Source organism: Coptis chinensis, chromosome 8 (assembly GCF_015680905.1).
Source record: "Coptis chinensis isolate HL-2020 chromosome 8, ASM1568090v1, whole genome shotgun sequence".
In the NCBI taxonomy this organism is placed as follows: Eukaryota; Viridiplantae; Streptophyta; class Magnoliopsida; order Ranunculales; family Ranunculaceae; genus Coptis; species Coptis chinensis.
The window spans coordinates 70,231,596-70,303,684 of record NC_141463.1 but is presented as its reverse complement, the minus strand read 5'-3'; the positions used below and the strand labels follow the sequence as shown (position 1 = coordinate 70,303,684).

General features: G+C 35.6%; 2 protein-coding genes, 3 long non-coding RNA genes and 1 other non-coding gene across 15 annotated transcripts; 2 read left to right on the top strand and 4 right to left on the bottom strand.

Moving 5' to 3' along the window:
- Nucleotides 1–3,868: 3,868 nt before the first annotated feature.
- On the bottom strand, nt 3,869–8,846 carry LOC147482741 (uncharacterized). 4 transcript variants are annotated; one of them, XR_015205057.1, is made up of 7 exons: nt 8,365–8,846; nt 8,082–8,138; nt 7,046–7,107; nt 5,498–5,772; nt 5,003–5,085; nt 4,672–4,731; nt 3,869–4,008 (listed from the first exon to the last, which is right to left on the bottom strand). It is a non-coding gene; the product is annotated as an uncharacterized LOC147482741 (long non-coding RNA). The 4 variants fall into 4 exon arrangements; XR_015205056.1 differs by lacking the exon at nt 5,003–5,085 and having other exon boundaries at nt 8,365–8,843; XR_015205059.1 differs by lacking the exons at nt 5,003–5,085; nt 8,082–8,138; nt 8,365–8,846 and adding an exon at nt 7,761–8,061 and having other exon boundaries at nt 7,046–7,101.
- A 7,649-nt stretch (nt 8,847–16,495) lies between these two features.
- On the bottom strand, nt 16,496–18,019 carry LOC147482740 (WPP domain-interacting tail-anchored protein 1-like). Its single transcript, XM_086577715.1, has 2 exons — nt 16,791–18,019; nt 16,496–16,560 (listed from the first exon to the last, which is right to left on the bottom strand). The coding sequence occupies exon 1, from the start codon at nt 17,749–17,751 to the stop codon at nt 17,071–17,073; it is 681 nt and encodes a 226-aa protein (XP_086433841.1). The 5' UTR covers nt 17,752–18,019; the 3' UTR covers nt 16,496–16,560; nt 16,791–17,070.
- A 2,932-nt stretch (nt 18,020–20,951) lies between these two features.
- Nucleotides 20,952–25,467, bottom strand: LOC147482739 (uncharacterized). The gene is made up of 5 exons (XR_015206405.1): nt 25,358–25,467; nt 25,068–25,241; nt 24,689–24,744; nt 21,612–21,731; nt 20,952–21,226 (listed from the first exon to the last, which is right to left on the bottom strand). It is a non-coding gene; the product is annotated as an uncharacterized LOC147482739 (long non-coding RNA).
- Nucleotides 25,468–38,387: 12,920 nt separating this feature from the next.
- Nucleotides 38,388–45,225, top strand: LOC147482738 (uncharacterized). 7 transcript variants are annotated; one of them, XR_015204868.1, is made up of 7 exons: nt 40,458–40,964; nt 41,221–41,932; nt 42,516–42,718; nt 43,153–43,257; nt 44,290–44,376; nt 44,668–44,766; nt 44,877–45,225. It is a non-coding gene; the product is annotated as an uncharacterized LOC147482738 (long non-coding RNA). The 7 variants fall into 7 exon arrangements; XR_015204865.1 differs by having other exon boundaries at nt 40,459–40,964; nt 41,221–41,350; nt 41,495–41,932; nt 44,668–45,225; XR_015204866.1 differs by having other exon boundaries at nt 40,459–40,964; nt 44,887–45,225.
- Nucleotides 45,226–47,838: 2,613 nt separating this feature from the next.
- LOC147482737 (fructose-bisphosphate aldolase 1, cytoplasmic-like) lies at nt 47,839–50,095 on the bottom strand. Its single transcript, XM_086575545.1, is given in 3 exon segments — nt 47,839–48,335; nt 48,338–49,108; nt 49,936–50,095. Coding segments are annotated over 3 exon segments (1,074 nt in total). The 5' UTR covers nt 49,964–50,095; the 3' UTR covers nt 47,839–48,060.
- A 19,586-nt stretch (nt 50,096–69,681) lies between these two features.
- On the top strand, nt 69,682–69,755 carry TRNAR-UCG (transfer RNA arginine (anticodon UCG)). Its single transcript has one exon. It is a non-coding gene; the product is annotated as a tRNA-Arg (tRNA).
- The last annotated feature ends 2,334 nt before the right edge of the window (nt 69,756–72,089 follow it).

Genomic DNA, 72,089 nt, shown 5'->3' with positions numbered 1-72,089 from the left:
CAATAGTTAAAAACCATAGGAGACCAAAAGCTATATATTCAAGCTTAAAATTGCCCTCAAGGTCTATTAAATAATAGTCACGTTGCACCAACAATGCTTTATATGGTATTTAACACATGCAAAGCTTTAGATGATAAATTCACAGTTGCTATAAGATGTTAAACTTAAGCAATTAATGTCTAAAACATGTCATTATTTTTATTAATCATAGTAATGGAGCACTTACATAAGCATCAGGAAACCTCAATCGTCTTATAGTCACTTCCAGTTCTATGTCATGATAGAAAGGCGAAGTCCAACGTGTTTGCCCAATTAAGGCACCACTTCTAACTCTGAAAATTAATTTCTTTAGGCTCCAATTCATGTGTCAAGTTGGTTGCCTGGATGCAATTCAAACTTCTTATAAAACATGCATGATAGGCAAAGGAAACTTGAAGCAGATTCCAACAATGTCTACTCCATACAATGCCAAATTGCCAACTTTAATTTAAGTCAAAGGAACAAAGGACTTAACCAATGAACAAAGCAAAAAATTGTAAGAGGAAGGAAGAAATCAAATTGTTAAGAGAATGCAAGGAATCATGTAAGAGCTCACAATAATAAATCCGTATATATTTTGGTGTTAGCTTAAAAGGCGCGATTGTGGTTGCTTGAAATTGTTTGATGGCTTTAAGTTTCAAAAATTATTGTTGAGGCACGATGGATGGAGACTTTTGTAGTGTAGGTTTCTCAAGCAATCAATAAAACCTACAAAAGAGCAGAAGATCTCACCTGAAAAATTCCTCGCCAAACCCCTAGAGTCTAATGAGGTTGAAGAGAGAAATTAATGACTTCTCTAGGTGAGTGATTCATTGATGCAGTGGCCAAAGTGTGGCCAAGCTTACAGAAACAACACTTTGAAGTGCAAAGTAACCAGCGAAGGTTGACAGAGTTACAGGGTGACCGAAGGGGTTTTTGTTTTTTTTTCTCCCGATTACTTGAGGCTCAAAAGGAGTTAGTAATATTCATATTTTTTTTTTTCTCTCCTAATTTTTCGTGAGTAAAAATCTGACGTGGACACCCTAAGAGAGCTTAAAAGGGGACTGCTATTATATATACTTGAAATGCTTGACTCTGTTACATACATAGCATGCACTTCTTAAAAAAATTCCAACCTACTCGGCATTTGAAATGCATACTACGTAAGTATGTACATAGTGTACCAACCTTTGGTGTACCAGCACCTAGACCCCCAGCACCAGGATTCCGCTCAAAAGCTGCAAGTCCATTTTGGATAGGCGATTTTCCAACAGAAAACATGGGGTCAGCATCATATCCATCCAAACCATTATTCCTACTAATGACACCATCGATCGAATCGACCGATATACTTTCGCAGGAGAAGACTACTTTCTTGGAGTGTCAACAATTAAAATATCCTTCTCCTCTGTCAAAAGTTGTTGAATGTTATTAAATTTGCACTGAAAATATGAACTAAATACGCAAACCATAAAAAATTTGACTTCCAAGTAAGATAGATAAAAAAAACTTAACATAATTAAGACACACCTATTGCTAACTCTTCAGAACTGGGTTCATCCTGTTTCTGCAACTGTTGTGGACTATATTTTTCAAGGATGGTTTCCCTTCTTTTTCTGCTCTCTTCCTTAATTCTTTCAACATCTTCCTCTTCCTCTGTAGCCAGATTGAATTCAACTATTTCCTCATTGTTTTATTGCTCATCTTCATCTCTAAACACATAGTTAATAGATATATTAATTTGTCTTCATGCAATTCCAAGTCCTTATGTGCATTATTAGATACCTCAGATAGATGATTTGACCTTCTGTCATGGTTATGTTCTGCCTCACTTTGTTTCGAACGCCTAGAATCCCTATATCCTACGTGAATTTAGAGGTGGAGAAAGAAGGTTTTGGGGGACTCGTGGGGTTTAGAATCTTATTTGTGGGGGACTCTACGTATAATTCCTTTTTTCTCTCCTTATTTCCTGTGAGTTTTTTTCCCCTCTCCTGATTTCCCGTGAGTAATTGTGGGTACTTAAAATTTGCTGATGTGGACACCATCAGAGACCAGGAAAAGCGATTGCTATTATATTATGCATTCTTGATTATTATCAAAGGTTCATCACCAGTCTCTGCAAATGTTAAAAAGGGGGGGGTGTTTAAAAGAGGGGAAAAAACGTAAATAACACTATAGGCAAAAATTAAAATCGTACTTGCTTGGTGGATAGAACATAAAAGCTAAGGTAATGACAATAAAACTTCTTCTTCTTCTCTTTGGTTGTGTAATACTACCTTGATTAGGTCGTTCTGCAAGACTTAATTTTTGGACTTTGAAAGACGTTGAGTTTCCGCCGATAATGGTAGAAGAACTCGACTCCTCTAGAATTGGATCTACCATTGCAAGGAGTTGAGCCTTATAGCCGATTCTGGATGACCACATTTGTTGTATTTTGGAAAAAAAAAAAAAAAAAAAGTGGGTTTGAAGAGTCAGGGTGTTTTTTTTTAGTACGACAGGTTTTTTTTTTTGGGGTTTTTTGGGTTTAGCTTTTGATTACTTTTCGCCAGTTTTTTTCTCCTCTCATAATCCCCCTAAATAGGTAGCTATTTTATCTGGATCTTTCGTGAGTAAAAAAAATGACGTGGACACCTAGAGCTGGGTGATCCAAATGGGATTAATTTCATTCCTATCTAGTTGTGCTCAAATGTGCAATATAGACATTCTTTGTTTATTCAAGGTTTGACATTAGAGTAAATTGAATGAATATTCGAACTTTTAACTTCAAGAATATGAATCATTAGATGAAAACAAAAAAAAAAAATACCAATAGAAAAAACTTACCATATTAATAACAGGAAGAGGAGATTGAATTTTCTGCTCTCCCAAGCATAACCAATCATCTTAAGAAGATTTATGTGCTTCAAATGGTTTAAGGTATTCAGTTCTCTATCAAAACACTTGTCCGACACCGCAGAGAACTAGAGCAGATTCAATTTCTTTACAGCTGCTGTCTGAAAAAACTTACCATATTAATAACATGAAGAGGAGACTGATTTTAGATCTCATAACTCCATCAGGAAGAGATAAGTAGAATGAGAAAATGGGCGTCAAAGGAAGACAGAAATGCATAACTGCATAAAGTAAAATCTTCCACTTCAAAGAATCATCCACTTTGCTTCTCAAACCCTGCTATTTTTAGTTGGAAAAAATGGATGTTTTGTACCATGAACTTTGTTGGTTTTATAACTTTGGGCCAAGAACTCTTTTTTTGAGCAAATTGGGCCATGACCTTTCTTTTTTTTATTAAGTTAGACCACCGGTGTGTTTCCGTCACTTCAAATGCTTATGTGTACTAACGGATGTCAATGTGGCTTAATAGCAGCTTATGTGGCGCTATTGGAATAGACATCTAGGAGATGTTGCCAAGTGTAAACTCAGTCCCCACTCGAAATAGACTCTTCCCCCAGTTCTCTCCTCAAATCTCTCATTCTATGTGCTCGTACAGCCGATAGAGAACATGAAAAGGCCGTAAAATCGTTAAATAAACTCCGTGAATCTGTATCGATCCGGGGCGATTCAGTGGAACGAGTAGCATTTTATTTTAGTGAAGCATTATACAGTCGGATCGATATCAGCAAAAGCAGTTAAAAATTTGCCAATGTTATTCGACACGAATTCAGAAGAGCTTGTTCTTTCTTATAAATTAAAGCTTTAAATGATGCTTGCCCTTACTCAAAGTTTGCTCATTTAACAGCAAATCAAGCAATTCTTGAAGCAACTGAGACAACTACTCATATACACATTGTTGATTTTGAAATAGTTCAAGGTCTTCAATGGGCAGCATTTCTTCAAGCTTTCGCCTTCGGGTGTCCGTAAACCGAAGTTTAGTCCGTATTTCGGGTATTCCAGCACCGGCTCTTGGGAAATCTCCGGCTTCTTCGCTTGTTGCTACTTGTAACCGGCTTCGGGAGTTTGCAGAGCTTCTTGGATTGAATATTGAGCTTGAACCTATTTTAACACCAATTGAAGAATTGAATGAATCGAGTTTTCAAGTTAAAGGAAATGAGGTACTAGCTGTGAATTTGGAAAAAATGAACTCTTTCTTAATGGAAAGAGAAGTATTCCTCTGGTTTCATTCGGAAAGGTAGGGGATAAATAAAGAAGATGAACAAGGACCGTTAGATTAGATTAAGTGTTGATGGGCCAGATTAGTTGGTGGCATTTTAGAAATAAAAAGGCATGGGCTTTTTCGTCACTTTTTTCTAGGAACAAAAAAAAAATAGTAAAAATAGTTGGCTTATTAGGTGTGCACTTCAACAGTGCCACATGAGCATTTGGCTGGACACCTATACATCCGGCACGCCACATAAGCATGTGAAATAACGGAATGGTAATGGTGGCCTAACTTGATAAAAAAAAAAAAAAAAAAAATGGCCCAATTTGCTCAAAAAAAAAAATTATTGGTCCAAAGTGATAAAACCAACAAAGTTCATGGTACAAAACATCCATTTTTTCTTTTTAGTTAAGTGTTTGAGACGCGGTCATGTGGTATGACTCAAAATTCAGCACTAATGAATTATATAATTATATCCATCATTATAGGAATAATTACTTTTAAAAAAAATAATAATAAAACAAAACAAAACAAAAAAACTTGGACATGGAGAGTACCCAATCTGCGAATAAGCTTTCCTTCTTGTTTGTCTTGAACAATGCCAATTGGAATTCTTCCTGTAAGATGATTATATTTTAGTATAAAGCACATTCATTACATGATGGAAAACAGGTTTTATGTGCACCAAAAAACATTTTAAAATGAAGTAAGGGTAGTGAAATTCTCGTCAAGTTTTAGATACAACACTTTGTTTACATGTAAGGCCAAATTTTAGTATGAAATCATACCCTATGAGTAGGTCAAGTCAACTTATGATACAACAGAAGAGAAGAGCAGTCAACCTAATTATGTATACTAGATAACTTGGGCAATTTGGAATATATCTACCTTGTTGATTAGGCCATCATCAATTACAGCATTGCTAATCTTCTAAAACAACTCATAGAGCGCTTCTATTTCACTTACACTAACTGTGATAAAAATAGGGGGAAAAAGGAACAGAGGATGAGCAAAATAATCAAGCATAAATGGCAACAATATTAAAGGAAAAATGCATTGGCTGGGAACAAAGGATCATCTTGAGAATATAATTAGTAGTTCGAAACAAAATTAGTATAAGTAACTTTGATAGTAACAGTTTTTTCACTTTTTCGTTTATAGCCAAAAGAAATATCAAAGTGACATTTGGTGAAAAAATAATCTATCCTTCATCGTAAAAAATACAATGGAAACACTTTTGCATGTGCATATGGTTTTCAGTAGCTTTATGAATTCAAACATTATATAAGTGAAAGTCTCGAAGTCTATAATCCTATCATGACATTCAATTTCACTTTTTGTGGGAATAAGAAATGAAAATAGAAAAAAGATTGCAAAACATACAGACTGTTTCGCGGGCAAGAACTTCAGGATCTTCAAGTCCCCATGCTGGTTTATACAAATTGACATCACAACAACTTAATATTTAAGCAAACACCTGCATAATCCCACCTCCTGGTTGCAAAAACATTGGCTGCCGTTTAAACTAAGACGAAAGTATATTACTGCTTCTATCAAGTAAACCCCAAACTACATCAACACCATATCAAACCAAAGTAGACACTGTCGAGCTGCTCAAGTGCTTAAATATTCGAACTTTAACTTGAAGAAGATGACGCCTTAGATGAAAACAAAAAAAAAAATCAATAGAAAAAACTTACCATATTAATAACAGGAAGAGGAGACTGATTTTAGATCTTATAACTCAATCAGGAAAAGATAAGTCAAATGAGATAATTGCATCATGGGTGTTAATATAATTTTCGGTTTTAGAGTTTTAGCTGTGCTTTTCTACGTGAATTCAGAGGCGGAGAAAGAAGGTTTTAGGGGACTTATGGGGTTTAGAATCTTATTTGTTGGGGACTCACCGTATAATTCTTTTTTTCTATCCTTATTTCCTGCGAATTTTTTTCCCTCTCCTAATTTCTCGTGAGTAATTCTGGGTACTTAAAATTTGCTTACGTGAACAACCTCAGAGACCAGGAAAAGGGACTGCTATTATATATATATAGAAATTAGAGAGAGTGAGCGAAACGGTATGCTTTGCGGTTATTAATATAATTTTTGCGCATTTTTCTTTTAATATTTGTTAAGATGACGTGGGGCTCTGAGAACATAGTAAAACACAACACTATTCTTGGGACTGGTTCTCTATTTCCAATGTGGCTAGAAGTCAAGATTTCTGCCTCAAAAGCTATCATTCCTAAAATGGTAACGATCCTAGTTCCATAACAAAGTCCTTTACTTGGGCTCAAATTCCCAAGCAACATAATAGGTACTCCAACCTTTAATTGAAGAACATGTGTTAGTTGACACACCAAACATTTCCAATGTGTTTAGAAATTCAGTAGGATACAAAATTAATAAACCAACTATTGCTACGGAATCAAGACTAATTGAGTATTGTTTATAACCCTCACCCCATTTAAATGTTTTGCATGAACCAACTATTCTTTCCATTACTATGGGATAGTAATTAATAAACCTGCTGAAAAAAATTACCCAAAAACTACAGGTGAGTGTGTGAATGATAAAACAAAGAATCACATCTTTTTACTAATTCAATTTCTCAAATGAGAGAAGTAAGCATTGCAGTAAGTATCTATATGTTGCATGTGTCTATCCATTGGAGGAATCAAGTGTTGTTGCTCTTTACTTCTTTTACTGTTTGAAGTAGAAAAGTTAATATGCAGTAAGAACTGATAATTAATAAGACCAAATGGAATAATAGTTAAGTAAATGAAGAACAACAAAAAGTACTATCCAATGAAGAAGTGAGCAAGGTATATGAGTGGAGGTTATTTAAAGCATTTAGACCTTGACAAAGGACTGCAACTTAAAAGATATGTCACCCTAATGTACTCGAAAAAGCATAAAGTCATAGATACGTACATGTTCATCAATCAACAGAAGATCCAAGCTTATATGGTGGTTGCCTTCATTTTGATCTGCAACTAAAAAAAGATACAAACATGCATATCAATCAACTCTACGATATCTAATACAAAGAAGAAGAGCTGCTATAAACGAAACAATACAGTGTTGTTAAACAATAGTACTAATCAGGAATAATTAATTGAGCATACTTGAAAGGAACATTCTCGCTAGAATATTGCTTGGCATTTTGTCAAACAACAAATGGTATAGAGAAAGTGTGGAAGAAGGAGAACAGAATGGGATGGAGAGAAGAGAAGAAGAACCTACCTAAAGAGGTCGTTTTCTCTATTGTCGGGAAGAAACCGATTCAAGTTTGATGAAGGAATCGCCATTTATATATATATTTTTTTATAGAAAGAGAGAGTGATGAATTGACTGATAGTGAAATGAGAAAGAGGTTCTGGGGTTTTTGTTTTCGTTTTAATTTCCTTCTGATTTATCGTAATTAGTCTAGACACGTGGACACTCTAGACACGCTTCCTCAATTGAGGAGGGTAGAGCTAATATATATATTAAGTTGCATTAACACTGTACTGAAATAGCACCCAACCTCTTATCAAGCAATGAAACGAAAATAATACCAACTCGGAGCTTGTTACAAACCAAACTATTTGCGCTAGTAGTTGCCCTTATTAGTGATTAAGGACTTTCATTCCGTTTTCAAACTTACATGTTCGACTTGAATATTTCAGCAATGAAGCATATTCTAAACGTGTCCATCACTACTGAGCAGCACCCAAACTCCAACTCATCGTTCATACCCAAAGGAAACAAATAAAGATAGATGTATCAAGACAAATTGGCTCTGAATTTATTAAAAAATCGACTACACTGTTAATACATAGTAGAATGACTGATGCAAAGTTCATAGTAGAAAAGTGCTTTTAAATTAACCAATGCCAAATGGGCTCTTAACAATTCAAATTCGTTGAAGCAAATAAAACAATTTTAGGGAATAATAGAATAATAAATAGTACGGGATTAGATTTACCTCTGAAAATTGGTTTAAGATGATGCTATAACTGTGCTTATTCCAAGATTCCCTTAACTGATATTATGGGAAAAAAAATTAGTTGAACAGACAAAAGTAAGTCGATCCGTATCATTGACATCTTAAACATCAATAACAAAATCTAAAATAAAATGATATGCATGTTGCACCTCCACAGAAAAGATAAACGAAAAAGAAGAACTACAGGGAGGGAGAAATTAAAAAAAATTAATTAATTATTTAATTGTTTAAAGAAAATATGAAACTGGTTTAGTGATTATACCTTTAAACACCCAAAGAACAACTTCTTCTCAGAAAATTAAAATGAGAACATCAAATTCAGAAAGTATTTGTTTGACCAATTTCTGAAACCTTTCTCCAAGAATCCGAAAGAACTACATTTATAGAGTTGTGAATAGTAAACAAAAAAAGGAAGAAGGCGAAGAATCTCATGCTCTTGAATGGAATTTAATGGATGAGTAATTGGGAAATTAAACTATGGAGATAAAATGGGAGATGAGAATAATAATGTAAAACGAATGCAAGTCTTGGGGAGTGGGTTTTATAGTGGTACAATTAAGAGGAGCGAATTGAGAAGACACCGGCCATGAGAGGCGTTTTAGGCAATCAAGAGGAAGAAGGAGAACGCAAGAGAGTTTAATTGGTACTGGAGCCTGGAAGTTCGCAGGTCTATTGGGGCATTCTTTTTTTCAATAAAAATTGCATGTAGAGCCGTTTTTAGTTTGGAAATTAAATAAGGTAAGATGAATAAACAGGAATTTCCTTTCGAATTTGCTTTTTTTTAGTCATTTAGACGCCCAAACCCACATTTACGGGGCTTAATAGTTCGTTTAAGTCATTTACACAACATTTAATTTATTAAGTAAACATTTTTAAATATCATTGAGAATTAGTTTCAAAGTGGTTTCAAAATGATTCAAGCCATTCATCTGACTCTATCAAACGCAGATCCTTATGAAAACCTGACCGCCCTTTGTCTTGCCATTTTGTTTTGTTATAATAGGCTAGGTATTACCCGTGCTTACGGCCCGGTTGGTTATTAGGTGCTTATTATGTTGTTTGTGACATTAATCTTGGTACACCCTAGTATTTTCATGTGTGGCCTATGTGGAAATTTGTAGAGTTATTTTGCATTAGAACTACATGTTGGATGTCATACGTACTTCCGTGGTGTTGTGGATGCTAGTATGTGATAACAAATGCCAAAACCCAAATTGAAGTCATGAATTTAACGCAATTTCATCCACTATACTCTCAACAATGGATAGATGTTCACATTTAATATTAAATCTAGGTTTTTCTTCATTCCTTTTCTAAATGAATGGAATGAAATATCTTTTCTTTTGCATATAAATATGTAAACCAAAGTTTCACATTTGAAACTCTACCAATGTTGAAGAACAGGTGGTATGGAAAAGTATTTTCAAATTTATTAGTCACTGCCTATAGTTTCTGTCACAGCCCGAATTTCTAAACAATTAAAAAAATGAATATTTGAAATATAAATATCTCAAACATCACTATCTTCAATTGTCTAAAAACCCAGGCTATGACGGGGTGGATACTACACATGCCAAAACCGAAAACCCACATCATAAAATAATCTTAACAACAAAAATAATCTCCAAAATTCTCTTTATTACTTTATAAAAAAGTCTATCTTCCGTCCTAATAAAACATCAAACCACTCTAAGAATAACAGGTCTTCAACATCGTATTTTCATGTCATATGAAAAGAAAACTACGTTATTACATACTTCCAAAAGATCAGACCTAATAAAAATAATCTCCCGGACTGCTCCAGGCAAGAATCCAAATCACACACCGCGGTTCCACTGCCTTCCACCTATGTTCCCAAGAACACACCCACGTTGCCAAAACAAAGCAAAGATGGGTCAGGAAAATGGAATTTGCTGGTATGAGTAGGCTAACCACATATAAATATTATCATACTTTAATTATCCAAACAACACTTTAACTCTATCATAACCTAATCATTCTCAGCTGGGAAGAAAGGTAGTTCCGTCATCTCAACCGGCATAGTTTCTTCCCAAGCAAAAACTTCCATTATATTAACTCATTCTAATAACTCGTTTTAATATCTAAATAATTGAATTTCAACTTACTGATATCCACTACTGTATAAGGGTAGGACCGCGTCCCTGCACAAAATATTATTAAGTCTTACCCTCCTGCAAAAGAAAGTTAGAACTTATATATAACATATGTAGATATTCTATAGTTATTCAAAAGAAAACCCAAACACTCGCATAATCAAATTAATACCACTAACCCGCAAGGCGAATACCTTAGTTCCTCTCTAGGGCAGTCCAAACAATCTGGTCATTCATGGCACATTCAATAAATATCCGGGTCATTCATGGAACATTCAATGAATACCCCTATATAACACTAACGGGCCATTTATGGCACATTCAATAAATACCCACCTAATATATGACATTAGCAGTCATAAAACTCAAATTCCAAAACTTGAGACGTAGAGAGTTCTTAAAGAGGTGGTAAATTAGTTTACGCATTATTGAACTTTATTGCATATAATATTGCAGAGAACGAAGAAGTATCTTGTTTCATATATTTTTGGTTTACACGCTATTAATTACCGATGTCTAAGTGTCATAGCGTTGTATAACATAAAAACTGAAATATCACATAGTAGTTAATACACATACACACGTATATATAAAGGTCTTAGCCTAAAGCCAAGCATGCTAATAGCCCTAGACCTATCCTAATAGCCCAAATCATAATCCGAGTTAAAAGGTCAAATTGGGTCAACTGGTTAAAAGTCAACTCTGGTCAACAGTCAACAGTCAACTCTAGTCCTAAACCGATTTATCTAAGCTGACCAGGTTCAATAATTTAAGCCTTAACCCGCCCAGAAACTGGTTTAGCCCAACTTGAAGATCCACTTAAAATACTATGGACCAGCCCCAAAAACCAAGGCCCGAAATCGAGGCCCAAAAGTCTAAATCCTTAAAGACTCACCTTAACCCATTTTAAGTCAAATGGGTCGGCCCAAAATAAAATAGAAACTGGCCCAACACTGTATTTAGTTTGGCCCAAAACAAATATATAACTCGGCCCAAAAACTAAACAAGTTAAGGCCCAAACAAAACCAACAAGTTTCGGCCCAAGGCCCACAAAATAGAACCAGGTCGTCTTCTTCATCTCTCAGCTCACCAGCAGCTTCCACTACGAATTCCGGCCACCACCAGCCATCTATCTCCAATATAAAACCCGTGGTTTGACTCCTCACAAAAACCCAATCCACCGATACCCTCAAAACGCGATTTCCTTATACTGAAAAAAACGGGATCGACGCCATTAATGGCTGCTCAGAGCCTCACAACACTCATACCATGATTTCCACCACTACCAATCATTCCCCAACGACAACAACTCATCTATTCTTCACCAAACAACAACCAACAACCAAGGAAAATACCACCCTTCAAAAATCGCGGTATTGACGCCATTAATGGCGGTTCAAAGTTTCACAGCTCTCATATAACAATTCGACCACCACCAATCAGTAATTAACCAACACAATCAACATAATAACAGTTCACAATATTTTTCAGGATGAGGTTTGTGCGAGCCGCCACCATTAGCACCTGTTCAAGCTTTTTCCCAGCTTCAACAGCCCAACCCAATCACCGATTCTAAACCCCCGACATCAACCAAATCAACACAAACAACCCACAGCACAACAGTACAACAACAATATAACAATCCCTGAAAATTTTGGTCCTTTTATGAAGCGCCAAATCACAGTAGAGCCAATACATAAGTCGACCACTGTTTTTTTATAGCAGCCATCATCGATTCAAACACCACTCGTTTTAAGTTTTCCCGAGACAGACATTTATTCATAATTGTATCATTAGTTAACACTAAAAAGTATACAGTCTAAAACTAAATCTTAAAACAAAGAATCAATAGTAAAAATCATGTTTTCCAAATTTCATGCAATCTACAATAAACGAGAACTTTATAAAAATATGAAATATCTACTCACCTGTAGCGCTCTCCGATTATCAGCTAGCTAACAGAAGAACTCTTCCTTTTCTTCTTTCAGTAAAATCCCATTTTTCTGTATAAAACTCTCGCTATGTTTTTCCCCAAAAACTCTACGTGAGAAAACTCACCGAAAAACAAGGACAACACTTATCTATTTACCTACGGGCTTTTATCCGTAACTGCTAGATATCCTATATCTATTTTATCTATTTTCATTATTATTATCTTTATTATAATTATCTTTATTATTATTATTCTTAGGAAAATAAAAGAATAAAAACACGGGGTGTTATAGTTTCCCTGGAGACTACAATTGAGGTGGAAGGAGATAGAAAGACATGGCAAGTAAGAGTATTACACTTTTACATAAATGTCGTAAAACGCCTATTGTTGTCTGCTTAAGATTAATGTCAATCATTTATTATTATTATTATTATTATTATTATTATTATTATTATTTTAGAATTAAGCTAGGGTTAGGCAGACCCCCACCTGTATTGAGTCAACTATTTCGTACATAAATTTGTCCTCTTGCATCATCATTTACAATACATACATTGCAATCTATGTCAATCATTTATTATTGTGTAACACCAAACCAGAAATTGTTGACAACACCTTTTATTATTAGATTACTAATCTCCTGAATTTCAAAGAACACTTATTAATCTATGCTTTGCATGCATTGTGAATTGTTGGAAGACTCAAATTGGTTTGGTTTGCCAAAACCACACACGCATTCTGGTTTTGTTGAGACATTTTCTTTATTATTATTTTTTTCCAATCGCGAGAGTCGGCTTTAGGTGAGCTTTGTAAATGTATTCGTGTATTGTTAAGATTGTTTGATGACATGGAAAGCCGAGGCTGTGCATGGGCTTATAAATCAGGTATTTGTCTTCACTGGAAGTAAGAACTTTATTGATTGTCTCATCAGGTGCTTTGGAAAGCTTATCCATTATGCCAATAAACAATGTTTAGATAAAAATAATCACAGAAAATTAGAGCTAAACTTCAAACACAAAAATCACAAAGAACTTGAGAAGTTTAGAGCATATGACATGCATCATTTCTTTACATGACTAAGTAATTTGAATCTCAAATGTTCTTTTGGGTCTAGTAAGCCTAAGACTCGAAAGAATATTATCAGACAATGTTTAGATCAAATGCAATAGAGTGCCCGATCAAATTGTAACTAAGATTGAGAGGATGAAACTATGCATGTGAAGTTCAAAGAAGGGATGCCCAACAAACTAACTTGTTTGTTACTTGCATCTTGGTGTAAACCTAGAAGTCCAAGAATTAGAAGAGTACATATTTGTTTGAAGGTTTAATAGTACAAACGTCCTTCAAATATAAGATATTTTATCTGCTTGTTGCTTTAATACTTTTGTTATGTGGCCACGCCAAAAATTATAGGTGACGTCTAAACTTTGGCCTTTGACACTCCCCAACGCACAAATGTGAGATTCAACTTAGTGTGCCTTCAAAAGCATTGCCTTCGCATGTAACAAACTACATACAGAACAGCCATAACCCATTCACAATTTATTCACCTCTACACTTCTCCTTTCCACTACTTAAAACTATCTTTTACCTTCTCAGCAAATCACACATGAATAGATTAACGCCATGATTTCTTGCTCTGTAAGGCTATACCAACATTCAACTCTATTAAATGAAAAGAATTTGACTAAATGCAATAAGAAAGTGGGCATCAGCCACCAAGTAATGTTTTCTTGCTCTATAGCACCTAGAAAACTACAGAATAAAGGAACCCACACAACTGACATAAAACATGGAATTAAACATAGGTTCAAAGCTTGAGTTCAGTAGGCCACACACCTAAGATTATCTCTTGTTGAAGTAACTGGATTGAGTTCTAAATATATATATCAAGTACTTTAATAGCCATGAGCCATCATTAGGTCTTCCTTCCATTAAAGGTACTTGAAGTCTCACCACCACCTGTGTAGAACTGCAGCATGCTGAAAATAGAAGCAGATCATAAATTATGGCGTAATGTAACAATGGTTCTAGGTATCCACTTGACATGCCTAAAGTTCTCAGCAATTCATTAACAATGGTTCGGCACTGAAGTCCTTGAATAGCTTTCGTGTAGGATAACTCTATTTTATGGTTGAACATTTTGCTTGCTTTGTAAGAAAGCATACTAGATTGTCACAATTCATTAAACTAAAACAGTTATGGAAAGCATACCTGATATTCAATTTTTTCTTAAATTAGCAAAATTTTTATAAATAAAGCAAAAGAATTACAAAGGAGCAAGTAATGAAGTACATGAATCAATCAAATAGTTAAAATTCAAACCTAAGTGGGAGCTCCATTTTCGACATCCATATGGGCATACATACAGTGTTATGTACATTATGTTGTCTTAATCAAGTTGCACGTTTAGCTATTTCGTGATTGGTCTGCTATAAAGTTCGTTCCCCTCCTCCTTGAAGTTCTCCCATCCTTGATTGAAGTTCCATGGGAGTTGAGTAGTTCAATGACCAGAGTACTACTGCAGCTAAGCCAGATCAACTCTCTTTAGTGCTTCTTCATTGCTTTCTGAGATCCCACAACATTCAGCTTTGAAACCGGTGTTCCTGCAGGTAACCAAGATGAATTCACAACTGTAATTTCTAAAATTAACTACATGAACTCACACCCATTTAAGGTCTGAAGCCACCCATAACTTTTTCTTTATTTAAACGTGAATAAAATGAGGGAAACTATTTAAACCATTGCTTCATATATATACTTCAAAAAAAAAAAAAAAAAAAAAAAAAAAAAAGTACTGGATAATGGGTTGTTGCAATTTTCAATCCATGAACTTCGCAAAAAAATCTTAGCATGGATTGAATGTTATAATTACTTCAACTTAAATGTTTGTTTGTTGCACATGTGCTATTAACAATTAACCAAAGTCTATTTCGACAAAAAGTAAAATACATATTAATGAGTACATAGATTGTACCAATCTCAGCAAGTAAATTTTTAGATCATGTACTCCCTGCCACCTATTTGCACTGACGCTTCTCATTTTTTGCTCGTGATGCCCAACCAATTAAATGTAGTATTCTTTGTTGCAGCATCATGAGCCTTCATATTGGTTAAGAGTCAACTTTTTATCCAAAGCCTTAAATACGTGAAACTGTTACAAAAAAGAAGTTCTACATTTAAAAATAATAATAAGTCATCATCTTCTAATAAATTGCGAAGATTATATCCAAAGCCTTACATACATGACACAGTTGCACTGTTACAAACCAAGGATTTTGCAATAAAATAATTATTACAAATTAATAAGTCGTAGTCTAGTCTTTAGTTTCCTAAAAAGAGACGTGCTTAAACATTGCACCTTGATGGGACCTTTAGAAAAGATAGTAAATCTGCAAGGTTGCTTGAGTCACTTCACAAATTGATCTTGATTCTTCCACATACAATAAGCTACAGGATAGCAGACCCAACTACGTAAGGTAGATTTTCCTTATTATATTATTCACAACTTGAATTTCTTTACTGAGTCTCACACTACCTCCATTGTTTTGTATCCTATCTGTATGCACCGTTATAATCCATGCATATTATTGTTCTAATGAACATTGATATAAGTTCAGTTGCATATAGAAAAAGCTTTAACAACTTCCTAATGAAGAATTGTGGTGTATTTGTGTGTGGGTTGGAGGATGTATGGAACAAATGTTAAGTGTATTTGTGGTGTACTGCATCTTTTTAACAAACAAATTATAAAGTTATAAAACATGCAACTGAAATGAATATTGTATGAACCAACTTCTTCTAAAATCCGGTTCTACAATCACAGTGAATCCAGCGATAAAGAATTATATTGAAAATGTAAAAGAAAGTGTGCCAATAAAGTCATAAACACTATCTGGTCCATGTAATGTGTTGAGTCGATCTAGTGTAAAAGCAATAACAATATAGCATAGCTTCCATTTCTGGGCTATTATAAACGCAATTAAGTTGTCTAATATACCATAGCTTTTTAGGTTGTGCAATGCTTGTTAAACGAAAAAGGACAAACCTATATTTTAAACTTGAATCCCCAAAGCAACCTCAAATCACCTGATTTAAAAAAAGAGTCTTTTTGAGTTATCCCCCCAAAGATATGTCGAGTTTTGTGTTTAACCCCCAAAATTTCAATCATCACAATTAGACCCCCAATCTGTCTCAGAACTCTAAAAATACTGTTTATTTTTTTCATAATACCCAAACTACCCTTTCAAGAAAATTGCAGGAGCAAATTATTTTCCTCCCCAATTAAACATGGCCCACTCCAATAACTTAGATTAAAACCCCCAACTTAGGGTTTTTGAGTTAATTGACCATTCAAGGGTTGATCTGGTTTCATGGACAAGGTCTTGTTTTCTTCTATTAATGAAGATATCTGCATGAAAAGTTCCATTTCAAACAGAAAAACAGTATGAGAATTGCAAATCCTAGATGTTCACCAAACACGTATCATTGAGACTCTTCCATAGTATATCACAAACTGCTTACTTCAGAAATTATATTCTAAATGTAGAGTATTATGAAAATGTGACTTGAAAAAGGAATACACGGTCTAAAGACACATGACAGAGAAAGTACAAAAAGAAGATGCAAACAATAACATGCCTGCTTATGGAGTCGTTCTCTCTCTGTTGCTAGTTGCATCGCCAGATCTGAAATTGCTGTAGCCGTGATGCTGATCTCCTTTGCAGTTGCTGTTTTGTCATCATCAGCTTGATTCAAAGATATCTCCAAACATTTCATCCTGGTTCTTAGAAATTTCAGCTCGTCATTAAGTTCCAAATTAGCTTCTGACAACAAAACACACTTTGCTTCAGCATTCTCAGCCCTACTTTCAGCTTTTGAAACTCTGGATTTTAAATCCTTAATCAAATTTCCCATATCATCAATTGTTCAGCAGACTTTGCTGCTCTTCACTCGCATCTGCAGATGCTTTTGCATGTTGCAACTCAATGTCGGTTTCCCTCAGCTTTTTCTCAAGCAAACTGACTTTCTCCAAGGTGTTACCATGAATCCTTAGTGACTGAAGCTCCTCATTGAGCTCCACATTAGTCTCTGTCAACACTGCACACTTGGCTGCTAAACTCTCTGCCTTACTCTCTGCTTTAGCTATATTTCGTTTCAGAATGTCAGTTACTTTTTTCAGTTCACTATGTTCAGAAGCTAAAATGTTCCGTTGCTCCTGACTTTCTTCCATAGAGGCTTTTGTGTTTTGTAGCATAGTTTCCGAATCTTTCAGTTTCTCCTCAAGTGAGTGCATCTTTTCTCTCAAATTAGATGCCTCAGAATCAGCGGTGGCTTTTAAAGTGTTAGTCTGCATAATGAAGGAATTCTCATGTTCTGAACTGCTGGTTTCCACATTCGATAACGAAATTTCTTTCGTTCCAATCTGTTCCATGTTATTTTGAAGCTTTCTTAAATCTCCTTCTCGCTGAAGTGAACCATTCAAATTGAACTTAAGAATTTGGTGGTGCTGCATTATTTCCTTTGAAATTCCCATAAGTAACTCGGCAGCAATTTCTGCTTCAAATAACCTTCCCAAAACTCCCTCTGCTTCTTCTTCCATCTGAGATAGTTCATGTTCTGCAAAGCATAACTTTTTCTTGAAATACTGATACTGCAATAGAGTAAGCAAAATAAAACCCTAAGTTGGGGGTTTTAATCTAAGTTATTGGAGTGGGCCATGTTTAATTGGGGAGGAAAATAATTTGCTCATGCAATTTTCTTGAAAGGGTAGTTTGGGTATTATGGAAAAAATGAACAGTGTTTTTAGAGTTCTGAGACAGATTGGGGGTCTAATTGTGATGATTGAAATTTTGGGGGTTAAACACAAAACTCGACATATCTTTGGGGGGATAACTCAAAAAGACTCAAAATGTTAAAATGCTCCTATTGAGATTTTTTACTCTCATAACAATGCTTTGCTTGCCAGTCTCCGCCTCAAGTTTCTGCAGAGGGTTGCATATCTTAGCGATGGTATTTACCCTTTCACTTTAATATTCCTCGTTGTTTAGTTGTCTACTGCTTTCTACCGGCTCTTGCCCTCTTCTCTGAACATTATATTTTAGAGACTCTTGATCCAATATTCCTATTGTATCGTTTTACAAGATATTTAATGTTCGAAATATACTTGTTTCGTGATTGCATTTGAATTATTAGTTAAAAGAAATTATTTTTTTATTTTTTTATTTTTTTTATGTTTGGCTGTCTGGGTGGCTCACCCTCACTCAAATTCCTGGCTCCGCCACTGTATGCAACGTACTTAGGTCCATTTAACACTTGTATCAACATACAATTTTTTTTAACAAACGTATCAATGTACTATGCCCAATTTCACAAAAATAGTAATATGTTAGCATACGTAAGTTAAGTGATGATGTGTCCGTTTTTTCCAATTTCATTTTATTTGTATTTTCCACTCGGCATACTACCTCAGCACCCGAAACTGACCCATATAACCCGTTTTCATCATCTCTTTCACCCATTTTCGAACCCGTATTACCTTCAATTTTGTAACAGAGTTTCACATCTTTGATTTGGTAATCATATATAGACACAAAAGCAACCTCCATTACTTAATTAATAGAGTTTTACACGTCCTTAGACTAGACTTACGGATAGCATCGATCAGCCCATACAAATACCAAATTGTATGAAGGTACGAGTTCAAATTTGGATATCATTCAGTGACCCAAGAAGGTTCATGAAAATAAAAATCAAAGGTACTATAGTGCCATCGATCGATCTCCACCACAAATAAGCTTATTTTCTCAAGATTCTGACTGTAATGTATGCAAGTAATGACGTTTATCAAAAGTTTCGTCGTAATCAACTTTTTTTTTAATAGGGGTTTTGGACAACTGCAGCTATCAATCACCGAAAAGAAAATCTGCTGAAGACTTAACTTTAGTCGGCGAAATTACGTAAGTTTTGCTGAAGTCGCAACGTTCTTGGAACTATTTGCGAAGATGGAATTTCGTAAATCGTAACAACAATAACAATTTGGAATATCAAAAACGCCGATGAAGATATGGCTGTTATGTTTTTGGTTTTCATCGTACCTACCCAATGTGCAAAATGATGTGGATATTTTGAACCTTAGACTCTAGCTAAAATCAAATTCACAGTGGTATGACACTATGACTAGATATTTTGGCTTTTGCGTCGGATTAAAATGAGCATCGGCCAAACTTTTGCCAAAGAAAATCTTCAATTTGGTATTTGTTTGCCACCTGAGCTCAATTCCATGGTGAATTTTATACGAGACACTCACACAAACCCAGTTGAAGTATTTCAATTAAAGACGGCTATGGTGCCAACAAATGAGGGCAAGTTTAGTTTTTTTTGGTAAATTGGTCTATACGTAAATGGGTTCGAAAATGGGTGAAAGAGATGATGAAAACGGGTTATATGAGTCAGTTTTGGGTGCAGAGTTGGTATAAATGCTGAGGTGGTATGCCAAGTAGAAAATACAAATAAAACAAAATTGAAAAAAAACAGACACATCATCACTTAACTGACGGATGCTAACAGATTGCTATTTTTGTGAAATCAGGCATAGTACCTTTATACGTTTGTTAAAAAAAATTGTATGTTGATACAAGTGCTAAATGGACATAAGTACGTTGCATATTTCTGTAATTAAGCCTAATTTTAATAACATCTGCGAATTTTTTTTAAAGTAAAATTTTATTCATTTGTATTGTTTCTCACAAAGATAATAGCTATATGAATTCAGCTAAATTTAATAGTTCTACTCATATACATTGACATGGTTTTAACCAATATTAGCAATTGCACAACTCTTGTCTTGGACACACTTCATATGCTTTTACTAATGGAAGAAATTTAGTAGGAAAAGTAAAGCGTTTGTGACATTCATCTCACCAAAATTCATTTGTGTATAGTACACTCGAATGGAACATTATGCTGGTTGTTTGAAGAGACATTGGATGCATTTTCATCCGTTTCTTTGTCCATGCCAAGATTTCTTAAAATTAGTGGTACTTTACTATAATTTGCATTAACATCCGCAAAACAATTGTTATAGTCTTTTTTTTTTGGTGAAGTTTATAGGTGTATTAGACTACACATCACCTAATATTAACTATGAACGATCAACCATTGGTAATTATGGAAAAAATAAAATAAAATGAACCATTGGTGGTAGTATGCTTCCTACTTAGTGGATGTGCATCCAATTATATAATTACACGTGTATTGTTTATAATGGAAAACAGATTTTGAAATGTAGGCAATAAATTTAAGGAATAGATGGTTGGCATCATGCCTCTAAAGTGCACTCTATATGTATTTAGACTACCAGTCTCTGTTAGGCACTGACACCAGGAAAGCTCCATTAATTGTTTTCTGATGCATCCCAACTTTTATACCAAAACCATTCTAAGATTCATGTTCCACTGCTGAGCCCAACAAATCTCTTCTCATAAGTAAATCTATGATTCACTTATCATTTATTATTGTCACTCTGAGCTTAGCTATTATTGTCACTCTGAGCTTAACAACCATTTATCATAAGTAAATCTATGTTCCATCTTTCTAAATGTGCACCGTGAGGTGAAGAACTCCAGCTGAACAAGCTTGTTAGTATGAAGATTTCCAAATTGTGGTTAGCAGTAGGAATCTCTTGTACATTATAATTTATTAGCTAGTCTTGTGATCCTCATTAAAATCCATTAATTAAAGCAAAATAATGAAGGAATTGAAAAGAAGAGATTCTAACTTCATTGACCCAAGACAGTACACAAAAGAAATTCATTAACCCAAATTTTTTGAAAATTATAACTTCATCAAAGCTACAGTATTAATAATGTCTATTATACTGAAAATCCATTAAGGAAGGTGCTTATTACTGACCGTACGTTCAACTATAAAAACTCTAAAGAATGGTAAGATAATACACAGATAATGAAGCCTCACAAAGCAGTTAGTATATACCTTGAAATACCTCAAACAGTTGCAATTGGAAGACACAAGTCGGCCACATGGATGGTCCTAGCCTTTTACCATAACGCACAAACCTACAAATTGGTGATAACAAATTTTAGGTGAATATATATACCAACCAAAGAAACATACAGTATGTTGAATCTTTTATGCTTGGAAAGTTTGCCATAAGCAAGAAAAGGTCTTTTGTTTCAACACTTCAAGCCACATGCCCACATACCATAAAATTTAGATAGACATGTACACATTGATATATATATATATATATATATATATATATATATATATATATATATATATATATATATATATATATATATATATAGATTTAAACTAAGGTATACCTTTCACCATAAATAAAATTTCATTGAGGATACATTATTGAAAAGGACCAGAAAATAAGAGAACATACTTCAACATCTCTTAATGATAAACCAAAATTTTAATTACTAAGCTGACCTTCAATATAAGTGAAGCACACATAAACTTGAAGCCTTGATGTCGATATTAGTTCATGGTGTTGTGAAGTTGACCTTCGAGTTGATATCGTGCTAGAATTTAGTCTTATCAGCATCACATCTATTGGTACATGTCAAAGTAATTGGCAAAATTAGACTAACTTTTAAGAATAAAGTCGCAAGCAATGATGAATCATACCCATACATATCAAACAGAATACACAACAAACAACACTTGTTGGCCATACATAAGGATGGAAGAAGCTTTTTCTAATTTTGTATTACAAAATTAAAAGGCTAATGTTACCACAACGATAGGTAGCATCAAAGGGAACCCCCACTTTTAACCCAACTTCATAAATACTGAATCAAAAGCAAAAGCACTGGCAAATATAAGGAGAAGCAAAACTTGCGTGCAATAAGTCCCCATCCTATATACTACACAACAAATAAATCACATCCATACAATGAAATACACAACAATCTGTTAGTATAATCAATGACCTATTATTCCCTTAAAGGTTGCCAACCAATTTGTTCTACATAGAAGTGATATGGTCTTTGCATATCACTGCATTTGAGTAATATCTTTATTTTGGAACCCTTGCTTTCAGTGTTTCTAACTCTATCAAATTGTGAACAACTCATTATACAAACACACACACACACCCTCTCATATGGGTTAAATTCTTATTGAACATCAAAATTGATGCAAGAAAATGTGGTCAACAGATACTTTCAGTTCATTCTGATATATCAAATTTGAGTCATTCCAATAGACCAAATTCATCCATATAATATCAAATTCATGCCAGAAAAAAGAAGTTCAAAAGCGAAGCCAACTCACTGACAATTCCAAAACAGGAGAAGATAAACTTAACCTTCAAGAGATGCAAACAATTTTGGAAGATTGGTAAAGTGGTTCTGAACCTAATAAATAAAACTGAATAAAAAAGGAAACATGAACTTAAATTAGGAAGCTCCAATTAACTCGTTGAAGACAATGGCTATAGTACCAACGGTGTGTATCTGAAAAGAGAACTTCCATAATATAGTTCCTATCGATAAGTGATTTTGCACATTAAAAAGCCAAAGAAATTGAGAAAACAGAAAAATGAAGGAGGAAGAAATTTAGAGACTATCGAAATTCAGAAATGAGGAAGGAAGAGAAGAACCCTTGAGAAGACCCTTTTTTCCGGAGTTATAGTTTCGTCGAAGAAGAAATTTCATTGACTGTGAAGCTCGATAAAGAGGAGAACCAAAGGTTTCAATTTATTCCATTTCCATAAGACTCCTAATTAAAACCTAATCCTGGTTATACCGCCGCTCGAAGCGTGAGAGCGCATCCTAGCCACCACTCATAAAACATAGCATTTATTTTACAATGGGAAGTAATTTATTTTACTAACAATTGAGACGTAGCATTTTAAAGATGATTCCAAGATAAGAAAAACAAAAAACGGACAAAAAATATTTAATACTATATGTTGGTTGTCCAAGTATGAACACTATTTGTCTTGCACCCAAATCCCCATCAATTCTCTAAAATGAAGGTCATTTGGCAGCAAGCTGTTGTACACTTGTGCCTTCAAACCACCTAGAATGTATATTCGACAAATCAATTACAATGGTTTAGAATAGTTGAATATCCTAAGGCCAGAACAAAATTCTAATTCCTATGCATTCATAAATTAAAGTTGGCATTCCCACTCTTCTAGCCAAATACCATAAAATATGTAACTGGTGAATTGAGGTAAAGATAAATCTATATCTAGAGGAAAATATTAAGGATTGAAGATCAACATACATCAAGATCCTCAACCATCTGTGCGCAAATCTACTCTAGTATACGTGCCCATGCATTTCTATTGCTCACCGTTTTACCCTGGTGATTGTACATCCAAAAAAAGTAAAATGTATACCGAAATGGAAGAAAGAGTTCTAAACGTCACAACAATTTCAAAAGCTAATAAATATATACGACCAATTGCCTCTGCAGAACTATGTAACACATTGGTAATATTGAATACAATTGTTCCCATAACTTTTTTACTTGCGGTTCTTTTGATTTAAGTGTCATAGATGTTAATAAGGAAAAAGAAAAAAGTGAGAACGATAGCATACAGAAAAAAAAACAAATACGTTCATAGATTAATGTATGAAACAAAGGGTTATTGTCATACGAAGTGGGTATTATTCGGTGATTGGTATTTCTACCCCAACTAATATTATTATTCGACTCCCTGGTAAAATCTTGGTATATATGTCATTTTGACCTTTGTCGTCCAAATAAAAACCATTAAGAGAGAAAATTGAAAAACGATTTGTTAAGAAATAACTACACTATGTGGAGCAGGAAAATACCTTCAAAAGAACCAATAAAGCATGTAAATAAAGTATGGAGTCGCAAACAGCCACCAAAGTACTAAACTCGAGAAAAAAATAAAAATTTAAGAATCCATCACTTGTTAAATACTATTTTTCTAATATTCACCTCACTCCTTTCACACTGCTAACCCAAAGAAGATATTTAAACAACAAAGATTTGAATCCTAGCCCAGGGATATCTCATAAATTCTTAGTAATTTCAGTTCGTTATGTTTTTTTTTCTGGCTATGTTCTCAGTACTACATCAACTTAAAGAATCCTTGTTCTGGGTTTCCAACAAATTATTAGATATAACCATTACTGACCAAGCTAAGTCTAATTCTTTGTTGTCTTTTCCACACAAATCCTACATTTTAAGCAATAGAAATAAACTTGTTAATTAGAAAATTAATTCTAATCAGGTACATTTCATGTAACCATGGCTATAACTGATTGATATAATAGAAATCAAGTTGAAATTTAACTTGATTCAACAACAACCAAAAGAAACTTGCGTCAACTAATAATTCATATCAAGTATACAAAGTATCAAAGAATTAACTTAACAAAAAAAGATAAAAGATGGATCCCTTAATTAATTCGCTAGTTCCAACCCAAAACTAAAATGACAAATAAGCTAAGAAGTATGGATTCTGATTCAGTTAAATGAACTTCATGTTATAGAATATATATGAAAGAAGGCGTACAAACCTTCATTCCATGAGTTCCGCCCTCCATACTCATGTTTTCATTGTTTAACTAAAAAACTGAAAAAGAAATCCCGAATTATGAAACCAACAACACATTTTAAAGAAAAACTTCAATCAAAAATATTATTAGTTAATCACTTAAACATTCAAAATCAATAAAATTTTCTAGCATTCATCAAAAATAGAAAAAATAAGATAAAGAACGAAGAGAACGAAGAGAACAAAATAAACAAATAAAAAAGTGGCCCAATAATTCTTCACCCCATTTTAAATACCATTTCATTGTCTCTCAATACGTTAAAACTGAAATGGATTATCGAGAGAGGGGTGGGAGAAGAAGAAGAGTGAAGAAAATAATGGCAATTGCAAATAATACATACTCGGTATAATCAAAAGATCGGTAGAAAATCCATGGTGAGGCACAGAAAGAGGGAGATGGAGAACCAAGAGTTTAGTCGCTTAGATTGGTGGGAAGTTGGCAGGACTTTTTTCCAATCATCTAATTTATTACCCCTCTAATCAAGTCCTAACCAATCAAGTCCTAATCAGTAGACCTGCAAGAAAAGAAATACTTTGATGAAGGATGAAGAACAAAAGAATGAATGCTAGAAACTTTAATTGTCTTTTGAAACAACTAAGATTACTTGAGGAGAAGAGAACGAAAACGTACTTGATGGATGGAGGACCCGGTTGGACGTATTGAGAATTAATCAAGAGTGAAAGAGACGGGAAGAACTTTGGACTTTTGGAGAACTAACGGTTTGATGTTTCTGTTTTCACCAAGGGTTTGCACACAAAGGGTTTTCACAATTAAGATATTTAATTAATTCCTAATCCAACGGGGCGGCATTGTGACCCTCGATTTATATCCCCTGAAATCAAATCCCAGCCACGAGTCAGGAAACCGAGTTGTTTTGTTAAGTTGATTAAATACTATGAAAACTACATATTACACTAATAAATAAATTTTAGTAATATATAAATGAACATTTTGAGTTTTTATATTCTATATTTTGATATTTTTTATATTAAAAGTACGATAACATTCGGTTCTAGTCCGGTTCCAGTTCTAGTCCGGTTTTTTTGTTTAAAAAACCATTCGGTTTCGGTTCTATATGGTCCGATTTTTTTAGTACCCAATTTTAAACGATTCTTAAAAATAGGAACCGGAACCATAACTTTTTCCACGGTCTGGTTCCAGTTAAACGGGTACCCATCGACACCCTTACTAACTAGGTGTGAAAGTGTGCAACTCGCCAACTCGAGTAGGTTGGGTTGGGTTTTCTGTCAAACCCGAATCAAAATTGCATATCTCTAAACTTCAAAAGTCTATAGCTAACTCGAAACCTACCCAACTGGATTTTTTTTTTTTTTTTGTTAATCATCATATATATAGTTATAGGGGATGGTTATATGAACTCCACCTTATTATAGTGACTCCAAAGGTACTCCACTCCTAATAGTGGACTTACAAGATGAATTGAGAGATAATATTTTGTGGAGATATATATCACATGATGGTGAACACTCCCACAAAAAATTAGCTCAATTGAATACGTTTAACATTATCAAAAGTTGTACCGAAATTAAAATAATATGGGTCGTTGGATAATTTCATAACATTATAAAAGATTTTTGATGAGGTTGCACTTCTCCAAATGAATTGATTTATTTTGAGGATAATTTCTATTGTGTGGAGTACATTTTCACCAAAAATTAGCTTCTAATTCATGGTATTTAGTGGTGGAGTTATTTTGGAGTCAAATTTATGGAGTTTCTCACTGTCCAGAATGTCCCCAAGCCATAGAGACGGGTTTAATCCCTTTCTTTATGAGCAGGAGTTGATTTACCTTACAAGCTAGCAGATGAGCAACCTTATTTCCAGTTCGGTTGACCCATTTTGTACATAACTTATCCTTGGATAGTAATGCTAATGCATCAGTATGATAGAGTTGAAAAGTCCAAGCAATACTTACAATCTTCTTCTCCAAAAAAGATACTGACAGTGCAGGAGTCAGTTTCCATTTCCAAGTTCTTGTGATTGAACTTCAAGCTCCAGTGGATGGCTTTGAGCATCCTCCTGCTTTAAGCTTCTTCTGCAGTACGACAACGTACGTGTTGTCTCTTCCTTGTTCACATCCTGCTGCCAAAAAGCATCCATTAGAATCCCTTATTACATAACCATAGCTTGACTTCTTTCCTTTGACGAAAGAGGCGTCAACATTGAGCTTAACATAGTTTATAGCAGGTCGTGCCTACAAGATGTTATGTACAACCATGGTACGAGCTGGTTCCTGTAAAGATTGTCTATTTTCTGGACAATTAAAGAACTTTGTAATAAACATATATGCATTGACACTTTAAAGAGGTTAGGTCTTCTTTGATCATGACATATTGAACACCTCTCTGTCCAGATGTTCCGATAAAACTGCAAGCAGAATTTTGTCCAAATCTTGGGATTGATTGGCTAGTCAGGTGGTGGATTGAACCAATAATCGATCCATTGTTTGACCTGAAAACTTTTGAAGTGCAACAATCTTAGATTCTAAGGGTACCATAAAGCTTTAGCAAATGCATGCACATTGTAACAGTAAGTGGTGAATAAATTCATAAGAGGAACCACATAGAAGACATGATTTGTTAGGTATATAGAACAGTCTGGCAAGGTGATCTCGAGTTGGGACAATATCATATTAGCATTTCCAGGCAAAGAGGGTGGCTCTAGGGTTGTGAGTGTGTTCTGCCATAATTTTAGGTTTGTTTTGGAAATTGTTTCCTGTAGATTCTTGGAAGTGTTGATACAGAGATTTCACTGAATGTACACCTTTTTTTGTGAGAAGCCATTGGAGTTTATCATCTACATGTTATCGAGGTAGGTAAATCTGTTGGAGTCTGGTTTAAAAAAATTAGCCCCAAGATACAAGCTGACCCATCCAGTTTGATCCAGTTCTAATAAGATCTCTTACTAAAAGCCAGTTTGATCTAGTTCCAATAAGATCTCTTACTAAAAGTACGAATATGTAAAAGGTGAAATATAAGACATTTTTCTGAGCACTGACAAACGAATTCATACTTAAAGCAGAAAGCTAGCCTTATGAGTAGGTTTGGAGATCCTAATAGCCAGAGCTTGGGCTTCTTATTGTACACACTAAATGTCTACACCCCTTTCTTTTTCTTGCTCAGGTCCAAATGTTCGTTTCAACTTAGGTTCCTAATGTAGTGATTTACGTGGTTCTAGCTCATGTTTTTGTTGTAATCTTCATATAATGGGAATCTGTTGTTTTATGGAATTCTATTGTATGTAATTAAAGAGTGCAACCGAATGCATCAAGTTAAGTCTATAATCTGAGAAGGGTAATCGCCTGATTCGGCCATGATAAAAGCACATTGTGCTCCAACCGGCCATGCCTTTTAATTTTGACCTTTTCAATGGGTTTTTGAGACCCTTTTGCCCTTCCTTACAACACTCTCTTTTCTCCTGCCACACTCTCTCTCCTCTGCAACACACTATCTCTCCACTTGTACTTCTGATGTGACATGTACAGTAATATTTATCTATTAGATTCTCCTAGCAATACGTACTAGCAATTAATGACTCTTGGATTTCAACCCAGCAAAAATAAAAACGGACTTTAGCTATTGTGGGAATCAGGAAGCAGCAACTTATGGATCTACTATCAGCAACTTTTTCGTTGTTTTTGTAATTCAAAGACGAGACAATATTTATCTCGTTTTTTGTGCCAACCTCAAATTTTTTTACAAAGCTCCAAAGCTATACTTTTTTCTCTAGGTTCTTCTTTTTTGTTCCTCTACTTTGTCTTCTCCTTTTTTATTTTTCTAAGGATTTTGATAGAAAAAACAACACAAACCTCGATAATAGTCAGTTTTGATGTTTGTTTTGTTATCTTTAGTGTTGGTTTGTTTCTACGTAGGTTTATGTTTCGGTTTGCTTCTTTGTGGTTTTACGTAGAAGTGTGAGTGTTTTTTTATAAGGTTTCCATGGTTGTTTACCATTTCCATGTTGATTTTGTTGTCATAGTTATGATATTTATACAATGTCATAAATGTATAACAATAAATTAAAGAACTTTATAGTTGTTTCATTAAAAGCACCTACTTTTTATTGTGTTAGCTTTGTATTTTGGTATTTTTGCAGGTTCATTCGATATGCTTATTTATTATGATGGTGAGATGAAATCTAACAAACATGGTGTGATGAAGTATCTAGGTGGTGAGGTGAAATTGAGAGTGTTTGATGTGGATACTCCCTTTGAAGGATTCATGTGTCTTATTGAAGCTATGTCAACGCGCATAAGATTGGGTTTTTCTCTTAGGTATTTGATGAACAAGTCCCTTTGTAGAATCGATGAAGAAACCGACTACTTAAACATGATTAAAAAGCAAAAGAAGACTCCAACGAAAGCAATGAAAGTTTGGGTTATCAATGAAGCAATCGTCATCACACCATGTGGTATAGGAGCAGAACAAGTTAGAAGATCAAGTCCTAGACAACCTAGTGTGAAGAACAAAAAAGTTCATACTGAGTTGTTTAAAGAAGATATTGTTACTCCTGGAAAAGGTGGTGGACAACCTAGTGTGCAGAATAAACTAGTTGGTAGTGAGCTATTTAAACAAGAAATGGTTAGAAGTGCAAGTCTTGGATCAAGTTATGGATTTTCTAGTATGAAGAAGAAATAAGTTTGTAGTGAGTTGTTTAAACCTTCTCTACCAAAGAGTGCATGTCCTGGATCAAGTGGTGGAGAACATTGTATGAAGAAGAAAAACAATGAAGAAATTCCAATAAACGATTCTCCTAGAAAACAATCTTTTTTGAAAGAAAAAGTGCTAGCTCAACAAAAATATTCTTTCAATCAATGTAAACTTGTGGATGAACCAAAAGGTAAATGACTAATTTTATTTTAGTTATACTTAGTTCCAGTACATGGTTTGGTTGCTGACGGTTATAAACGTTGTGTTCTCCAGACAGTCCGCTAGAACAACCTTCAACTGGGACTTGTCAATTGCAAGATGTGGAAAATGAAAACGTCGTTGAAAAGGTCCCACACAGCTTGGAGATGTTCAAAAAGGTCATGGCAGGTGAGGGATGGCGAACATGTTGTATGCTTGTAAATGTGTTAGTTACTGATATATCCCTGTTAAAGTACTGACATTCAGTAACCATTTTAGATTTGTTCCCAAAGTGAAGCTCAAGTGCAGTTGGTAGTTGCGAATCAAAAGACGGGAGTATACCTCTTGCAATTGTCATTGAAGGTGAGCAGTATAAATATTACAAGGGATAATATAGTTTGAGTTGCTGATAGTCCAAACACTAATGGTTGAGCTATTGTAATGCAAAGGATGATCTCACTAGTGTTGAAGATGTTGATCGATCAACCTGACTATGAAGAGTTTGATTCACAAAATCCATATGGAGATACAGCTGACATTCCTGAAAAATATATAATTGCCAGTCTTCGAAGTTATGAGGAGGTTGAATTTCAAAATGAAGATGATGATGAAGTTCAAATACTAAATGATTTAGTTGATACAACGGACATTCCTCAAGAAAACATAATCGACAGTTCTCAAAGTAATGAGGAGGTTGAATTTCAAAATGAATATGAAGATGTTGTTGCGGGTGAAGTTGTGGTAGTTGATGATGATGATGATGAAGATGATGATCAAGTTGAAGAATATGATCATGATGATGGTGATATATGGTCGACTCCGAACCGAAGTCAAGAGTATTTGTGGGGGGACACACCTATGACAGTTGTGAATGATGGCAATGGGGAAGGTGCGATTGATTTCGAATTAGAGGGAGTGGTTGATGTTATGGCTTTTGGTGCTAAATATCTAAATTCCGAAGACCTACGTCAAGGATATGATCCTTTGTGTGGTTCTCATAGTCCAAAAACCCCTACGAACCAAAGTGAGATTGTAAATCCTTGTAATGAGGGGTTGAAGTTTGTACCCCCTAAAGTAGGTTAGCACTACGCCACTCGAGATGATCTTATAAAAGACATGAAATCTTATGCAATTGCACACATGTTTGATTTACGTCGTTTCAATACTACCTCCCAAAAGGTGGTAATGAAGTGTAAGAAAACTAACTGTCCATTTCATTTGTATGCAAAACCTGCAACTGGGTCTAATAAGTGGGTGGATATAACTTTTACAGATGCACACACTTGTACATAAGATAAGGTTGTTTCAAAAAATTCACAAGCAGACGCAAAGTGGGTTTCAGAAATTGTTATGTCCAAGATTAGGGACAATGTAGAATTGACAGCAAAGAACCTGCAGTTGGAGGTGAAACAAGCACAACTAACTGATGTGACATATAAAGCTGTGTGGAGAGCTAGAGAAATTGCGTTAGAAAATGTCAGAGTACTATTGTAACTGTCAGCAACTATGAGGAGAACTAGTAGGAATATGTAAAGTCTTAATACTTTTTTTTTTTTTAGGATATACTATGAAGAACATCAATTTGTATAATAAATTATTCTTTAGAGTATACTATGAAGAACATGTATCATCTTTTCGATTAACTTGTAACTGACTTGTATCTGTCATGGCATTAGGAAAGCTAAATGACTTGTAACTGTCAACAACTAATTAAGTAACTGTTAGGCATATGTAACCTCAGCTGGTCTATTTTGTTTCGATTTAGATAAGGGGAAGCTTCAGTCAATCATACCAGATGCTGCCAATTTATTTTAAAGAACTAAAAAAAATTATCCAGGTTGCCACATTGATATAATAACAACAAGCGAGCACATGTTTGAGCGTTTGTTTGTGAGCTATGGCGTAACTGTTCGTGCCTATAGAAGGTGCTTTCGTCCATTGATTATGATCGATGGAACTTTCATGAAGGGTAGATACAAGTCTGTCATCCTAACTGCTCTTTCTATTGATGGAGATAGTCATTGTTTTCCAATTGCAGTTAGTGTAGTCCCAAAGGAGAACAATGAACATTGGGATTGGTTTCTTCAGAAACTCAAAGATGTTATAGTTGGTCCTGCATATAAGTTTGTTCTATTATTAGATAGACATGCAAGAATTCTCCAAGCCGTGCTGAAAATCCTTCCAAATGCATACCATTGCTTTTGTGCACAACATATCTCTAACAATGTCAGTAAAAACGACACCAAAGGGAGAGTTAAGGCCGCAGCAGAAACTTATGATAAAGCTGACTTTGTGAGAATCATGTGTCGCATTTGGTGTAGCAATAGTAAAGGTTACGGAAAAATAATAAAGATTCCTAAGGAACAGTGGTCACTTTCCTATGCTGAAATGAGAAGGTATGGAATTTGTTATACAAATCATATCGAGAGCTGGAATAAGATGATTATGCCGGAGCGAGCTATGCTAATTACATCTCTAATAAATGGTATTCGAATGAACATTAAGGGCTATGTAATCATAACTATCGGGTTATGGCTTCAAAGCTGAAGACAAAGCTGAGGATGTAATCATTTCCTCTCGTTATGTTAGTCGGTCATTCACTACAATAAGGGCTAGTGAGTACGTGTACTCGGTTACTAGCGTAGGGCGCACAGATATAGTTGACCTACTAAAGAAATATTATACATGTGGTTTATTTCAACAAGCTAGTATTCCTTGTAGCCATGCAACGAAGGCCATTGACGATGGTCAGTTTTGTGTGTATGACTTCTGCCTGCCGTGGTACTCAAAGGAAACGATGATGGATACCTATCTAGAGAACTGGACACCTTTGAAGGGAAAAGAACAGTGGCATTAAGGAAGTTACAACATCATGGTTCGTCCTCCCACATATGAGGTAATGCCTGCCAGGCCCCAAAGAAGAGGAAACATTCTAAAGGGGAGGGTGTGCCAGTGTAAAGGATAAGGTGCAGCCATTGTGGTGCCCTTGGACATAACAAAGCAGCTTGCCTACTTCAACAAATGATGTTGCTTGGATTGAGTTTTCAATTGGGGTTCCGCCAGATTTTACCAACGAAGACTTCATTTGAGTCAACCATCAGCTACATATAGAAGTAATGTCAACAACTACGCTTGTAAAGTTATTTGGATTTTCATTGGCCTTTCCGTGACTATGTAAGTTATTTGGGAATCAATGTTATGGTATTTTGTTGTTTATAAAGTGGCAGGTGTTTTGTCTATTGAAGTTATCAATATGTAAGGTAGCAAAGAAAAAAAATACTATAAAATTAACGCCACAATTGAAACACTTAGGATTGTAACTTGAAAATGAGAGACGTTATCAAAACAAACCACTGACATCAAAATATTACGTTTATCAAAACGAAGCACTGCGAAATGATACCAGACATATTCAATGGCACCATATATCAGCATTTCGATGTCCCCTAGTTCTTGTCTTTAGCTATGTTCTCCTGCTGGCCAACAAACCCATCTTCACCATTTTCAGCAGTGTTCCCATCCTTATCTTTGTTGTTTTCTGCATCCTTTAGATGCACCTAACTTCCAGCTGCATCATGATGACTCTCTTCATCTTGGTCAATGTGGAGTTGGTTCTCAGTAGCAGCTTCAGCATCCTTGTTCACTTGGTCACTTCCAGCTATATCTGCTTGACTCTCTTGGCATTGGTCAATGTCCACTTGGTTCTTAGTAGCAGCTTCAGCATCCTTGGGCTCTTTGTCAATTCCAGCTGAATCTGCTTCACTCTGTAGCTCTATGCCAATGTCAACTTACGTTAATGCCTCTTTCTCAAAAGCAGCTGCATCCTTGGCCACTTGGTTCTCAGCATCCTTCTCCTCTTGCTCACACTGAAGGGTGTCATTGGTCATCTCTGCTTGCGGACTTCCTTCTGTCAACCTCTTTTCGAATTCTTTTCTCTTCTTAGCTACTTCATCTAGATTTAATCCACAGGATATAATATCCATTCCAATCCTCAGCCGCATTCTAAATGGTTACATGTCAATTTGGTTTACCCTATCAGGAACACCTCTAAGAACATTATCTATAAAGGTAAGGCAATACAACCCACAACTGTTGGAATCTAGTTGTTATGTGACACTAACAAATTCACGAGCCCATGATGTGTTCAAATCAACAGTGGAGCGTGGATCAACACACCTGAGCACATAAGGAATCATTCTCTCCAAAGCAAGTTGTTCATCAGAAATTTGGTTTCCACCAAGAGAATCATAGGTGCACACTTTCATCTCTTTAAGGTTAAAGACATCAACAATCCAGTGACTACCATGAACTTGAAGAGGTACAATTACTCCCTTACCCTTTACTGGGTGCGGTTGATTTTTAATCCTTCCTTCAAAGGGGTCCAAATACTCTTTAACAATTTCATTTGTATGGTACAAACCATTACCTACTCTCTCATCTGGGCTTGCAGCTCGAAAACTTGGGTCTTGTAGCTTTTTCTTGAATACCCCATACTCTCTTATGATGAATTTCGACATCCACAAAGTGATGATGAAGCTTATCAAACTTAAGGAAGAATAGTAAGTAAGCTTCAAAAGAAATTTAATATTAAAGTATAGAAAACTCACAGTAAAGTAAACATCCTCCACAACAGTATACACTTCCTCGTCTGGAATGGCATGTTCCTTACAATGTTGCTTATACCACCTGATCAATAGCTTGACATATAAGTTGAGAACCTAGAAAAGAATCATATAGTAATTAGTAACAATTAACTTTCTGTAATAGTTTACTTTGCACATTAATACCAAGTTGTTGATAGTTGTAGAGCAAATTACTAATGGTAGTTTCATTACCTCATCATCCACCTACTCTCTTCTATGTAATGAATGAAAATTATGCACTGAAATGATTTGATCGTACCCAAAAACTCTCATATCTGGAGAGCTCTGTTGATCCTTCTTCCTACTAAACTTTTTTCAGTAATAATTGACAACATTTGCCTCACCTGTGCTAGTTGTTTTCTTGTAAAAGGTTGATGACAGAGCAACCTTGATCAATGAGTCACATTCATTTCCCATTTTCTCTTCTCATAAACTAGTACTTTCTTTTCCCAATTTTTTTCCCTCCTCCTCCTTCTATAGCCACTCTCTTCAGTTTTCTTATCCATTTCCATCTCCATTTCAGTGTGAATGAGTACCACATCAGGGGCCTCCAAATCAGCAGCATCATGCTGACCCACACTGTTCTGATCATCATCTACAGATGCCACAACATCTTCAGTGCTTGCTCCTTTGATGGTGATAAGGCTGGCAATATGGTTATGTCAGGGAGCTTTGCACTTCCAGCCAATATTAAAGCAAAACTGATTTTTTCCATTTCTCTATTTAGGACTGCTTCCCCATCAAGATCACCAGGAGGAAGGACTAAAGCACAAGCCAAAGGAGAGTAAAAGGGTGCATGGTCAAGCATTGCAGATTCAGCATAAGGTACTATAGCAGTCTGTACCCCCACCAGGTCCTCCTACAGCTCCACAATATGTTCTTGGTATGTCCCCACTAATCTGTTGCAAAGCACTTGCAGCAACTGACTCCGAATCATTTTGCCCGCTTTGTTGTTGTTCAACACCTTCATCTTCATCTGACTCAACCTGGATCAACTTTCTTATTTGTTTGGGTGTCTCTGCTTCCTTAAGCTTCATCTCCCGTTCCCTTGTTCTCTCACTGATTTGATATTTTTTACTTTAAGTTTTGCCTCTCACTAGCCTTTATAGCCTCATCTTTGCTTGCCCTTGATGGCTGAACTCGGGTACCACAACCTTTGACCACTTTCCTTTTCTTTATTTCATACTGAGCAGGTATTAAAGTATCTCCCAGAACTTCAAGGGTTTGATCCTTGTCCAATGCTCTTTTTCTTTGATATGAAAAATTAGGAGAAACCTCAAAGGTAACTTTCTTATAAACAGATGAACTCCCTTTCCTAGGTTCTGAGTGAACCTTCTGCTAGGAAGACCTTGTTGGTGTTTTTAGTATAGCATCAGCACCTACATTGCTTGCTTTCTTTGGCTTTCTAGTTCTAGCTCCTTTCATAACCTCAACCTCTAAACTTCTACTCCTTGTTATATTCCTTGTTCTATGCCCTTTCACAACCTCAACCTCTGAACTTTCCGTACCACCTTTCAACCCACCATGAATAATCTCTTGAATTATTGTTTCCATGCCAGTCCTTATTTCACTCTGGAGTATATCCCCAACAACCCTAACCTCCTTAGTAACCTGTTTTAGATTAATCAGAGCACATAACAAAGAATATAATTAAGATCCCACTTCACTATTTGTAAACCACAACAGAAAAACAATATATACATTGTTGCTGACATATATTGTTCAACAATAAATCAATCATTGTACTGTAACATATTAGTGTTTCATATATGAAGAAATGCTAAGACATGTAGTTCAACAACAACACATTATCAGTGCTTCATATAACAACCAGTTTCTAACATTTGCAATTCCAATTCAAGACTATATAATAGGGTACCCATATCATATTACAACATCTATAAGATTATAAGATTATATGAGTAATTTAAATGTCAAAAACTAGTTACCCATATATTATCAGTACTTCTTATAAGTATTGCTGAGATATTCGGGGAAACAACATGCAACATTGTTGAAAACAGTAAAGAAAACAAGTTACTTACAATGCCTTTAATTACTTTTGCCTATCTTTGAAACAGTTCCTCATTATTGTATTTCCTTGAAACTGATGCACCACTTTGCATGGGTTGTTGCGCCAAAGCATCCTTTATCGCTTCTTCATTCAGTTCTCCTTCAGACAGATCTAGACTTTCCAACACCACTGCCTTCCCCTTAAGAGGTTGAATCTTTTTCTTATAAGTATGTAGATGTATGTTTCTGGAAGGCAAGTCTACCCAATCTAGTATTCTTGGGAACCTACCATCAACTTGTCTCCGAGCTCCAAGAGATGGGATGTGAAGATATACCCAAATAATAAAACAAATTAAACAACCATAAACTGCGAAAGAATCCTTTCCGACACTCACATGATTAGATATGTCTTCTAAAGACTCTTCCAACATTTCAAGCAGAGGTGTGCCCCAAGGAAAGTTGTCAAATGCATTTAAATTCTCGGCAAGATCAATATACCTCCCATCAACTGTCCTAGCAGATCCTAGAAGCACAGCCTGCAACAGTACATACATACAACCTATTCAGCCTAAACACATCATTCTAACTTTCTTCACCAACACTTGATTTTGCCAACTTTCTAGCTTCCAATATTTCTGTTTCAGAAACCATGCTTCCTTTAAAAAACCTTGCACGAAATTGGGATGGGATCTTAACATCTACCATGTAGAATGAATTAGAAATCGGCTTCACACTAAGACCCATTATAAGAGCAACATCACTTTTTTTAAACACCAAATCCTTCTTACCAATTCGGTAGCAAAGTTTACCCATTTGGTGTCCCAATACAACATAGACTAGCGTAGTAGTGGTGTGCATTCTCTCATTAATGCTTAAGAACTTCCCGAAGCAAGACTTCTCAAAATCTTTCTTCTCTGCAGTAGTGAATGTCTTGAACAATTTATGCATTTTATCGAGTGACATACGAATAGTCAAATTAAGCTTTCTCATTTTTGAAAGATTGGAAATGGTCGGAAAATTAGGGCTTCAAGGGTTTTAATTTGGGCTGTTTTTTAGGTCCGTAAATGAAGATTGAACAATCCTTATAGCACACACATATTACTACTGACACGTGCCAGTTAAAGGTTAAAAAACTATCATTTCTTCAACTGTTCGGCAAATAATTAATGCTATCGTATCATTCCTAACACATGGCAAAGATTTTTCCCGCCCAAACTAGATTCTTCATCTCACCTGTTTATCTACGTACAGACATATTCTAAAGCATTAACCATCAGCAACTTCTAATTCTGGTCAATTTTACAAAGGGTGGGACTTCGAAACATTTTGGCTATTTGTATAAGAAAACTTTTTAAATATTGAACAATGGACAAGCTGTAACTGAGTTGGGTGGGAACAATGGTGAAATATGGCACTGAGATGCTAGTTACTACTTCTCAACTTCAGTATGTATTATTAAATGCTACACTTTTGCTTTATTTTATATTGGATAAACTTATCAAAGTTAACTTTTATTTAACTTGTTATTGGATAATACTATTTTGTACATAAGTTATAGGTGTATATTAAAGTCAACCTGATAGTCTTAATTGTGTTCTTGTTTATGGCTTCAGTTGCTGATGTATCATACATTATAGGTTGCCAGTTACCTCAGTTTAGAATGGCACATCTAGCCCAGTTTTGTGAATGCTAAATACATCTTTTCTTATTGAGTTTCCATACAGATTTCTCTCATTTATCTCCTTATAGACAACAACACTGATATAAAGGTACCCCTGATATAATCACAAACAAAATATGTGAACATTAACAGTTACTGTGTTGACACTCAAGCACACTGAACCGGCCGTTTCACAAACCACAAAATACCATTACATTGATTCATTCCCAAACTTATACAGTGAAACGTATTTCCAAAACTCCATTAGGTGATCTGTGAAGTCACTACACCAGAATTGTGGAATTAGGACGCCCATTGAGACAAGCATTCCTGTCTTAAATTTAAGACGGGCTTTTGAGTCCCAAACATGAGAAAACCGTCGCGAGGCCTTAGCCCAAAAAATAGACGACAACTTGTTTCGTCCTTAATCTAGGACGGGCAAAAGTGTATCTAATTTTCTTTGAAGCGAACCCTAGTTGCCTTAAAACTAAAGTTTTGCCTTCTTCGTCCAGCATCCAGAAACCCTTGTCTTGCTAATTTTTTTTTCTAAAACTTCTTCGACCCATCAATGATTTATCCATCGACGAAAGTATTCTATCCACACCAGCCGTAGTCTTCCTCCTCATCTCTTCCTCTCTTGGATCAGTGTACTTCATCTCCTTCCTATAAGGCTTCAAGGTACGATTTTTCTTTCCTATTGATTGGAGACTCTCTATTTACTAGTTAATAGCATTTGGATTGCTTTTTTCTTTTTTCTTTTTGTTTGTTTGTGGGTTAGGGTTCAAAAAATTGGGTGACCAGTGCTGAGAAATTGATTTTCGTGTTGGGGCTAACATGAAAATCCTCGAATTTGTTGGGTTTACACTCATTTGGAGCAAAAAATTCCAAGATTAGCTAAACCCTCATTTTGTGTTTTGGTATGTTACAAGTTTTAAGAATTCAAATACTTATTGAGTAATAGGATGTGATTCAATTGATGAAATTATGCGATTTGTGCTGGATTTCTCAAGGTCTCATTTTTAATAATTCTCATTTCATTCCAATTAGGAGGATGGTTTGATATTTGTGTGCATCTTGGAAAGTATGTATAATTAATTTTACAAGCATGGGGAATGATTAAGATATGTGTGGCTACTGCTAGTGTTTAAAAGATGGAATAATGACTAATCCATGTCTAGATTGTGGAATTGTGCTACTTCTATATTTATACTTCAACTTCCACGTGTGTTTGGTTGTATATCTCTAGAATCTTTTACCTGTACATGCTCATCTGTGTTACTTAGTTTCACACAGGGAATTTCATTTCATTAGTACTTTGTATGTTGGCCGGCTTTTGCTTGGTGTTGGTGTTGGATTCGATCTTCCGTCTTATTCTTGTCTTATATCTAACTAACTAGCTACGGGGAACAGCCTGAGGGGAGCTACGGGAACAGCCTGGGGTCGCTACCTGCCTTATAGAACTACCAAGAAATGAAGGAAGTCAATGGCCCATCCTAAAAGAAGGGGGGACTTTTTTTTTTCTTTGAGACCAGCGGCGTACTTGACCCCGCTGGCTGACTCCTCAGGTTCATTTAATTCAATCCTTGTTTTTGTTCAGTAGGGCGGTTTTGGGTTTCTTCTGTTTTTCTTTCGTGAGTGGGTATGTCGTCCTCCTCATTATACTGTGATGTATGTCTGTTTTGTTTGTTTGGACTATAATTTGCAGGCTTGGTTTGATAGTTCTAGATTTTTATTTATTTCTAGATAGGGTTTGAAGGGTTAGGATGTGGTTCTTTAATTGGAATACATATCAGTCTTAACACATGGTGTATATTCCAAATCCTTTAAACTTTTGTGAAATTGTACTTGCAGTAAAAATTTATTGAATTATCTTCCACGTTAGTAGGTTTAGGTATTGGGAAGATCAACAGAGAACATACAAAATCTCCTGACCATAGTTTACTTCTATTTTGATCCTCGAACCGATCATCGGGTTTAGTGGTATATCAAGCTTGAGCCTTTAACTTAAAATTTAATGTAGACTGTTGATTTGGACCTTTATTATAAGTTGGGGTTGTGTGCATTAAATGTGGTGATTACTGCCACCAGCTTTTCTGTTTGCAACTTGTTTTGAGAAAGAAATATTTATCGACATAAAGGTTTTTTCTATCATGGTTCTATGGGATAATGAGGAAAGGGATTCATCCAAGGAAGATAAATATTACATGAAGGAAATCATATGATTTTCTTTGTCTAACTGTAGTCTTTATATGTTTCTTATTTTACATATTTTATAGGAAGTTGGCATTTAACGTTTATGCAACCTTTCTCTTGCATTTCAATTGTTTTTGGAGAAAATACAATTTTAGATGATATATGTATGTATATTTTTATTAGTATCCTACAACTGCTCTTAATTATTTATAACATACTGATCCTTGTGAAAAATTAGTATGGAACTTAGTCATATACTATCACCACTGATAGCGATTGGGCAGTTTTACATGGTTGTTGTTGTTTTATTCTCGACCTTAAATTTTATTGTTTCATTTCATTTTGGATCTTGATATTTGTAGAATTGTTTTAGGTGCTGGTTTTTTGTTTGTTTGTTTCCATGCCCCATTAGTGTAATACTCTTCATTATTACTTTATTTAATTTTGTTCTTTTGTCCGTTCTTTTAATTTTCAGTTTTACATCGGGGTTTCCAATGCTAAAATAAGTTTATAAAATATTACATCTTGATAACTTGAGCTTTTTCTTCTAACTCACAGTTCAAAAGAGCTGTGTTGTGCAACAATGAAACCTCACATATTAAATGAGGGGGTTATCCTCTTTCAGTACTGACTCCATTTTTGCTTGGGAGTTATGGTTTTTAAAAATATGTCGGTTTGAACTGCTAGACCAGTTGGACATCTCTCTCAATTTCTATCTTTCTATGGATTTTTTCCTGTTATATTCAAATATTTGGTGCTCCTTGAGTCCTTGAGAAGATGATTCATTATTAGTGTTTAAACTTTAAAGTTTAAACATACCGATGAAAACTAAAATCCTGATACCAGAGCTCCTGGAAGTGGTAATTTTACTAAGGGTGTGTTTGGTTGCCTAGAAAACTTCTTTGTGGGTGGGATGGGAGCTAGAAATTTGCCAATCACTGGTTATAGACTTGTAGTGCATTATCGTTACTTGTTCGGGCATGTCTTTTCATTTCTGAATTCCTTCAAAACAAAGTTTTCTCTGTTCTGAGTCAAAAACCATTAGTTATTTTATGAGGTAAAGAAAAACAAACTATTTACCATATTGTTAGTAACTGTTGTATGTGATTACTGCAGTTATCCACACTGCGGGAGGTAGGTTTGTCATTTCAAGTGATGGTGTTTGGGATATGCTTTATCGTTAGAGGCGGCTATGAACTGCTGCCGAGGGATGCCATCCGCTGCTGCAGCTTCTCAAATTGTCCATGTACGCTATAATCCCAATTGAAATTTCTATTTTGCTGATGATAATGCAATTTTTGATGGGTACTTATTCTATTTGGTATTTCTCCTATCTACCTTGATTTTCTGGCAACCCATTTCCAACATTTGGCTGCGCACGTTCGTCTAGGCAAAGCTGTAAATTCTAGTGAGCAGATTAGTAATGAACATAGACTATTGGTATTTATTTGTCAAGTGGTATGAAAGGAGAGCTTCAATTTCCTTATCCATGATAGGTAAAACAAGTCGGGAGTATCCTAATCCTTCCCCTTATTTGAATTTTGGGTTAATTATGTAGTTATACTAAAAATTTTGGTTTTACTTCAAAGTTTCATTCAATAATCTCACGGCCATTCAGAGGATATCTAGGTATTTCCTATGCTATTTTATGTAGTTTTGCTTGCAACCATTGTCTTGGGAAGGGATGTTTTGCTTGGGAAGGGATGTTTTGCTTGCAACCATTGCCATTGAGACTGCTCAGAGGTTCTTCCTTGGCATGATCAACTCTGTTTTCCGAGCACATGTTTTATTTTTCGATTCCACACCCTCGAGTCAAATACGTAACAAGGTAAGCCACCTTTTGAACACATGAAATGCTAGTTACATTTCATTGCTTGCATTCTATTTAATTTTTTTGATTGGGGTTATATGGGTAAAGAGTTAAGCTGATTACGAATGTCACATGAGTTCTTGAAATGTTAAAGTTGGTTATGTGGTTTTAGCTAGATTGTGTCGCATCCCTCTGAATATGAGCATGTTATATATGAATCCCGCGCACCTCTTGGGGAGGAGGATATAGGATCAGTTATCGATTGGCCCAACACTTACTTAAGACTTACTTATCGATTGTAAGGTGAATGTCCATATTCTACTATCAAAGGCTTACTTAAGGCTTACATGATTTGTCATATTGGTCGCGATTACTTAAGGTTGGTTTAACTTTCTTCTTTCTCTACAATTTCTCCCTATCAATGTTCACACTCATGAGTACTGTATACTATCTAGTGCCTTTGTAATTTCTTAATACATAAATAAAAAAATAGTTGATTTTTGCTTCATGGCTTACAGGGATTCTTTGGTCCTAGTTAGTTATGTATACTTATGAGTGCTAGTTAGCTAATTTGGGCTTTTTCATGTTTGTAATAATTCAGGTAATTCTTTGGCAGCATGTTATGCCAGAATCCTTTGAGTTATCACTGTTCCTGCCTCCGTTACAAGAGGGTTTGTTAATGACTTCGATGCAGAGACTAGCAGGGAGCAAAGAGAACACGTAGCTAATGTTTCAAATAGATTACAAACAAATGAAAAGGAGATGACCACAAATGAAAGCAATCTTGCTAAGATCAAAATTGTGGTACGTTACCTCTTCACTAGTAATTCTAGCTCTTTAGCATTTTCTCTTCAAAGTTGTTGTGTATTCTTGTTATTAAATGTTTAACTATGGTATCAATTTAGTTTCGATAATCTTGATTATCTATTGGCAGTCTTACGTAAGCCTGTTGCACACTATAATTTAGAACTGCTTTGGAAGTAAATGCAAAGAAATTTGTACTACTGAGGCCCTGCATTGGCACAACGTTGAGGTTATTCCATTATGACATGGAGGTCACGAGCTCAAATCACGGCCTAGTCTGGATATCAATCACAAATTATGCATAATGATATCTGTCTTCCTCTTCGCCTAGTTGCTTATGTACGCATTATTAGCTGTACTTTCTCTTTAAGTTGTTGAGGAACATTAACTTGAATGGGGAGTCAGGTTCTGAACCGTACACTCCAACTGTGCAGAGTTCGGGAGCAGTGGATGGTCTTAATTCACTTGAACTTAGAGGGGAATTTGGAATTGGACTTTTGGATCTTCATGCAATGGACGATGCAAAATTTCTTGCCGAGGTGTGTGTGTGTTTTTTTTTAATTGTGGAATAATGCCTATTGCTACAGGAAGTGTGTCTAATCTGATTTTGGTTTTATTTGCATTGTTTGTAATTAATATATTGTGATCCCCAAGATTCTTAATTTGAAATGTTTGTTTTTTGGAAGCGGACCCGCGTTGTTACTGTTAATTGACAATATTCTAGTTCACTAAGATTGAATTGGTTCTATGTACTTTTTCAAGTGTAATAAGATCATCCCATGTAATTTCCTTAGAGATCTAATATCGGTATTATCCATCTTGTTTTGTCATTCATATGTTTCAGGTTACACAAGTGCTTTGTCATAGTCCTGTACCATGTTCTAATTAATTGTCATTTATTTTTCCTATTATCGGTATTATTCATCTTGTTAGAAGTTAAGATATGACTGTCCCAACTCATGTTTGGTATTTAGTTTACCATAGAACTAGGTTTATTTGTTGCACTGCTGCTACCTTAGTATATTAAAACTCCACGCCACCTTGTTGCTTGTCCATATAACGCCACTAAGGTTTTAAAGATAACTATTGTTGTAATACCTACACCTCCTACTTGGAATATGGGGTGGTGGCAGCAGGTTAGTTTTTTTTGTGCAAAAATCCCCTTATAAGGTAATTAGCAAGAAGGGGACACTTTGAACGACCATGAAGAAAAAAAAAATAGATTGGTTTTCTCCTGGAAAGGGATGGAGGGGGACAAAATATTTGGTAGCTCTTCTTTTCCCTTTTATGAAGGTATTGAGTGGCTTTCTCTTGTGGGGATCCCGTGAATTTTAGAGGAAACTTAATTAAGCCACCAAGAGAGAGAAGTGGGGGCCGAGACATTGAATGAAGGGAATTAAATGAATTGTGTTTTTTTTTTAATGACTATGGAAGGGAGGTGAATTGGAGAGGGAATTGATCACCTTGTATCTTTTTAGTACTGTTTTTTTTGGCATCATTTTTTTTTGTAATTTGTGGTTGTATTCTTCATTTTTGTGGTTTTGAGGATTTGAGTGTTATTGATATCTCAGAGTTGGAAGGGCATGGCTTCTCCAGTACCAACCCTCCTTTGATGGTCCCTCTCACTCTCATTCAAGGTGCTGATGCTAAAGGAGCAGGTATACTTCCTTTTTTTCTTTTTCTTCAATATGCTTTAATTCTTGTATAATTTTCCACTTCCAAATGATTTTCTTAAGTCTGAACAAAGAGGTTTGCTCTATGGTAGATTACTCGTCCGAGATAGGTTTTTCTCTTCGCATACATTGTGCTCATATGATATCAATTTGATATATTCTTTTATTTCAAAATTTGTCTCGATCTCGAATAATTGAAGAGATCGAACAATAAAAAGTTTGATGACATTTCACGTAATTACAATATGAAATTAGAGCTCTTGTTTTTCAATTCAGGTACATCAACAAATTAGATATACCTACGTGTTCCGCTCATGTTGGGCTAGCCGGCTAGCTTTACCAGGAGAAGTTGGATCTTGGTAGACCGAAGGCAAAGTTGTCTACTATAACTTAACTATTTTATTTATGTACTCCTTATATATGTGCATGGGTATTATATTATGGGAACCCTTATATTATTCATATATTGATATGGCCATAAGTAGTTTTGTACAGTAACTTCTAGTTTCATTCGGACGAACCGAAGTCAACTTTGTGAACTCACTTCTCTGTGTGGAGTGGCACTCGATTGATAATACTCCTGTCGCGTTGTGTGGAGTGGCATTGGATCTTGGTCTAGCTGCTTGTTTCATCTCTAGAAAACTCTCAAGGTTGTTTACCTGAAAGAACAAGATGCGCAAAGGTGATGAAGATAGGAATTCCAAATTCCAAATTGTATTTTTCATTATGTTCTTATTTTGCCTTGTATACTTTGAAAGCCTAGCTAGTTGTTGGCAATTAAAATTTTGAAAACATTGTAAATTATCAATGTATTATATATATCAATTTTTGAAATGTGTTGTTTTAGTATGTTGTTTGTGTAACTGATTTATGATATGAGAAACTTCAAATTAGGTAGCAGGGGTGTCTAGGGAAAAATACCCATAATTTTTTTTTTTAAATTATTTTAAACTAATACGACGGTGGTAAATAGTGTCGTTAATAGGCTTCTCCAAAATGAAATACGACGGAAATATTTCCGTCTTAAACTCATACCACAAATTTACGACGGTTTCTCGAGTTCTAATTTTGAAAATTTGTTGTTGTAGTGCAAAGGTAATTTACGATGGATTTGAATGTCCTAAAATTAATGACGGCATAAACTGTCTCCAGTCCATCGCAAGTCTAATTCAGCTTACCACGCTATTTCCCGTCGTAAATATTAATGACAGGGCTATATGCGGCAAAGTCTGGGACACTATTTCCCGTCGCAAATCTGAATTTAGGACGGATTTAACCGTCGTTTTTGGCCATTTTTGGTGTAGTGAGTGGAAGTGGAAGTGGGATTTCTAAAAAAAACCAAGTTGCTGATGGTATATGTACGTGTAGCTGATGATGGCATCCACACAGTCTTCATTGCTAAAACCTGGCAGAACCGCGGCTGAAAAGGCAATCCAAACTCACTACAATAACTGCACAGTTGTCTTTTTCTGCTTTTGAATCATATTTAAGTAGTCAATTTTCATCGATCTACAAAGGGACTTGTTCATTAAGTACATCACACAAAAACTCAATTTTATGCGCTTGGACAAACCTTCCACAAGACACATAAATCCTTCTAATGAAATATACACATCAAACATGCACTCTCAATTTTATCTCACCTGTTATATACTTCTTCACTCCATGCAACAAGAACAAAATCAATATGGAAATAGTAAACACAACTATGGAAACCTTAAAAAAATTTATACACTACTACATAAAAACAAACCCAAGACAACCTAGAAACAAACCAACACTGAAGACAACAAACCAAAGTTTAAAACATATCAATAAGCAATGAGAACCGTAGAATGAGAAGATAATCAAGAAAATGAACTTTAGAAAAATCCATTATCAAGATTTGTGTTTTTGTCCTCCATGGAAAACCTTACCAAAATCACCAAAAAAATGATAATCAAGAAGATGAATTAAAAAACTAGAAGCTTTAGAGGTTTGTAAAAACTTTTATAGTTTGGCACAAAAATCGAGGTCAACGTTGTTTCATGTCCGTACAACAAAAACTACGAAACAATTGCTGATAGTAGAGCAAGAAATTGCTACTCCCTCATTCCCACAATAGATAATTCTACCAGGTTTTCATTTTTGTTGGGTTAAATCTAACGGTAAAAAATTGTCAGTACGTATCGCTAAGAGGATCTTACAGACAACTATCAATGTGCTTGTCAACATCAGAAGTACAAGAGAGTGTGTTGCAGAAGAGAGAAAGTGTGTTGCAGAGGAGAGAGAGAGAGTGTGGCAGAAGGAAATATAGTGTTGTAAGGAAAGGCAAAATAGTCAAAAACCCGTTGAAAATGTCAAAATTAAAAGACATGACCGGTTAGAGCACAATGTAATTGCATCATGGCCAATTGGAGCACAATGTGCTTGCATCATGGCCCAATCAGGCAATTACCCATCTTAAAAACCACAATAAAAGGAGTCCCATCTTAGAAACCACAATAAAAGGAGTCGGTGCTCTTCAAAGCATTCACAACGAAGCAAAGCACTAGATTTCAAAATTATTCCAAAATTATGGAAATCAGTCTCATTTCGGGATAGGTGATCTCTGTCTCCCTCACGCCCAGTAAGACTAGACAAGACACAGTAAGAACGGAGTAACATGTAACACCACTAGTGGTGTCAAATGGGTTGGGCCGTGCTGGCCCGGCCCTCAAATAATGAAGCCCTCATGCTTTGAGGGCGGAGGGCCTCCCCCTCATTTACTTCGGGGCGGGGCGGGTCGGGTCGGGCCAATGTTTAAATCTCGAAGCCTTTACCGCCCAACCCCCTCTCGAGAGGGCTTGAAGGGCGGGCTTGAGGCCAAAACGCGAGGGGCGAATACTATGTTATACATTTGATTTACAAAATAAATTTAAACATTAGTTAAAAATGATAAAATCGAATGACTTCACAATTAAACCTTCAAACTACTAAAAAAAACTTGTTAAAGTTGTAGATAGTAATTAAGATCAATTAAATTCATTTCATAAAATATTATAATGAAATTATAAAGTTGGCAAACTTAATAGATAAACGTTTTTTTAAGTGATTTTTAACATATTAATGTTAAAATGAAATATATTATAAATTTTTTTATTAAAATATATGTAATAAATGTTGAGGGCCTAATGAGGGTCAGGCTTAAGGGAGGGCTTAAGTTTCGAAGTCTAGGCCCTTACCCTCCCCTCAAAGGCTTGAGGGCCGGGTCGGCCCAGCCCACGAATGTGTGAGGGCCTCATTTTGAGGGCTTTTTCGGCCCATGGGCCGGGTCAGGACGGGCGGGCTAAGGGTTTGAGGGCCATTTTGACACCCCTAAACACCACCATACAGCACCTAAACTCTCATTGACGTTAGTATGAAGCCTAATCCAAATGAAAATGGCAAAAAATACAACAGTCAACATCATCACATACACTAAAGAGGTTCAAAAAAAAGCAAAACATAAAATTCATCATTAAAACAAGACAAATCACTCGGAGAGAAACATTCGAACTCAACAAACATGCCCCCAAAATTATTAAATCAGTCTCACTCAACTACGCAGGAAAAAATACCTAAACATTAAGCCTTAAAAGACAGACTTTATCTCCAAATTTTTGCCTCATATCTACTCATAAAATCGCAATACTAAAACACAAAACTTCATCAGTACTTGTAATCCTTGACATGAAGGCCTTCTGAAGCACCATCTCCAACAGCTGCATCACCCTTGTAGGTACCAAGGGTGGCCTCTGAGTTTGCCTTACACCTTGCGAGGAAGGCAGCCTGCGCCTTCTCCACATTTTCCACTTTTCCAGACCATGCCTTGAGAGTACTCTGCTGGAGAGCACGTCCAAAGGAGAATGAGAGTGACCATGGCTTCTTTCCTTTGAGCTGGTTCATTGCATTAAGGTTAATTGTGGCCTGCTCTTCATTCTGTCACCTGACAAGAACACCACTGCAGGAACAGCTGGGGGCATTGTTTGCTGCAAGGCACACACTGTGTATTCAGCAATGACCTCTGGGGCTACCTTCTTGGCATCAGAACCAGGAGTCACCATGTTGGGCTTCAATAGAGTTCCCTTGAGCAGAACCTTGTGGTCATTCAATGCCTTGTAACAGGCAGCAAGTACTCGCTCAGTCACATCAGCACAACGGTCAATGTCATGAGATCCATCAACCAAGATCTCTGGCTCAACGATTGGAACCAAACCATTTTCTTGACAGATGATGGCATACCTGGCCAAACCATTAGCATTCTCATTAATTGCTAGCTGAGAGGGCTCATTGGGGCCAATCTTGAGCACTGCACGCCATTTGGCAAATCTGGCTCCAGCTGCATAGTATTGCTGGCAACGTTGAGCAAGCCCATCAAGACCCTGGGTGGTGGTCTCACCATCAGTACCGGCAAGTTCAACTGTACCCTTGTCAACCTTGATTCCAGGAAGTACTCCACCTTCCTTCATGACCTCAACAAAGGGCTTACCAGAGGCAGTCTTTTGGTAGAGAGTCTCCTCAAAAAGGATGACACCGCTCAGGTACTGAAGTGCACCTGGGGTGCAGAACAGAAGTTCACGGAGAGCACGCCTGTTAGACTCGACATTCTCAACATTAATACTGGATAGACGCTTCCCAATTGTTCCAGTAGACTCATCAGCAGCAAGGATACCCCTTCCAGGGGTGCCAATGTACGAAGCATTGGCAATGAGTTCATCTACAAGGTTAGAAAAAGGAGGATTATTAAAAAATTCAGAAAGACACAAATTAATGGATATATAACCACAGCCTAAAACCTTAAAAAGTAAATAAATATTTACAACTGATTGATTAGAAACAAACAGAAATCACCTGATTAGCAAACAAAATAAACACTGCATCATTTCTTCTATGAATAAATTGGAGAAAAAGTAAAAACAGATCGAGCCAAACAAGAACTTGCGTAAGCAAAGAAAAGACATTCAACCTACACCCTGAAGCCACTAATAACAACTTTAAAACAGGCTATCTGAAATTTGCACATATTCAAGTTTGCAAATTTCCATTTTATATTAGTAACAGTAAATAAAATGTGGACAGCTATGGAAATAAAAATAGATAAAGATGGTCAAATCAACCGCTGCAAATGAACTCTCACAATAATCACTTAGAATTTCATTGGCACATATTGTAAGCTAAATGGAAAATAGATCAATGATTTTCAAAAATATAATACCTGATGCCTTTATAAAAAGATGTATATAAAACAAACGCAAATTTTGATTGTTATTCGGATTGTGTTGATGATTAGAATACAAGAGCACCTTTGGTTATCAAAGTAAAAATATAAGGCCAAAATTACGAACTAAAACAACAAATCTTCGGTCGATATCCACTTTATATAATTTCCATATTAAATTTCACAAATCAATCAATCAATAAAAACAGATTAGTAACTAGATCTTCAAACTGATAAATACATTAGATCCATTACACAGTAAAAATATGAAATTCAGATCCACACACAAAAATAAAAATAAACAAGAGTAGAGAGAAGGTGGTTACCAGCGTATTTGCCCTTGTAGCAAGACATGGTTGGAGAGAAGAAGAAAAGACTGCGAAGAGAAAATAATAAGAGAGGAGAGGAAGAATTGGTTGGGGTTAGGTTAGGTATTTGTAGTGGGGGAGTTTTCTTCGGTATTGTCGCTTATCGCATGGCTATCCACGTCACCCCACCTCACTTATTTCTGGAACTTTCCTTTTTTTCTATTTTTCTATTGGTCGGTTGGTTCCTCCTTTTCTTTTCTTGGGCTAATTGGCCAGCCCACTCAGGCTCTCATTGACCCAATGGTGTTTTCTTCTTCTTTTTTGGGCTGTCAATGCGTTTTAGGTGGTGCAACCCTCAACCCGCCCCACACAAGGGAAAATCTTTACATGTAATTTGTAGGTAAGAGCATCTCTAGGTGGTAGTATAACATGTGTTTTTCTTCAAATTTGAAGGAAAAGTTTGAAATTTCTCGGAATTCCATCTCTAGGTGGCCTCAAATCCGGTCGCATCACCTGCTTGTTCGCATTCTTGTTCGCAAATTTGGCAATTTGGATGTGGATGTAGCGCGACATTGGTAATAGCGCGCGCCATTGCAAATGTCGCCCCAATTTTTTTTTTTTACTTTGACCAGCACCACGCGCGCCACTCCTAATGTCGCGTGCTCCAACGGGCAAAAAACAACCGAATTCTACATCATATATCTACACTCATCTCCTTCTTCATTTTATATACACTCAACTCAAATATTTTTATCAAACAACTCAACCATTTCACATCAATCCTTAACAAACAACACACACACACATTGCTAAAAAATGGATCATGAAGTGTATGAGATGTTTCCCCTCCAATCTTCATCTCCATCGTTGTCTTCTTCTTCATCTTCTCCAGCGGAAGACTCGGTAGATAGTATTGATGAAGAATTTGTTAACGTCATTCCCCTTATGAAGCACCATTTGGATGTACTTGCACAAGCACAAGTACATGCTCTGAAAGCACCACATGGTGGTTCAAAGAAGGGTCGAAAAGTGAAACATAGAAAATATACTTTGACTTTGGAAATCTTGAAGGCCAACTACTTCGTTGATCGCCCTGTCTTTCCGAAAGAGGATTTCAAACGGCACTTTCGTATGAAAAAATCTTTATTTCTTTATATCTTCAACGATATTCAGACTCATTTTAAGTACTTTCAGCCTAAATTTAACAATGTTGGTAAACCTGGTATAGATCCTCTGATCAAGGTGGCTGTAGCTTTGCGTATTTTTGTTATGGTACGGTGGCTAATCAACTTGACGATCAATTATACATTTCCGAGCAAATTGAAAACCAGACGTTGAGGCATTTTTGTGATGCAATTATCAAATTGTGCGGTTCAATCTATTTGTGAAGGCCAAATATTATAGATACAGAACGCTTGCTTGCGCATTCTGCCATACATGGATGGGCGGGTATGTTGGGAAGCATTGATTGTATGCATTGGGAATGACATAATTGTCCAACTAGATAGCAAGGTGCTTACAGTGGTCGTTCTGAAAAACCATCTGTTATTCTCGAAGCTGTTGCAACTGAAGACCTGTGGATATAACATTCTTTCTTTGGGATGTCAGGGTCACACAATGACATCAACGTGTTGGACAACTCGCCGGTATTTGAGCACGTGATCAATAGTACTTCTCCACCTATTTATTTTGATGTAAATCAGCATAGTTATAATATGAGTTATTATTTAGTTGATGGTATCTATCCTGACTATGCGGCATTTATACAAACGACGAAGTGGTTCGCAACGATACAAGAAGCTACAAAGAAAGATATTGAAAGAGCTTTTGGGGTTTTGTAAGCTAAATTTGGGATTTTGGTAAAACCTTACAAATTATGGCATGTGGAGACAATGGGTACTATTATGAAAACATGTATCATATTGCACAATATGATAATCGGAGCTAAGAGTAAAAATTATGAAATGAGGAGGTACATTCCTAATCCAGAAGGGCAACCACAGATCCCACCTACTCGGGAATACTACATTGAGGGGACTCTACGAGTTCAATCAAATACTATGCATGATAGACTTAAAAGCGACATTGTCGAGCATCTATGGAGCATTAGGGGTGACCGACGTTGATTGTTGTAATTTAATTTAATTTTGTAGATGCATATTTATTTTTAATCATCAATAAACAATGTTAATCAATTTCTATTTTATTATATATATATATATATATATATATATATATATATATATATATATATATATATATATATATATAATTTAAACTAACATATATTTATATAAAATTAAAGTTTATTCATATTAAAAAAATATATTAACTTAGATAGTCATAGAAAATAAAATGATTAATATTAACCACTCACATTACAGCACTCTAACCACTCTTAACATTTTCCATTACAGCACCTAACCACTCACATTTTCCACACACTAAACACTTCAATAGATTAAGACCTTTTTCTTTAAGGTTCGCAAACTTTTTCAGCTCTCTAACACCATCACAACCATTTGGGCATGATATCTGTGCATAGGGGCAATACATATACCAATGATTATCCTCGCTACAACACGTGCATATCAACAAACTGTCTCTATATATAAATTTCATACCATGACATATATCATACATGCATTTCAAAAATCTTACTTCTTCACCATCTTCGTTGCAACTTCTATGTATGAGCATATAACCTTGACAATGTGGTGCTTTATGACACATTTTGTTCATATACTTGCATGACAACGCAAGATGTTTTCTTGAGGTGCAAATTTGGCACCTCTCTTGATTGAGTGTATCAAAATAATAGGATTGTTTAGTTGATTCGGCAACGTCGGTATGTTGGCAGTTTTTTGCAATGATGAAGAAGAAGTCATAGTTGTGGAGATAGTTTTGGAGTGTTGGGTGAGAATAAAGCAATTTGTGAAATCCCGGACTTTCTACTCGATGGCGCGCGACATTACTAATGGCGCGCGTGGTGGCCCTACAATCAAATTTGTGGTTGAAATTTGCAACCACCTGGAGTTGGTTGAAATTTGCGACCAGCTTCTTCAAAAAAATTCTTCAAATTTTTTGAAAAATATACTACCTCCACCTAGAGATGTTCTAAGTATCTATATGAATTGAAATTTTAATGCAAAACATTAGAATATTTATACTTCATTTATTTAGAAAAAGAAAACACTTTTTTCGTCCTTCTATGGTTAGTTTTCTCCCATTTAAAAACTCTTCGTGCACTCAATTGTCATCAAGCTATCAGCATTCTCTATATGTTTTATGATAAAAAAAAGTCCCTTTTTTAAAGAGTCGGTCCTCCAAATTCTATATCTTGACTTCTTGACCTTGTCGAATTATTAAATGGTAAATGTTCCTTAATCATACAATGTAGAGCCCATTTTTAAAGCGAAAAAAAATACAATGTAGAGGCCATTAATTCTAGTTAATTACTTACATTGTGCCGTAACTTAGCGTCTTTTATTGCACAAAAGAACTCTCGAGTTGTGTTGCCTAAGAGCATCTTTAGGAGAGCTACCAAAAAAACACCAAAATTTTGAACAAAAAAAACACCAAGCAATTTTAGGAGCAACATCAAATTTTCACCAAGCAACTACACGGTTTTGGCAAAACCGCACCATATAGCCCACGCGGTTTTCCCAAAACCGCACCACTAAAGCCCAATTGACAGACCCATGCCCACGCGGTTTTCAGAAAACCGCACGGTTTTCTAGAAACCGCGTGCTATATCCATTTAACCCTCTTGGTCATGCGATGTTCTCTTCATTTTTCATATTCACTCCCATCTAAACTCATCTCCTTGGACCAAAAAAAAAAACACTACCAAAACTCTTGACGATTTTTCAATGGATCATTCATCTTCTTTTGATTCATCTTCTTCTGATTCTTCATCGAGCTCGAGTTCTAGCTCGAGCTTTTCAAATGATAACATTGCAGTTAAAACTCGTAAATTAGTGGCTATTGCTCAACCTTTGGTTCGACATCGTCTGAGTTTATTGCGTCAGCAAGCAGCGGAGTCTTCTTATAGACCGCATGGTGGTTCGAAGAAAGGAAGAAAATGTAAGAATCGTCAGTACGAGGTAACACTGGCTCGTGTAAATGCTAACTACTTCAGCGCAAATCCTATATTTTGTGACCATGACTTTCGACGCCGATTTCGTATGGGTCAGTCATTATTTATTCGTATTTTCAATCATCTTAATCATAATGTACCATATTTTCAACAAAAAATTAATTGTGCGGGTAAGTTTGGGATTAACCCAAAAATAAAAGTAATTGCTGCTATACGAATGCTTGCTTATGAGACTGCAGCTGATCTAGTAGATGATATATTACATGTTGTTGAGCCAATTGTTCATGAATGTATGCGCTATTTGTGTGATGGAATTATTAGAATTTTTGGAGGTGAATATTTGCGCAAACCAAATGCTGCAGATATTCAACGTTTGCTTAAAGAGTTTAAGAAACGTGGATGGCCTGGAATGCTAGGAAGCATTGATTGCATGCACTGGCAATGGAAGAATTGCCCATCCGCGTGGCAAGGGTCTCACACTGGCTCATAAACCAACAGTGATTTTGGAGGCAGTTGCCGATCGTGTCGCATGGATTTGGCATGCTTTTTTTGGAATGGCGGGTTCTCACAATGATCTTAATGTGCTTGACCGCTCACCAATATTTGATGATATAGTCAATGATGAAGCTATTCCTTGTAACTACACTGTGAATGTCTATCATTATGATATGGGCTATTACTTGGCTGACGGTATTTATCCTAATTATGCCACCTTGATTTAAACGATTGCTAAACCGACTATTGCACAAGACAAACATTTTGCAAAGAAGCAAGAAGCTGCTAGAAAAGACATAGAGCAGGCGTTTGGTATATTACAATCGTGTTGGGCTATTTTAGCGAATTCATGCAGGTTATGGTATTTGGAGAACATAACTACTGTTATGAGGGCTTGCATCATTTTACACAATATGACTGTGGAAGATGAACGTGAAACGGATATCCCGCAGTATATTCCTGATTTGGAAATACCAAGTAGAGAAGGTGCATCTGAAGATCAACGCCACTTTGTTCTATCTCGTTGGGCATCTGGCGTCGAGAGGGTTCGTTCAAAAGTTGTTCATGATAGATTGAAGAATGACTTGGTCGAGCATTTGTGGAGTAGGCGTGGGCGGCGTGGTCAGACCTGATTTCTATTTCTATTTGCACTTCATTTCTATGTATTTGTGGTTTTATGAAAGGATTTGTGTATATGAGAATTTTGAAAATACAAAGTAGACTCTGCCGAATTTTTTTTTAGAATGATAAAAAGTATCAACTTTAAATTAAAAGAAAATATTCAATTAAAGTACATTCTAATTAAAATCAAAATACAAACTCAAATTAAAATACGTCATTAATTAAAAGACAAAAATTAAAAGACAAATTAAAATATTCAAATTAAAATACATACAAACTCAAATTTAAACTATGCACTACTTTGACTACTACCAGTGATATTGCCAAGTCGATTCTTCATTTTTTGTAAAATTCCTGCCATTTTGAGTTACCAAATTTCACGCTCGTCTTTGGGTAATCCTTCTAATTTCATTCCTAGTATTTTCGCATCATTTTCATCTTCTCGAACTCAGAGCGCATCTTTCTTCAATTGAAGTTTTTATTTTTGGATTTGGAGTTTCCAATCCATCGAACTTTTCTTCAATTGAAGTTTTTCGAATTCCATCTCATCTTTCTTCAACTGTCTTTGAGCTTCCAATTCATAACCTTCTTTGGTGGTTTTAGAAAGTTCCACCAGAAAATCATCAAGTTTCTTAGCGGATTCCTCCACTTTAGAATCAACTTCTTCTTTCTCTTTTTACCTTCTTTTCTTGTCTTCTTTCTTTCCAAGAGGCCTATCCTCAAGCCCATGAACTTGGTGTGGATTATAATCCATTGGTTGAGTTGTCGCAGTTGATATTGGAATTGATGAATCTCCTTCCCCACTGTTTGACTTCGACTTTTTGGTGGGATGCAAATCATTTCTCAACTATAGCCTCTTCCATTTGGGTGAGTCTTTCACTATATTATAGCATTGCATCCACTTCCAAACCCCATTATGCATCACATATGCACTTATTGCTTCCTCAACCTACCAATTAAGCAAAAACTAAATTAGAATTGAAAAATGTCTTTGTGAATCAAAATAACAAATAAAAAGCAAATACTTACAATCATATTATCATTATAGCCACTTGGAGGAGATGCTTGAATCTTAGAAAGAATAGCATGAAACTTGTTGATATTAGCTTGAATGAGAGTCCAACGGTGTTTCATACCCGTCAAGTTGCGTTCAGTCATTCTTCCTAAATTTGCATGAAATGCATTTAGAATTCTAGCCCAAAAATCGTTCGACTTTTGCTCATTTCCTACTACACCATCTTGACTAACTTGTAGCTAACTATTGGTGAGAGCAATATCTTCTTCTTGTATCCATGAAGCCCCTCTAGATTTTGATTTTGGTTTTTGACTCATTGTTGTTTTAAGAGTAGAGAGTAGAGAAAAGAAGTGAGTGTAAAACTATGGGGTGAGTGTTTCAATTTATAGGGTTAGAAAGATATAGCCGTTTTTTGCCCGTTTTTTGCCTGTTGTTGTAATTGAGCGCACGCGGTTTTAGAAAAACCGTGCGGTTTTGCCAACACCGCGCCCATAGAAGCCCAAGCCCACGCGGTTTTGCCAAAATCATGTCATAGAAGCCCATTTAGCAGCCTAAGCCCACACGATGTTGGAAAAACCGCGTGAGTGATTTGATACAGCCAGGGGCGGATCTATAAGTTGGCTGACCCGGGCTATAGCCCCCCCTAACTTTGCTCAAAACCCAAAAGTACAGTGGTAACTGTTCACTCCAAAAAAAAAAAAAAAAAAAAAGTAGTAAAAATTAGTGTTAGTAGCCCCTCTATTGTTGAATCCTGCATCCGCCCCTAGATACAGCATCAAACCTGGAACCAAATATTGGCCGATTTGGTGTTTGGTTTGGTGTTTTCATCAACATGTAGCTCTCCTGAAGTTGAAAAAACACCAAATTTTCACAATTTGGTGTTTTGGTGCTAGGTTGATATCACTCCTAAAGATGCTCTAATATCCTAGTTGCATGATTGAGCCAATAGTTGCATCCATTTAGAGAATGCTAGATATTAACGTGTAAATAAACTTGCGCTTTATGGGGCTTTTAACAAGTAGTGGAAGCTAGATTGTCATACTGTATATAGCCTATACTTGATGGGAAAAGCCCAAAATTAAGGAGACGACTACACTACATGGCCTAGCACAAAAAAATAATTACAAAGTCAAAAACTAGTGGTATACGTGGGGTAGAAAAAAAAATAGAGTAGTGTTTTTCTCTCTATTTTTATTCTCTTTTCTTCCTCTTCTCATAACACAGCAAGCTTCTAACTGTCATCCTCATATCCCATCTCCATCTCCATCTCCTACTCTCTCTCCTAAAACTTTCTTAATTGATAAACATTTTTTCTCTTTCTTAATTAATAAGAGAAACTCATTTATATTGTAATATGGTAAATTGAGCAAATCTTTATATATATATATATATATATATATATATATATATATATCAATTTATATATATATTATAGCGTTTCAATTTAGAGTGTCCACGTGTCAAGGCTAATTAAGATAAAATAGGAAACAAATATTTATCTTTATCCTTATATAAATATTATAACTATACCCTCACAAAGACTCCAATTTTTTTTAAACTCTATTACTAAATATAAAAGCAGTTTTTTCTAAACTCTATTACTAAATATAAAAAAATAGGATATAAATAAAGAAACAATCTCATCTAGAGTTTCACATACTCTCTAATTTTTTCTAAACACTAGCTAATTATGAAAAAACAATCACATCTAGAGTTTCACAAAATCTCCAACTTTTCCTAAACAATATAGCTAATTACGAAAAAAAAAAATAGTAAACAAAAAACTAAATTGCTAAAAACAATAATTTCCACCGAAAACGATTTTCCTAAAACCCTTTCGATTTGATGAGCCATCCACTGTATGATTTAGACATTTATTCATAGTTAAGGATTCAAAAAATCACAATTACGACCACAATAATTACTATATATATATATATATATATATATATATATATATATATATATATATATATATTATTTTTATAGTTACACCCTCACCAATCTAATTTTTGGAACATTCGCAGGGACTTCAGTTTTTTCTAAACTCTATTACTATTTATAAAAAAGTATGATATAAATAAGAAAACAATCCCATATAAACTTTCATAGAGTCTCTAACTTTTTCTAAACACTATAACTAATTACGAAAAAACAAATCTATTTAGAGTTTCACAAAAACAATCCCATCTAGAGTTTAATAGAGTCTCCAACTTTTCCCAAAAAATATAGCTAATTACGAAAAAAGAATATGAGACAAAAAAACTAAATTGTTAAAAATAATAGTTTCCATTGAAAACAATTTTCCTAAAACCCTTTCGATTTGATGCGTGATAAAAGTAAAATAAATAGTCTACCTACGAAATGAACGATGAAACTCAAAACGTAAGTAAACTAAAACTAATTGTTTCGACCCCCACCTACGTGGCAAACGTCCATTAGTAAGGGTCTCTATTTTATTCATTTAATTAACAGGGCTAAAGCCCAATTCGCAATATCATGGATCAATATACAGGCCCATTAACTCATGTGTCTAAGGCTGAACCTTAGCCACATGGCTTGCCACTAATGTACATTGATTTATGTCCAGATTCGTTTCTTATCAAAGGGATAATTATCAGTTGACAGTTATATTCTATTACAATTACTCAAGATACGAGAATACTTGAGCTACAAGGACTCTCTACTCTACCTCTATAAATATCAAACTATTTTTCATAAGGAACTACGTGGAAACTTGATCCCTAGAGAATAGATCTTGGGTACGTAGGCAGCCATTATTTGGTTCAATTTCATCTCCACCAACATCAAATTCCTTTGTTTCTTAGTGCGTTATTTACCATTGCTCTCGTTGTGTTGAAGCAGTTTACTGCCGAAACATAATTGGCGCCGTCTGTGGGGAATTTAGAATTCATTATCACGTGAAACAATCAAGATGATAAGCACAAGAAGCAGACCAAATAGTCAACATATTATTCCTGCTAATAGGAATTGCAACTCTCGAAATTCAAATCGGCCAATGCAAGAACCGTTGAACAATCAAGTTGCTCCTAGTGGTAAGATCAATTCTCAACATCCAACCATTGTAGCGCCACCGCCACCACCACCGCCTCCGCTACCGCCACTCCTAATACGGTTGAGTGTGAGTTACGACGAGTCAAAAATTTAAAATAGGAACTTGAGAAGGAAGCTGGCAAAGAGGCAAAGGCCGGTGGACGAGGCTGCAAATTTAACAACATCAAGCGACCACGAAGGGACGCAGGCCATTCCAGTGTATGGGACCGTCTTGAAGATCCACTTCATCGTCCTCAACAACGTGTTATTTCTCAAACCCAATCAACCAGTGCACACTCTAAGAGTAATGACCCTATTACCTGTATTTATGGGGATAATCGGATTGGCAGGGATAACTACTACCTTAGACATGTCCGATCTCAAATGGAAGATTTACCTATGAGAAGCAATTTCAGGGAAGACCGCCATCCGAAATATGTCCGACATGACTGGGAAAGCGGGCATCCCAAACAAGAGCAACAAAACATGGAGAAGTGGTATAATTATACCGACCACCCGGCCAAGGGTGACTACCGGCCTAGACAGGCTGGTTACAGGGATAGACAAAGACAATCACCAGTTGGAGCTGATCGTGCGTACCGCCAAAGATCTCTAACTCTAATAAGAGATAATGGAAGGTATCCTTCTCCACATGAGCACAACCGGGGGCGTCCAGTTGTTCGAGCCAATACTTTAACTCTAACAGAACAACAGTTGAAAGAGTTGATTGCAAAAGAACTTAATGATATAGAGTCAAGGGATGTAAGAATGAAAAACTTGATACCAATGATAAGCGTGCTTTGATAAGTTTTAAGCCGACATTCGTGAAAGCTTACCACCATCCCGACTTCAAACAACCCGATTTTGAACTTTATGATGAGTCGGAATGAGATCCTGGCTTGCATGTTCTATCGTTCAAAAATAAGTTGGTATTATGGGGTGAAGATGATCCGCTCATGTATAAGCTCTTTCCATCAACTCTAAAGGGAGAAGATTACCGGGTTTAGTGAGTTGCCTTCAAGATCAATTCACCAATACAATGAACTAGAAAATCAGTTTGTTAATCGTTTCCGCCACAATTGCAAGACGCCAAAGGATGTCGACTCACTTTTGAACATCAAGCAGCAACGTGACGAAAAGTTACGTACTTTTGTTACTAGGTTCCGGAATACTGGCCCGAAGACCGCCACCGCTACACAAAGAACAACAAAAACGCCCCGAAGAAGGTCTCGCGGAAAAAGTATAAGAAAAAACTTCATCCCAGTTGATGACTGACGGGGAAGGCCGACCTCGCGCAGATTCGCGGAAAATCGCTATCCTAGACAGTCCGTCCGCATAGGGAAAAAGGCGCCACGTAAGAAAGTATAAGGAAAAACTTTATCCCGTGATCGGACCGACCGACAGGGAAGGCCGACCTCGCAGATTTGCGAAAAATCGCCATCCTAGACAGTCCGTCCGCATAGGGAAAAAAAGGCATCACGGAAGAAAGTATAAGGAAAAAACTTCATCCCGTGACCGACCGACCGACGGGGAAGGCCGACCTCGCAGATTTGCGGAAAATCACCATCTTAGACAGTCCGGCCCGCATTGGACGAAAAAAAAAGCCACGGAAGAAAGTATAAGGAAAACCTTCATCCTAGACTGGACCGACTGACAGGAAAGCTGACCTCCTCGTAGATTTGAGAAAAGCGCCATCCCGCATGTGTCCGACCAGTGCGGATGGAAGGTGTCACAAAAGCAACTAGAGGGAAGACCATAATTCCAGACAAACTACCGACCTAGATAGGTTGGTTACACGCAAATAAAAAGACAATCTCCAGTCGGACCTGAAAGTGTGTATCACCTAAAATCTCTAACTCTTGTAAGAGGTAATGGCAGGTGTCATCTTCCACATAGGCTCGACCGGGGGCGTCTGTCTGTTTAAATCTTCTGGGTGAAATGGATTTCACTCTTCAATACAATTTTTTCCAATTTGCTGGGAAAAATAATGGAGGCTTATATCGATGATATAGTCGTTAAATCGAAGGATACTGAGACTTTAAAGAGGGCGGCAACTTGGAACATTGATTGTGAGATGGCATTGCAACAACTGAAGAAATACTTGGCCAGTCCTCCTATATTGACAAATCCTTCAACGGGTCAACCTAGTGGCATATACCTGGCAGCTACAACTCAAGCTATTAGTGCTGTTCTTTTCATTAATGATGGTAGACCCGTCTTTTTTTATCAGAATCAAGTAGATTAGCCGAATGGGAAAGTTATCTTAATGCATATAGCATTGTCTTTGAAAATCGTACTACTGAAAAAGGACATGCTCTGGCTTCTTTGGTAGCTGATTTTCCGATTGATTATTCTCTTATTGACGATTTTTTGTGCCAGTAAGAATCTATGGGTGACGCCAATAACTGGGGGCGACGAAGACCAACTTGAAAACGCAATTCCTAAACCCATTGACCTATGTATTGTTTACTCAGATGCCTCCTATAGTAAATCTGGGTCGGGAATTGGATGTGTTTTTGTTAAACCCGGCGGAGAAAAGATTGGGAAATCTGTGCGACTTGGCTCTGCCGCTTCAAATAAGGAAACCGAGTATGAGGATGCCATTTGTGCCTTAAGAACAGCTTTGACACTGGGGGCGCGAAAGCTCCAGTTATACACAGATTCTCGCCTTGTTGCAAATCAAGTTTGGTGGGTCTTTTGAAGCAAGAGATGAGTGTATGGCGACTTATCTTAGTTTGATACATAGTCTTGCTCAACAATTTGATAGCATCTCTATCACTCAAAGACCCCAAAATGACTTACGTCATGCAGATTCATTGGCTTATCTCTCCGCCGCCATTAGAAGCGAAGGGCTTGACATATCACTTTTGCAGTCATCTTTTCGTCAGTCTAAGTTTGAACGTTTTTACACTCGCTTAATTCATTACTATCATTACGGAAAAATCTGATGAAGTTACCACATTTAGCTTTGTCAGTCTAAGTTTGAACGTTTTTTACGCTCGCTTACTCATTACTATCGCTACGACAAAATTTGACGAAGTTACTACGTTTAACTTCGCTAGTCTAAGTTTGAACGTTTTTACGCTCGCTTAGTTCGTTAATATCGCTACGACAAAATCGGCGGTTATCGCGTTTAACTTTGTCAGTCTAAGTTTGAACGTTTTTACACTCGCTTAATTCATTACTATCATTACGAAAAAAATCTGACGAAGTTACCACATTTAGCTTTGTCAGTCAAAGTTTGAACGTTTTTTACGCTCGCTTACTCATTACTATCGCTACGACAAAATCTGACGAAGTTACTACATTTAACTTCGCTAGTCTAAGTTTGAACGTTTTTACGCTTGCTTAGTTCGTTACTATCGCTACGACAAAATCTGACGAAGTTACTACGTTTAACTTCGCTAGTCTAAGTTTGAACGTTTTTACGCTCGCTTAGTTCGTCAATATCGCTACGACAAAATCTGACGAAGTTATCGCATTTAACTTTATCAGTCTAAGTTTGAACGCTTTTACGCTCGCTTAGTCCATTACTATCGTTCCGACAAAATCTGATGAGGTTACCAAGTTTAACTTCGTCAGCCTAAGTTTGAACGCTTTTATGCTCGCTTAGCCTAATTTTGCAAAGTTAAGTACGCATTGGGGGCGTTTTTAGTTCCACATGCCCGGGCCAAATTAAAGAAAACAGGTACGGTGCCTTTTCTTTGTTGGTGTTGCACCGTATCATGTTTGGTTGATTCTTGTTTTGAATACTGGCGCTTCATCTTTCGCAACCACAGAGTCGTGTTATTGTGGGCTTTTGTGGTTGAAGAGCTTCCTCTTCGAGATACTTTCTGTTCTGATAAGATGACGGTGGAGAACAGTTAAGGGAAAGGCAAAACACAATACACCATTCTACCTCACCCCAATCGAGTTTCTGAAAGTAATCAGCCTCTGTCGTCACCAAGCTCGCACGCATCTGACTACCAGCTTCGTTCGTTTTCTTGTAGAGACATAGATCCGTTCCTAGTTTGAAAGTGTCGTATATTAGACAGGACAGAGAGCGATAGCTACTTGTGTAGTTTATTGCGTTCCCACACAACAGAACGTACAACACAGCTAGGTCATAATCGTTACTGTATGTATGGATGTTTGAGATTTCTTTTGCAATTCATGCAAGAGTTAAAGCAGTTACTCTAACAAAACAATCGTGAGATGCGCATGCTACGAAGGGCCGCTGTAAAAGATCTATCGCCGTTAAATCTTCTTTTCACCGCTACTGCAAACTTGAACCCTCTCAGTACTTCGTTACCCAAACCTTGTTTATCTACTGGGTTGTTGCTATGAAAACAGCAAACTTTGTCTCGTCTGCTAGTACTGTTTTACTCTTAGATCTAGTTTGGTCTACAAATACGGTTTTATAATATTTTGTAGATAAGTTTTACGGGGTGGATTCTTATCTAACCTGGAGTCTTATCTAGTTTGGGGTGAAATACAGTTTTAGTCGCGCAAGTTTTCACTTTCGACTCCAACTCGTATTTTTACTTCTTTTTATTCATATTATTACATAATTGCCTATACCCATACGTTTAATTTCAATGGTCTAATCCTAGTATCGATATTCCGCTGGCACGCGTCGTCGAATTCAACTTTCGTATTGTGACGTAATGCGTTCGGTACGGGTTCGGCAATCAATTTCTTTTGAAATTTTTTCGGTGGATTTTTCAGCCATTTTTTTAACTACAATGCGTCCCATATACGTTCATTTGACATTATTTCATTTTTGATAATTCATGAATTTTTTCCAATTGTCCATTTTCCTATCGTTTACGTTCACACGACACTTTGTTATACATTCCGCTTACTCTTTTCTTATTCCAAGTTTTCCTTGATTTTTCTTCTCTTCTTTGCCATGTGAACTTTGTTTGCATGACAAAGAGGGGGCGGTGTTTCGACCCCCACCTACGTGGCAAACGTCCATTAGTAAGGGTCTCTATTTTATTCATTTAATTAACAGGGCTAAAGCCCAATTCGCAATATCATAGATCAATATACAGGCCCATTAACTCATGTGTCTAAGGCTGAACCTTAGCCACATGGCTTGCCACTAATGTACATTGATTTATGTCCAGATTCGTTTCTTATCAAAGGAATAATTATCAGTTGACAGTTATATTCTATTACAATTACTCAAGATACGAGAATACTTGAGCTACAAGGACTCTCTACTCTACCTCTATAAATATCAAACTATTTTTCATAAGGAACTACGTGGAAACTTGATCCCTAGAGAATAGATCTTGGGTACGTAGGCAGCCATTATTTGGTTCAATTTCATCTCCACCAACATCAAATTCCTTTGTTTCTTAGTGCGTTATTTACCATTGCTCTCGTTGTGTTGAAGCAGTTTACTGCCGAAACACTAATCTTATAGATGATGCTTATATTTTTATCAAAGATTCTACTCTCAAGTCTATGAGATATAGTGGAGTAGAGTGATTTGTTCCACTCTTAGTCTTTCCGCATGCTATGTTCTCAAGTGTAAGTACTCTAAACTTAAATGGAGGCTACTAATCTAATCTATTTCTAGGTCTAACTATCTACCATTAACAAAGAGCTAAGCTTTTGTTTTTATACATTCAGATCCAAAAATCGTGCATGGGCTTGGAGCCATGTTTTGGGCGAAGAGAATCGTGCCCAAACCCAATCTTCGATCAAAAGGCCTCTTCAGCTGCAGTTGGCTTCAACAGACTTTCCGTCTACTTCTGCTCCTCTGATTGGGTCAAGGCTTAGACCATTGGAAAGATCTTTCCGAGCCGGTCGTTTTGACATAAGGTAGGCCCCATTCCGAGGTCCGAGTCCAAAGATATGTTCTTCTAAGTTCTCACGACTTTGTGTCTTTGTTTCGCCCGCGTCGACTTTTCAAACTTTTGACCGGGCTTTTAGAAGGCTTTGTCTTCCGAAACTTGGCCTTTCCGCACGAACTCCTTAAGAACCGACCTTTGCTCCTTTATCTCGCTAAAGTGGCACATTTCTGCACATAATGGACTTTGAAGCCCGAAATGCATAAAACAAAAGTCGATGTTAACTCTTAATTATTACTCACATAATTGGTCTAAAAAGTATGATTAAAGGGTTAAAACTACTGATCTTGGGCTCTTATCAATCGTCATCCACAATGGGATTTAAACATTTATTCATAGTTAAGGATTCCAAAAATCACAATTCTTGTCACAATAATTACGACAGATTCCAATTAAATTTATGAATTTATAAATTTTCAACACTATATATATATATATATATATATATATATATATATATATATATATATATATATATATATATATATCATAATTCTGGCCACAATATATATATAATTCAGCGGAATAACGAGATTCAGTTAAAGTGGACGTTGGGCTTAAATAAATTATATACCAAACCAAAACAAATTACATGTGAAAAATTAAAATATACAAAAAATAACATCATAAAATATATAATAGAAAATGAAAAAAAAAAATAACGGCAAAGCAATAATGACAAATATTTCAAAACATATATAATACTGAATGAAATTAACGTCAAAGAACAATTAATGGGGAACCGAAAACTAGATGCAAATGCATCGAACTAACCTCAAATAATATTTAACGAGAAATCGGAAACTGGATGCAAATGCAAGAATTAAACTAATCTTAAAAAGTAATTAATAGAAAATCGGAATATGGATACAACTGCATTAAACTAACCTCAAAGAATAATTAACGGGAAATCAAAACTTGGATGCAAATACATCAAACTAATATAAAAATAATAATTGTCGGGAAATCGGGAACTGGATGTAAATGCATTGAACTAACCTCAAAGAAAAATTAATTATAAATTGGAAACATGATGCAAATGCGTGGAACTAATCTTAAAGAATAATTAACGGAAAATTAGAAACCGGATGGAACTGCACTGAACTAATCTTAAAAAATAAACTGGATACAAATGCATTGAACTAACCTTAAGAAATAATTAACGGGAAATTGAAAATTGGATGCAAATTCATTGAACTAACCTCAAACAATAATTAAAGGGAAATTGAAAACTAGATGCAAATGTAATCTTATCAAATAATAAACGAGAAATCGGAAACTGTATACAAATGCATTAAATTAATCTCACAGAATAATTAACGGGAAATCAAAAACTGGATGCAAATACATTGAGCTGACCTCAAAGAACAATTAATAGGGAATTGGAAATTGGATGCAAATGTATTAAACTAACTGTAAAGAATAATTAACGAGAAATCGGAAACTAGATGCAACTGCATTGAACTAACCTAAAAAAAACGGGAATCAAAAATTGGATTCAACTGCATTAAACTAACCTCAAAATATAAATAACGGAAAATCAGAAACTGGATGCAAATGGATTGAACTAACCTCAAAACATTGTTGGATTATATGTTGTGAGCATGTCTTGATAAGTATAGTTTTGCATTTAAAATGGTGTTTATCTTATCTCTTTCCGTATGACTGGTAACTCCTTACTATTCAAGTAGCTTCAATATATATGAACTTAAGCTTTATTAGGCAACCTCATGAAAACTTCAATCAAATTTATATTATTAAACAACAAAATAAAATTGAAGGGTTTTATCAAAGGTGAGTTTTTTTAATGGAGAGTGAGGTTTTCAATGTTATAAGAAATTTGGATGAGTGATCAATATAATATTAATATATAATAGTTATGCATATTTGTAAATATTTTTTAGAATAATTAATATAATAACACCCGTTCGTAGATAATCTTTGCAGATTCCAAATAGTGAGTCATGCATAATTTAAAGAATAATTAATGGAAAATCGGGAACTGGATAATCTTTGATGATCACACATAGTAAATCAAACATAATTTATTTTTGGGTTAGTTAGACTTAACCCCATTAAGTCTAACTAACCCTTTATTTTTTATGTCATGTTTGTAAGGACACTACAGATGGATCAGTAGAAGTTGGTATTACACACCACATTGGATAATTAAAAGGAAATCGAAAATTTGATTCAAATACATAATTGAACTCAAAAAGTAATTAACAAAAAATCGAAAATTTTATGCAAATACAATAAACTAAACTCAAAAAGTAATTAACTAGATGTAATTGCATTAAACTAACATTGGAGAATAACTAACAAAAAATTAGAAATTGGATGCAAATCCTTAAAAAATATTTAACGAAAAATCATAAACGGTATGCAAATACATCAAACAAACCTCAAATAATAATTAATGGAAAACCAGAAACTGTATGCAAATGCATTGAACTAAACTCAAAAAATAATTAACAGAAAATCAAAAATCGAATGCAACTGCATTGAACTAACCTCATAGAATAATTGGTGAAAAATCAGAAACTAAATGCAAATATGCATTAAAATAACCTACAAGAATAGTTAACGGGAAATCAGAAACAGGATGTAATTGCATCGAACTAACCTAAAAGCATAAATAATCAAAAACTAGATGTAGATGTATTGAACTAACCTTAAAGAATTATTAACGAAAAATTGGAAACTAAATGCAATTGCAATGAACTAATCTCAAAGACTAATTAACAAAACATTGAAAAAGGGATGAAACTACACTGAACTAACCTAAATGAATAATTAACAGGAAATTATAAATTTGATCTAAATTCATTGAACTAACCTCAAAAAATAATTAACAAGAAATCAGAAACTTGATGCAAATGCATTGAATTAACCTCAAAAAACAATTAACATAAAATTGAAAATTGGATACAACTGTATTGAACTAACCTCAAAGAATAATTAACGGAAAATCATAAAATGGATGCAACTGCATTAAACTAAAATTAGAGATTAACTAACAGGAAATCAGAAATTGGATGCAAATGCATTGAAATAACCTCAAATAATAGTGAACTGGAAATCGGAAGCTGGATGTAACTGTATTGCACTAACCTCAAAGCATAAATAACTAGAAATTGTAAACTATCGAACTAACCTAGAAAAACAATTAACAGGAAATCAGAAACTGGATGCAAATGTATTAAACAAATCACAAATAGTAATTAACGAAACATCAAAAACTGGATGCAACTGTACTGAATTAACCTTAATGAATAACTAACGAAAAATTATAAAGTGGATGCAATTACATTGAACTAACCTCAAATAATAATTAACGGAAAATCGGAAACTTGATACAACTGCATTGAACTAACCTCAAAAAATAATTAATGAGAAATTGGAAACTGAATGCAACGTACTACATTGAATTAACCTCAAAGAATAATTAATGGAAAATCAGAAACTTGATACAAATGTATTGAACTAATAACCCTAAAACATGTTTGTATTATATGTAGGGGGAATAAATGTCTCGACAAATATAGTTTTGCATTTTAAGTAGTGTTTATCATAATTTTTTTTTTATTATGATTAAGAATGTCATGCTATTCAAGTAGCTTCAATATTATCTTTGTCACATTGGGCATTCTCACAAAACTTCAATCAAACTTCTATTATTTAACCTAACAACAAAAAGAAGTCGATAAGTTTTATTAATGTTTTGTGCTTCCTTTTTATAGAGAGTGGTGCAAGAAATTTGAATGACTGATTAATATAATTTTCATATCTCATAGCTATGCATAGTTGCTAATATTTTTTACAATAATTTAATATAACGGCACCCGTTCGTAGGACGAGTTCGGAAGCTAGTTGTATATATGACTTCAATTGTAGAGACAAATGCACTGTATACTTAAGCATATATAATGATTTTATTCAATGTATTTGTAATCAATTCAAGTAAATCAGATTACTTGAAATTTTTAATAAAATATGTAATTTAATTCTACTTAATTTTATTGTGAAAAAAATACAAAGAGAATGTATTTTTCCAAGCAATTTCGATTTTGTGCAACAAAAAGAGTAAGTAATAATGGGTGTAGCAAAATAACTGATTTAACCCAAATAGAAAGTAGAAATTTCTGTGAGGGAGTTGGCCATATGAAGAATATGAAGAGGTGAAGTTAGAAAAATTGTTCCCTTTGGATTTGGAGAGAAGTTAGTAAAAAATGAAAGGGGACACTTGGTTTTTTCTGCCGCGTGGACCACTAGTACGTGATTTCGTAACATTTTTTGTGTTGGGCCATGTATGTATTGTAGTTGTCCCCAAAAATGAAAGCAAATATTTCAAGACGGATGGAGCAAGTAAAAGAACCTGCCTGACAGTTAGGGAAGCAGTTGGTAGTTGGAGAATGGAAAGTGATTGCAGGCGTGAAAGATTATGCAAGGATTGATGGTTTTTTATTTTTTTATATTGATTCATGATTTAAAGTAGATTGTTTCATGCTCTGTGCTGATGTTCACGTGTAATTGAAGTCGACACTACCAAAAAGAAAGCCATGCTCATTTAAATTACGAATATTGCCCACAGCCCAATTGAACATTTATCACTTACTGGACAACTTAGCATGTGAGACCGCATAGCGCAGTGGATTAGCGCGTCTGACTTCGGATCAGAAGGTCGTGGGTTCGACTCCCACTGTGGTCGTGTCCCCCCAGTTTTTTCATCACCGTGTTAACTTTTCTATACGCACAATATCAAAAGCCCAAAATCGTTCCAAATAGGTAAATGTTTTGGATTTCTATAGGGTGATCTTGGACATACCCATAAAAATAACCGATATTTCCAATAAGAATAAAGAAAGAGAAAAAAACAAAAAGACCGAGAGACTCATTCCAAAAGGAAACAACAAATAAAAAAAATTGAAAATAATACTCTGGACCTTGAAGAATCTTTGTTCTTCTACTGCACACACACTACAATAATAAGAGAACTTCTAATAAAGGTAAAAGAATGCCCAAAAAACAAATTGTTTTTTTCCTTTTCTAGAAGTTGGTTCAAATTTGATTTTTTTTTTCTTATTGCAATTACTTCTTCTTCATCATTGTAGAAGGGTTAAAGGAGTTTAGTAGAAATATATCAAATTGAAAATTTCTCAAAGCGGAAAATGAAAGAAAAAAGCAAATGAGGAGGAAAAAAATACATTAATGGTGATGAGTGAGAGGAGAAGGAAGACTAAATTCTACAATTTTATCTCTTTCTAATTCCTTTAAGAAAGGAGAAAAAAAATGACGAAAAAAAAGGAAAATAAGTCACGAAGGGTTTGTGTTTGCTGGAAGGATAAACACTTGTTTTGTTTTGTCTTTGATATACTTAATAAAAGAAAGGGTAATTTAGGAACCTAAATGTGTCTTAAACAATTTTATTTATTTATTTCAAAGTTGGAGTACGGGAGTGTTTTTATGGGTATGTCCAAGATCAACCCTTTCTATACGCGCACAATATCAAAAGCCCAAAATCGTTCCAAATAGGTAAATGTTTTGGATTTCTATACATGTGTATATACATACATATGGGCTTGGAGTAGGGGTGGCAATGGGTCGTGTTGGGTCGGGTTCGTATCGTGTCATACTCGGGTCACGTGTTAGGAGAGCAAATCCAAACCCGACCCAATTACTAATCGTGTCAAGTTTGTCAAACCCAAACCCAACCCGCATATGTAACAGGTTACCCAACGGGTGACCCGCTAAGCCAACGGATCAATTTTGGATCGGGTTAACAGATAACCCGTAAGTTCTATTTTTTTTTTTTGGATAAAGAATATTTTTTAATCTAAATAATAAAAGAACTTGCAAAAGTGCGCAGAGTTGTTGAAGCACATGCATCTGCTGAACGCCTGAACCAAACAAGTGAAACAACCTGTTAGCCAAACAAAAAACATAACCAAACTAGAAACAACAACCATGCATGTCCAATTTATCCACTTTGCTACCTCATGGGCAAACCTATTATTAAATAAATGCAAATATTATTGTGATTTTGATGGCTTCATTGTTCTCTTTATATAATTGAGACTAGGGTAAGGGTTCAATGTTAATGTACGTGATAATATATTTTATTGAATGAATTTATAATATTCTATATGCTGGATTGCCGGCTTATCCTTCTAAATCTAGTTGATCATTTTCTGTTTAGTATTTTCTTTTAGGTAATTGGGATTATGAGATTTAATAAAATTCGGAAACATATATATTTAAGGACTTAAAACAGGTCATACAGGTCACGGATTGATGATCCGACCCATTGGACTCGGGAACTAATCGGGTATACTAACGGGTTACCCGGGTTAATATATGTGACCCTAACCCAACCCATTTATTTGACGGATTTGGCGGGTCAACCTTTAAATGACCCAAAAGCCTTTTTTTCCAACCCAAACCCGCTAATTTCATGTCGGATTCGTGTCGGGTTAGCGGGTCGTGTACAAAATTGCCACCCCTAGCTTGGAGGAATGGTCCTAAAGAATCACCGTTTTTGTCATTTAGACTTGACCTTGATATTCCAATTTGTTTTAATAACGACTAGTCTTTTTGTATTTGTCTTCGCCACGTAATCAATTCCAACAATTCCCACAAAAAAAATTCCCATGTGGTGGACCCCACCGAATGTAGTTTATTCTTCTTTAATAATTTATGAACGTGAAAGTACAATTTGACCCCTTCAAAAAAACAAAATAAAAATGAAACAAAAATGGCATGAAATGTAATATTGGCGTTTGGCAAGGGTCAAAATAGGAAAAAAAATAATGACCGTTATGAATTTTACTGTAGAGCCCCCCGTTTTCTTTAAAGAAGTAAGATTTATACCCCTAAATTGTCCGCTTCTTATAATAATTTTACGAGCCCGTTATATGAACTCCACCACCAAAATTAAGTGGATTTATAAGATAAATTAAAAGCTAATTTTTTTTTAAGATAGTTTTCTCGTAATGGAGAATCTTTCTACAAAAAATCAGCCAAAACGAAAATGTTTAACCTTGTC

Bases quoted from the DNA above. Each gene is read 5' to 3' on its own strand.
- LOC147482740 (XM_086577715.1), bottom strand. From the start codon at position 17,751: ATGGAAGAAGAAGCAGAGGGAGTTTTGGGAAGGTTATTTGAAGCAGAA.